The sequence below is a fragment of the Papaver somniferum genome, chromosome 3 (genome assembly GCF_003573695.1).
Source record: "Papaver somniferum cultivar HN1 chromosome 3, ASM357369v1, whole genome shotgun sequence".
Lineage (NCBI taxonomy): Eukaryota > Viridiplantae > Streptophyta > Magnoliopsida > Ranunculales > Papaveraceae > Papaver > Papaver somniferum.
Window position 1 is genome coordinate 225,055,502 of NC_039360.1, and position 72,089 is coordinate 225,127,590.

Sequence of the window (72,089 nt, forward strand, 5' to 3'; positions counted from 1 at the left end):
ATTTATTGTTTGTTAATTTATTTGTTTGTTAATATTTTGTAATGAAGGAAGAAGAATTATTGGGTGCTTTTTCTGTTACAGTGAAATTCAGAAATTTAAATGATGGTTTTGTATGGCTCTTTACAGCTGTTTATGGTGCTACAGATCCATTGGATTATGATCAATTTTGGCAAGAGCTTTTTGATATCAAAACTATCTATTCTGATCCTTGGTGTTTGGGGGAGATTGGAATGCAATCCTTCATCAATCTGAGAGAAATCAAGCAGGTGGTTGTGTGAGGAATAGGAAGAATTTTAGGAGATCTCTTAATGTCCATAACTTAATGAATATTCCAATATCTGGTGGTTCTTACACTTGGACAAACTCTCAAAGCCAACCAATTCTATCAGACTTGACAGATTTGTTTTTACAGCAGATTGGGAGGAGAAGTGCATCTCTCTTGTATAGTTCAGGCTGAGGAGACCTATCTCTGACCATGCTCCAATTTTGCTTAATTGCAATGAAGGTACTTCCAGTAAACCACCTTTTAAATTTGAAAATTATTATCTTACTCATCCAGATTTTCTAGCTCAAATGAGAATATGGTGGTTAGGATTGGTTTTTAATGGTAGGCCAAGTTTTATTATGGCTAAAAAATTGCAAGCTCTAAAAGGGTTTATCAAGCAATGGGGGAGGGAGATGTTTGGTTCTATGCAGAAGGAAGTTGACAAGCTTGAGACAACAATTGATGTTTTAGATAGCTTAGAAGAAATGGTTTTTTTATCACAAGAAGATCTTTATGCTAGATAAGTGGCAAGAGTTTGATCTTAAAACTGCTTCTTTGAATCTAGCTAGGAAGTGGCATGCTAGATTTTCCCATAAGAATGCTTCTTATAATCAAAAAGTAAATTCTTTTCACTCTCTTCTAGTTGATGGTGTTATGTGTCATGATAAAGATGTGATTAACAATGAAGCCAAGGATTTTTATGTGAATTTGTTTATAGAAGAAGACAAGTGCAGGCCAACTTTTGGTAACTTGGATTTGCCTTCTTTAAGTCTCAACATACAATTCAACTTGAAAAATCTTTTGAGGAGGAGGAAGTGAAGAAAGTAATTTGTAATTTTGGTACAAATTAATCACCTGGCCCTGATGGATTTACAATGGAGTTTTTTAAAGCTGTCTGGGATGTTATCAAGTCTGATTTACTAGATGTTTTAGGGAGTTTGAGCAATTTGGGTGTTTGGATTGGAGGCTAAACTGTACTAATATTAATTGGATTCCAAAATGCGAGGGTGCTGTTTCCATGAATAATTTCAGGTCAATTAGTTTGATAGGTGGTGTCTATAAAATCATTTCAAAAGTCTTGACTGAGAGGCTTAAAGTGGTGTTACCTTCCATCATTTCTGAGTTTCAAGGTGCTTTTGTTGAAATCAGGCAAATAACTGATAGTATTCTTATAGCTCTGAGCTAATTGATTCAAGAGAGAGAGAGAGAGAGAGAGAGAGTTGCAGGTCTGGTGGTGAAGGTGGATTTAGAAAAGGCTTTTGATAGCATTAACTGGAATTGTTTGGATTACACAATGTCAAGGTTTGATTTTGGAAATAGATGGAGAGGCTGGATAAGATGGTGTATCTCTAACACTGTATTTCTATGGTTGTAAATGGTTCAGCTTCTCAATTATTTAGGATTGGTAAAGGAGTTAAGCAAGGTGATCCAATATCACCATTTCTCTTCATTATGGTGGTAGAGATTCTCTCTTTAATGATTAAGAGAGTTGCTTCTCTGAATTTGATTGAAGGTTTCAAGCCAGTCTATAATGGTAATGCTTGTACTATAAACCACTTACAATTTGCAGATGACCTTATTGTTTTCTTGAATGATGAGGTTGAACAGGTGCAAAACTTAAAAAGCATTTTATTGGCTTTTGAGTTGGTTTCTGGCTTGAAAGTGAATTTTAGAAAGAGTGTCATTGTGGCAGTTGGAGATGCTCAGAATGCAGAGGAGTGTGCATTTTGCTTTGATTGTAATCTTACTACTTTCCCAATGAAATACTTAGGTATTCCTCTTGGCAGCAGATCTAAGGCAGTGGGAGTTTGGGATGTTATAATTCAAAGATTTCAAAAAAAAAAATGTTCTTGGCAGAGGAAATATTTGTCAAAAGGGGGAAGACTTATGCTAATTAAGAGTGTGCTTTCCAGTATTCCAATTTATTACTTATCTTTTTTTTAAATGCCAATCTCATTGGTGAAGCAGATGGAAAGGATTACGAGGCATTTTCTGTGGGGATCTTCTAGTGTAAAGACTAAGAGAAGTTGGGTTGGATGGAAATCTGTGAGTTTGCCTAAAGAAGGTGGTGGAGTGGGTATAAAGAAGCTAAGGAAAATGAATCACGCATTTCATGCCAAATGGATCTGGAGATATGAGACTGAAAAGAAGGCATTGTGTAGGAAGATTGTGAACCAAAAATTTGGAGGAAACACAGAAGCATTTTATCCTAGTGACACTAACAAATCTGTGGGGAAAAGTTTATGGGTTGGTATTCTGAAAAGTAAAGCTCATGTGGAAGACAATACAAACTTGCAGGTTAATAGTGGAAATAGGATTCTTTTATGGCAGGACAAATGGGAAAATGGGTATGCTTTAAAAACTCTTTTTTCCTACATTATACAAAATCAGTAGGATGAAAACAACTACTATTAAGGAGTGTATCTCAGAAGATGGGGGTTCGAATTTGGATTTCTGTAGAGCTTTGAATGATATTGAAGTGTATGCAGTGGCACAATTGATGACAGTTTTGTCTGTCATTGATTCAGAGCTTGAGGATAAAAGATTATGGCAATATGATGATAAATTCTCTGTTGCAGGTTGATATTCTTCACTTGAGAATAAGGGTTTAATTTTCTTTCCCACATAAAAGTCTTTGGAATCCTAAGATTCCACAAAAAGTGATTTTCTTTGTTTGGACTCTGTGCTACAATGCTGCTCCAACAATGGACACTTTGAGGAATTATTTTCTAGTGAAAGGGTGTTTGCTTTGCAAGAAGAGTGCATAATCTAATCGGCACATCTTCCTTCATTATGAAACTACAACTGCCATATGGAATCACTTTCTGAAAGGTTATAACCTGCAATGGGTGTTCCAAGGTTCAGTTAGACAGAATTTATGGGAGTGGAATAGTAAGAAAGGCAGTAATTTGTCCATTAGAAGGAAGGTTTGGGATTTAATCCCTTTTGCTATTTGGTGGACAGTCTGGGTGGAGAGAAATGGTAAGCGTTACAATGACACTTATAATGGTTTGCTTCTAATCATTGAGAAGGTGAAGATTCAGATCTTCAATTGGTGTGTGGGTACAAATGTTTTTGAAGAAATTTCTTTAAACCAAGTGATTAACAATTGGGAGGGGGTTTTAGGGCATGTGTAGTGTTTTTATTTTTTACTTTTGCTTGTTTTTACATCAAGTTCTGGCATGGTGTCTCTATTTGTGAGCACACTTTGTAACCTGTAGCTTCCCACCATCATGGTGACTAAGCTATTTTTTCTAAACCATTGCCTTTTGAGTAAAAAAAAAAAAAAAAAACTTACCCCCAGGTTAACTTTCTTTAGTTTGCCCTCGCCATACGAAACCTATGCCCTCACTATACAAAACCTATTTAGCTTTGCTCAATTAAATTTTCACGGTAAATGACATGATTTTAAAATCTTTTAAGATGCTAGGTATGCAATCAGGAATGGCTAGCTAATGTGGGAATTGCGTGCAGTCTATCATCTTTTATAAATACAGTCAACGCAAATTGCAGATGTAGCAAGTGTCTCGCCACTCTGCATATCCATAAGTCAGTAAGATGCAACATCAACTAGCATCTTCCAGCAACAAATTCACGTTTCACCTTTTGGAATCGCACAAAAGGGATGCAATTGGGAGAGATATCGAGACTTTGACAAAACATTAAAACTACTAAAGTCGTTGGGCTACTCAACCTAGAGAAATGTATTCCCTAGTCTACCCTAGTCTCCTATACCTAGACATTATTTTGCCATTTATTTCTCGAAATTTAGTACCTTCAGTTTCTTTACCGTGGAGATTTGATCTTCTTGTTTCTCGAAAAAGATTTGAATCTTCCGCAAAAATTAAACCAGATTTAAGTAAAATTCAAACAAAACAATGAAAGGTGCCAAACTGGTCCGTGCTTGCTTTTGGGACACTAATTCATTGTTTTCGCAGCATACCAACATTAATGCAATACGCCTAATTTCCTTGATTATAAAAAGTAGATACACCAGTAAGGTAAGGTAAGGTTAAGTTTGATAAATATTGTTAATTGTTGTTGACTTGTCGTGTTCACATAGTAAATATTGTTATCAATAGTATTTGGATACAATTTTTCTACATCTACTTATTAATTTTTTTTTATTTTTCGGTGGAAATTATCCGAGAATGTTATTTCAAATTGGCTGCAAAAATTATATCCGAATGACGCTTATCTTTTATAACCATTCTCTCGGTGGATTCATCATTTTCGTTGCATTCTAGTACTAGTTTGAATATGTCGAATACATTGGCATTGTGGCACAAAACAATTTGATATTTTTTTTTTTTGCCTATTTATGTCCTTCACAAATTTTCTATTCAAAGAACTAATGGCAGTTATTTCAGTTAGATGAAATCTCGAACTCAATATTAAAGAAGACACTCATCATTTTGTCAATCTGATACACGTACACAACGAGACATGATCCAAGATTTCTCCTTCAATTTTGGGAAACAAATGGTCCCAAACCTTGGGGTAAGGGTCATTTTACAAACCACATGCAAGGTTACTTTAGTAAAATCAGATTCCTACACCCGTTTATTCTCACTCATAAATAATTTAGCTGACAAATTTTGTAAATAAACATTAATATTTTTCTTTTCATTTTCTTGTGATTTTTTTTTTTATTTTAATGATAATAATGGGGAAGGAAAATTAAGGGCAGATTCTGTGTCCTACATAACAAACGCCAAGTACTGGTGACAGAGATTGCATGGGGTTACCCTAGAGATACTGACCGTGAAGTAAGGGGGCAACGTGGGCAGCGTACAATGAAATGTCAGTTGAAAGTACCACGGGCAGAGTCGTCCTCGAAGACCCCACCAACTTTAAAAAAGTAACAGAAAGGTTTGACGGTTTTCCGTTAGGATCGAGTTGTTTAACTTGTCAGAAGTTAAATTTATTGGTGGATGGACTGTAAATTCTTCTTATTTACAGTATTATGGTAACTTTCATGGACAACCGCAATGGATGGAGAAAATACGGGCCTAATAAGAGAATCCCAGGTTCCCAGCACGTGTGAACCCTGTTTGAGGGCATACAAATCAATAATACCATCTAAGGTGCCCTTACAAGGGGTAATTTTTGGATACTTAAATTATCTATATACCCTCTAACTGTTTTAATTACTAATCTGCCCTCATCCCTAATATAAAAACCTAAAATCAATTTTAAGAAATTAAAAATTAGTTTCTATATCATCTCTTCATTTTCTCCTCTAGACGAACTTTCGTCTCCTTCACGAGATTCTTTTTTTCATCGCGTTGATTAATCGTTGATTCGCCAAAATTTGATCGACGATTAAACTATACTATATAATGGGTCGAACAAAGGAAAAGGCAACTGGGAGGCGTTCAAAATCGTCTTCAAATCCCTCAATTGAACAAGAAGAACCCATTGAAGAAGAAGAACCAACTGAAATTCAACCACCAAATCAACCAATCGAAGCACCAACTCCTCAAATGAGGATTAGAAAGTAAGTTCTACAATCCCAATCTTTTATTTGATGTTTTTAATCGATTGAATAGGGAAAAAAAATAGAGTTTTTGACGGTTGCAGAGTAAGGTTCGGCGCATATTTTAGTTGCAATTTGTGCCGAACTGTTCCTCAAAAATTGCAGCCTGAACATGTAGATGAACAGTTCGGCTTGTAATACAATAATCAATATACGTCGAACCTAGTCTTTCGTAGGAGTTACAAACAGGGTTCGGTTAATTCGACAATATTAAATTTGAGTCGAACCTTGTTCGTCTAGTTTGCAATGAACATGGATTAGATGTAGGTTCGGCTCGTATTCAATTTATCGGGTTAGCCGAACCCTAGAGTTAATGGGTTCGGCTGATTTTGGTTAGTACTTAACAAGCCGAACATCTCCTGTGTGAATTAATTAACCAACTTTCAATCCTAGACTTTAATTGAAAGTCTCCTGTGTAATTTAATCACCCCTTCAGTATGTTAATAAAGTTTTAAACTTGTTTTACAATCCTAGACTTGAATTACAATCCTAGACTTGAATTAATTCACCAACTTTCAGTGTGTTAATAAAGTTTTAAACTTGTTTTAGGAATAATGAAACTAAAAAGAGAAGGAGGATGGAGGTTACACCTTCTACTCCTAAAACACCCGTTCCTCGAGGAGGAGGTAACAAAAAATTGGGAACTGAAGGCAGAAGAGTTGACAAAGCCGCAACATTAGTAATTCGTGAACCACTTCCAGAGACACGAAGAGAAGAACAAGAAGTTCATGGTGGTCATGTTAATGAAGAACCTCAACATCAACCGAAAGAGAAGCATGTTGCTGAACGCCGGGTTAAAGGTTTGCACATTCCTGATGAGAATAACGTAATCAAAGCTCGAGATGATGGTTTTCCCCATGGACTTCCGGAAGATGGAGGAGGGGTGTTGATCGGTTACGCCGAATCTTGGGCAAAGAGAATATATGATACTCTCGATCACAACGATGCAGTCCGAGTATTGAGACACCAGAGGGCAGCGGAATGGAAGTTGTCTAAATAGGTTCCCGAGGTAATTTCTTACGTCCAATCCTCTGATTTATGGCCTGTCATTCAATATGGACATAAGGAATATGATAGTGTGACGTCCTCCGCTTTCTCCGAGAGATTTTGTCCAGAGACTTATACGTTTCATCTACCCTTTGGGGAGATGAAAATCACTCCTGATGACGTGAACAAGATTACATGGGTTAAAGTGAGGGGTAAAAGCGTGGATGCTGACTATTATGATATGAGTTGGGAGGAGCTATATAATTTGTACATGTAATATCTTGGTTGGGATAATTATAAGACCGAACTCGAGTTTTGTCGTTCCGTTAAAGATATAAATTCTGTTCACTTTGAAGGTGGGACAAATAAGAAGCTGAAGAAGGTGAAGCTTACTAATTTGAAAAAGGAATTTGAGAATACAACCGAGAAATTAAAGAATGGGGAGTTGGTAATGGACGAGATCAAAGTGAAGCAAACCGCAACCACCTATTTGCTTTATACTCTTGGCAGACATGTTTTCCCAGACCTATCTGGAAACAAGGTGAATGCCAATTATCTCATATTGTTAAAGGATCTTGCAACCATTAACAAATACGCTTGGGGTACCGCCACTCTAGCTTACCTTCTCGACCAAATTGCGACCGCCTCTAGGTTGACAAGTACAAAGATTAGTGGGAACTTCACTTTGTTTCAGGTAATTATCGAGTAAATTCCATTATTTATTTATTTTACAATGCAACTGTCTCTTTATGCAGTGTATGGTTCGGCGTATATATGATAGCCATTATAAGCCGAACCTTGTCAAAAAAATTAGGTTCGGCCTGTTGGGGAAATAAATTTCAAGCTGAACTTTAAGTTATTTAGGTTCGGCTTATATTTAAATTTCAATACAAGCCGAACCTTTCACTGTATGTTACAGAATTAAATGTTTGCATATCATTTCTTATGAACTTTCTTATTTTAAATCTTGTATGTAGGTGTTGGTATATGACCATTTCTCGACTTTGAAGTTGTGAAAAACACTTGAAAATAATGTCGATTGGGTTGATACACTTCCAACAGAGGCAGGGTACAAGTTTGAGGAGGAGATGGCAATGAATAAAGAGTAGTTGGTGGGAAACTTGAGAGAGAGGTTAGACTCTTTGGAGCTCAAAGACGTCGATTTTGATCCATATGCCAAGCCAGTGGAAATTGAACGTGATGAAGTTTCTGATGGTCTCATCCCGGTGGGTATGTACTATGGACTATTGTTTTATCCCGGTGGTTGTGTAATTTTTAATCCTCGTCGAGTACTACGTAAAGGAGGAGCCGTCCAAAAGGTCCCATTGTTTGACGAGAAATTCACGTTGAAGCCAAAGAGTTCTACTGGAACTAAAAGCACCACTTCTTCATGGACTCCAAAGTATGATCCCGAGCCGAGCAATGAGCATTGGAAGAATTTAGATGCCAACATATTAAATATGAATTTGATAGCACCCGTGCCTGATGATCCTCGTGAAGCTGATCCGGGCTACATGGATTGGTACAACCAAATTTCTCATCCCTTTATTATCAATAAGGAAAGTCAAAAGATGGTCGATAAGGTGAAGGCGAAGCAAAAGGAGACCATCATCTCCAAAAATCCCAGTTATGAAGAACTATCGAAGGCTTTCAAGACAATGATAATAATTGCATTAATCTTTACTCTTGAATTTGTTATTATATAAGATATTATATAAGTTACTTATAATTATAAGTTGTTGACAAATGAAATTAGGTTGTGGTGGGTAAGGAATTGGTGAAGAAAATGAAGAAAACAACTAGTTGCAAACAACCGTTGACGGTTGATGAACAACATAATTTCATCAACGAGTTGGATGTTATTATAAACAAAGGACGAGGACCCCAGGTACCTATGAAAAGGCCGACGAAGAAGAGGGATCGAGAAGCTAGTGAAGGCACAAGCGGAGGTAGTAGTAGCGGTCCAACCGGTCATGATGACGCGCTGGAAGATGAACGTGGAGGTGCCATAAGAAGAGGCCGTGGAAGTGGTCGTCGAATCGGCAAAATAGGCGGTGGTCAATGTACTATTATGTTTTCTATGTTTGATTAAGTATACTGTTATCTCGGATTTTTTAACTTTGTTATCGACAACTCGACTTTCGTTGTGTTTGCTAGTTTATTTTGTGTTATCGAGAATTTGACTTTTATGTATTAATCGTGTTATAGATAATTTTCACTTTTCATTGTGTTAGATACATGTAGTGTCAGGTTCGGCTTATTTTATAACTATCAATACAAGCCGAACCTGACAAAATTACACCTTGAAGTTTCCAGGTTCGGCGTGTTTTACAACTATTAATACAAGCCGAACCTGACCAAAATAATATTATATTGAAGTTGCCAGGTTCGGCTTATTTTATAATTATCATTACAAGCCGAACTTTCTAAAATTTTAAACTTTTTAAATTTTAGCCGTTACTTATAAAGATTCGACTTATATTCAAAAAGTCGTACTAGCCGAACCGTGACAGAATTACACAAATATCAAGAAACGACTCTTTTTTTTCCAAAAATATAGCCGTTGAAAACCTGAATTCTATATATACCCACCTATTGTTTTACATAAGAAAGCACATCTCCTGAAAAATATGGCACCCCCTAATCCTAAGTTTACTCTAGATGAAGATTTGTCTTTTTGCACCAACTATGTAGCATACTATCCAAAGAAGGGTAAAGAACGACGAGTGAAGGGTCTTATGAGTATGTACTATTTGGTTTGAATTCATGAAGTATTCTCCACTGAAACAGGTAATCCTCACAACCGAGATTCAGCATCCTTGTTTTGCCGAACTGAATCTATTAAGAAAAAGGTTACCGACTTTATAGCTTTAGTTCGGGTTGTGAATCGCTATCGACTCAAGGGTGAAACAACTTCCTTGATTGAAGTGCGAGCGCTATAGGAATGGCGAAGATGGAAAGGAAAGAATTTCAAATAAGATGCTCACTACCGCATTCTTAGAAAGTTTCTCATAACCCGTTTGGGATACTAGATGGATGGTTTTCTTTTATAATGCTACAATGTTCTTATGTATTCCTATCATGTTCTTATGTAATGGGAATGTAATTTGGATTATTGTATGAATGATAAAAAAACTTTTGAAATGACAGAACTGTTAACACAAGATATAGTTCGGCTTAATACGAACTTAAGGATAATATGCCGAACCTGACTGGAAATTCTGGGTTTTTGGATTTTTCAGGTTCGGCTTGAAACGTAAAATCTATTACAAGCCGAACCTGACAAAATCTTTTATTTTTGCCAGGTTCGGCTTGTATGTAAATTAGAATACAAGCCGAACCTTTCTTTATATTGGGTTCGGCTTGTGATTGCTTTGCCGAATCACACCCTGTGCAGTGTATATACTTTGGTTACAGACTTCTCGAACGAACCTTAAAAACTCTTTCGATAAATTAAAGAACAATTAAAATACCTTCCATAACATAAAATTAAATCATTCAAATACAGAGAGTCTAGAAGGTAAAATTAAGTGCAATTCTTAGTTTGCCAAAAAACCAAAATCTACAATAGATTGCATGGACCACAAAAAGCAAACAACACTCCGATAGTATCATTTTATGGAGATCCTAGATAGATCACCTCTTCAGTAACCTCTTTCTCATCATCTTCACTAACCTCTTTCTCATCATCTTCATCCTGATCACTTGAAAACATAATTACTTGTCCACTTGCAAACGACACAATCAAAGCTTTACAAAGATCCATTTCCATCGCATAATTTGCACACCAATCCTCGAATAATTATTTTCAAATCTAGGCCAAAAGGCTGCACTCATCAAGGGAGGTAATGGGAAACCGGGTTTGAGTTTGAGGCCGATAAAATGAAAATTTTGAACAAATCCAATAACAAGTCTTCTATCTTTTACACCATCATGGCAAAGTTTTGTTGGAGGCGCGTAAGTAAAACTATTACACGTCCACGCGAAACAATGTACGACGCAATTGAATGCCTCCGCAATTAAAAACCCACAAACGGGCGTTGACATCCAATGTTCTTGGATCTGTAACAATCGTTGCCTAATAAAGTTGACTTCTTTTTCTCGGGGCACCGGATTGTTTCCTTCTTTAAAAGTACCAAGTTGTTCCGTCGTGACGTAATATCCACAATTTCCATCACCTTCTACGTCGTTCATTGCTATAATATGCTCATGAATTACCGGCGGTAGATCTTCCAAGTAGTTATCGTATAAAAAATTGATAGGCCGCAAATAGTTACCGGACTTATCTCTTCTGGGTCCCCTCATCCTACCAACTTCATGTACGGTCCTTTTATCCTTTATCTTGGTTTGTGAAGGATGCATCTTACTCTTCCTCTTGACGTCCTCTTTACCATCCTTTGCTTGTGAAGGAAAATTATTCTTATTGACCTCTTTGTTACTTGTTTCGCCTTTTTGAATACTCGGACAACCACGTATTTTTGGAACTTTCACTTCTTCCATCTTCATCACCTTTTCAATTTCCTTCTTTTCCTTTTCATACCTTGCATCATGGATCTCAACACCGCATGGATCTCTACCGGTAGCCAATAGTTTCTTGTTTCGAAACTATTCATTTTCTTACTCTTTCTACCTTTCGGGACCCCCTTCTCCGGTTCCAAAATATTTTCTTGGGTGAAGGGATACATGACCGGCATCATGTTGTCCCAAAAGATTTTTTTTTTAGCTCGGAACATATTCCTAAACATCTCCGCCAACTTAATTTTTCCCATTTGCCGTCTCCCAAATTTCTAAATCATCCTCGTCTTCTTCGGTTGGGATAGGATCGAAGCTTAATTGTTTCCAAAAAGGATCAATGTCCTCAAATGATATGATACCATCCTTATACCGAAGTATGTCGTGTCGGCATGAAAGTCCCATAGATGTCTTTATTTTACAAACAGAATCTTCCTCCAAGTTGGCGCCAAATGCCTCAATCAAATTTACTTCTTCATCAATAAATCAATGCATAGATGGGAGACTCTATAAGTTAATCCTCGTAGCCAAAGACTTTTGTAATCCTTGTGTTTGAACATAAAGTTATGTTCGAACGCTTAATTCTCACAACATCACTTTTGAAATATTCATCAATTGCATCAAACACCATAACAAAGGTGTCAACACATCCAAAAAGGTTCTTCTTCAACTGATAATGAGCCGACTCTACCATACTTGTGGCTTGGTTGTCGAAGTGTTTGTGTCGATTTGTGAAACAATACACGAACCTTTGTTTATTAGGTTCCAACACATCTTTGAGCAAATAAATAATGACGTCGGGGTAGTCGGTCCTCCAATGATTAAAAAGCATTTTAACATTTTCTTCGTATACATCCTCAGTGATTGACCATACCAAAGCTTCCCATTCGCCATGGAAAGAAGCCCACAACATCTCATTGTGTTCATACCGTTTCAATAATTCCCTCTTTGCCTTTTCTCGTTTTCTCACCGGTAATTTAGCAATATTCTCTAATTCTTTCATCTTAAGTGGTTGAATTATCGGTTGGCATTTTTTCCTCACATTGCACCATATATGAAACGTACAAAGAAAGTTGAAAGCATCCGGAAATATCTTATTAATACATATATCAATGATGAATCTTGATCGGATACGAACACTTTAGGAAGAGCACTCTCCCGGAAGATTAACTTCAATTGTTCTAACCCCCAAACATAAATCTCTTTCTTCTCATTTTTCATGAAACAAAAATCCACGGTGAACGGTGCCTTTGTCGATGTATGCCCAATAATGTTCATCAACGGCATCTCATATTTGTTAGTTTTGTACATGCAATCCAATATAATAACTTGTGGGCAGCAGAGAGCCAATTGGACGCATTCCGTGTGGGCAACAAAAAGGTGTGTCACTTGACCAAACTCATCCAACTTCTTTTGGCAAGCGTAGTTATGCTTCAAGTGGATTCCGAAGGGGATGAATATAATCAGCGTTGAAGATTCAGAAGATGACGATGTAATCCAGCTCTAGTTGTTTTAACTTTTATTGAGTTTAGTTTTTAAATTTTTAATCTAGGTTTAAATTAAAAGTGTTGTCTTAAATTTGTAGTTAGTATTGTTGTTATCTTAATTTAAAAACTGTTGTCTAAAATAATTTAAATTTTTGTTTGAATTAATATAAGGTTTGAATGTTTTGTAACGAAACGATTTTCATATTCAAATAAATAACTTCATTAAACTAATGTTCATTAATAACGTAAAAAAAAAATTACAACATATCATTCGATTAAGCGTGTATTGCTATGCCCTATTTTCTTAACATGGTGCACGATAGGTCTGAATATATTACATGTTATTATTTTTCTTGGTGTGAGATTCAACGACAAATGCCGCTTCGATATGATAAAACTTTTCTCCTCTCCGTGCTTTATATGCCTCTTGTGCAGAGGACCTGTCCCTTCTGTACCTATGGAGAAACTCATTGTACTTGATGCATAATTCCCTAACATGATTTTTCCTTGAACAAATGTGGGATGGTTCATAATTAAAGCGTGGTTGTTTGCCCGTTGGTTTAACGAAGGACCCCTACCAACATTAATCCAAAATATAGTATGATATTTAAGATCTTCTGGAAAATCATCCTTGAGAAGGTAAAAGTTTCTAATTCATTCTGTCTCTTCTTCAACATCCTTTAACCTTGCTCTCAGTTGCATTTGTTCTTCACCTCGTTTCTATGCCTTTAGCTTTTCTTCGTATTCTATCGCAGCCGATGAATAATCTTTGGTTTTTTTTTTGTGGATTTTCGTTTGCTTAACACGTCATCCATCCGATTAATAAATTTGGTAGGCGATGAAGACGTTATTGCTTTCGTAGTAGCTTGATCTCCTCTTTTGCATATCTCTTTTTCCATTGCAGCAATTGATTGGGTGGTTCGCTTGCATCTTCTAAGAATTTCTTCGAATGAGTTGGTAATTGTTGATTGATTTGTCATTGAATAGATGTTTAGGTTTGATTTACACCTCAAAGATTGTTACTGCAAAAAAGAATGGGTAGGTTGATGCTGGAAAGAAGAATGGGTTATCTTCCTTATATAGGAATCGTTCCCAACGACTATATTTCTTAGAACTCGTTCCCAACGGCTCTATTTCTTAGAACTCGTGTCCAACAGCTCTACTTAGAACTCGTGTCCAACGGCTATTTTTCTTAGAAATCGTTCCAACGGCTATATATTTCTTCTATAAATATAGAACATTTTCTCTAAGCAACATAAATCTCAATTCATTCTCAAATATAAACCTCAATCATGTATTCTAACAGTTCGAGTAGAAATGGAAAACAAATAGTATGTGTGGAAGAAAAAGAGGTTTGTCCATGTTGTTTCATGGATAATCATAGTCTGCTTCAATGCCCCTGGCTATATACAAAATGTCCCCAACGTGGTTGCACTGGCACAAGGAAGGTAAAAGAGTCGATACCGGAGAAGATAAGGTATTTGGAATGTGAGTACGCTAAACGTCCGGGAGAAGCATAATGTTTGGAGGATGCAATGAAAGATGCAATAAAACAAGAAAAAATTGACGAACTCTGCAAGAACTTCAAACTAAAAGGAAAGGTGGAGTTTGAATGCAGCAAGGGGATTCCCTGTGAAACTGAAGGTTGTAATTTCTTTATGGAAATGCACCGGTCAAGTGCAAAGAGAACATACAGAAAACGTTACTAGAAATGCCTTGTCTGTGAAACGGTGGCATGGAATGAATAAGTGTTATTACGATTTAGTTTAATCAAGAGTTTGAACATAAGTTTATGTAATGTGCATTTTTATAATTAGTATGTGTTGTTGTAAGAGTTTAAATGTGATGAACATGATGTAACGTGCTTCTACAATAAAGAATAATAGTTATTTTCATATTCATATGATTAACGATTACATTAAGCATGTGCAACCAGCATTTAAACCAATATGCGACCCTATTGGACGAGTTATGTCTCGTGAGGGTTTACAGAGAGATATACCCACAAAACCTATCATTATTTAAATTTTTTACTCTTCATCTGATAATTCAGAAGATTAATCTTCAAAGGGGGAAGGGTTATACTCTGAGAAACTGTTTTTCAAAATCACATAGCAGTTAAAAAATTTAAAAGGTTTCCCCTCCTTGTTTTGGTAACTCTACAAAGAAAATTTCTCATACAACAAAAGAATACAATATCAATTTATAATTAAATTATTCAACAATTCAGTAGACATACACAATAAAATTGTTGGATAGGTAAGCGGTAAGTTTCTTACGATTTCCGAAGGTACTGAAGCCCTACATAAATATAACAATCTCTGTGTCGATACATATACTTTGACGTCTGAAGTGATAACGGTTAACCTTGTTTTCAGATATTTAATTTTTCATTTATTATGATTGTTGTTATGTATAGTCAACCTTTGCAGTAACTTCTCCAAAAGGCTTGTGTATTTAGTTGTTCATCTTCTTCTTCATTCTCTAGATGAACATCAACCCATAAACTAACTATCAATATTCGTCTTCCACCGGAATATAACCCACCATAATTAAGAAAGTAAATTGTTATAGATAATAATTTGGACAAAAATAAGTGTTAATTTCTAAAATTGGAGGATAGAGTGGTTGGTGGAACTAACGTGTTCAATGGTGAAGAGAATGTGAATCCTTTATACATGGCCAGTATACATATCCATATACTGTACAAAGAGATTTCACGGATATGTATACATATCCATATACTGTGCAAGGAGATTTCACGGATTATTGAAAACCAAAAATAATGTAAAGTCTGTAATACATATGCATGTAACATTCAAAATCTTAAAACAAAATAGTGAAATACATCATATGCCTCAACATCATCATCATCATAAATACCTGCATCATCGTCATCGTCAGAATCGTCCTCCTCATCGTCATCGTCCTCATCATCGTCATAATCCTCATCTTCATATCCATCATGTTCATATTCGTCTCCCACATGTCTGTCTCCATATACATGTTCAACTGCATGTTCAAAGTCATCTGGAATTTGATCATTGTAATCTCCATAATAATCAAATGCTCCATCCTCGGTTTGACCAGGAACTACTTCTTCTTCTAAGTCTGTGTCATCATAATCTCCTTATGATGATGGAAGTACCACGTATTCCATATCTGAACCCTCTAAACTAGACATGTCCCCTGCCAGGCCTCCTCTACCAGGACGCGCAACAATGTGCTTGACAAGGTCATTTCTTAGTTGTAGGTGAAGTTCTAGGTTTTTCAGAGATGGCATAAATAAACGACCATTATTGTTAGGTTCCGGAAGCAGAAAAGGAATAACACTGGCCCAATCAATATCCCAACGTTCATGCTCGATAATCATGTTGTGTAAGATAAGACAACATTTCATAATTAGGGTCAAGTCAGATTGATGCCAATACTTACATGGAGATCCGACAATTCTGAATTCACCCTGGAGAAATCCAAAAGCACGCTCGACATCCTTTGTTTTATCCATTTGATACTTGTTGAATCTCACATAGTCGGGAATGTCCAATGTCTGAGAGAAAGCTTGTACAATTGTAGTCAACTTTGGATAGATACCATCGGCTAAGAAATAACCCATATTATAGTGGTGACCATTGTTGACATAATTGCATGGAGGTGCTACACCCTTTAGCATGGTATCAAAAAGGGGATAGTGTGCCAACACATTCAAATTGTTGTTTGATCCAGGCATTCCAAAAAAAGCATGCCAAAACCACAAATCGTATGATGCCACCGCCTCTAATACCAAACTACTCTCTTTATCTTTACCCCGGTAAGTTCCTTTCCAAGCTACTGGACAATTCTTCCATGGCCATTGCATAGAATCAACACTACCAAGCATTCCAGGAAAACCTCGGTCCGCATTCTCTTGTAACAACCTCTGAACATCTTCAGGAGTGGGTTCATGAAAGTATCTTTCTCCAATAGTCATGCAAACGATGTGACAAAATCTTTTTAGATATTTGTATATTGTGGTGGAACCCATACAAGTGTAATCATCAACACTATCAGCTGGCGTACTTTTGCATAAACATTTCATACGGCAACTAATTTCATATGCGGAGAATGCCCCATAGTACCGGTTGCATCTGGACGTTGGTGCCATTCTGGATCAACTTCAAGCAATTTTCCTAACAATTTCTCGAATAAGTCTTCCCTCATGCCTAGACGTTGTTTGAATTTTCTAAAGGTATAACCAGTTCCAGGCGTAAAATAATCATTCATCATTTTGGCATCATGCCACACTCGATCACGCGTTATTACACTACGTGTCTGTATCTCCTTTGGTACAGGTTGTCTAATAATACGCAATCGTTCATCTAAACATAGTTGTGTAAACATTAACAAAGCTTTCTATTCTTCATCACTAGAGGAATCCAAATAGATTCCGTATTTAACTCTCACATAAGCACGCATTAGACTCATTATGCACCTTTGCAAACAACAAAAACAGTATCAATTTGTGTATACCATACATAAATACAAGTCAATCAATTTTCTACATTGATATTCTAGTTTTCAAACATTTTATTCAACATAAATCAAGAAACACAACAATTAATCATGGATTTTTCACTCAATATATGTTTTAATTACATTATTGAATTGCATACCACATACCTAACTAACCTAATATCTACAATTTCATCAAAATCAAATTCGAAATCAATAACAAATTAATTTGAAACCCTAACATTAGAATCACTCACCTTAGATTATTTTTTGGATGAAATTCTAAATTGAAAAATGTATTTAATTCACCTTGGAGTAACGATCAAACCCTTTTAATTTAAGCCATCGAATCGCAATGAATCAATATGAAAATCGAAAAGGGGTAATAAGGGTTTGAAAGGGTTTTGAGAGGATGAAAAACTAGAGAAGAAGAAGAAGAAGTGGGTAGCGCGAGCCAGCTTCTGAAGACTTAAACCTATGAAACGGCTACTCAGTAGCCGTATTGGTCAAGTCAACGAGTTGACTCATACGGCTACTCGTGTTGGTATAGGGAAGGGATGAGAAGACACCATAGCGAGATTGGCTTCCTTGTGCCATCCCTTCCCCACATACGAGGAATAGGGAAGGGATAGAGTGCACCATAGTGCTAGCTCTTATAGAATCCTATTTTTCGGGTTACACTCCGGATGGGTTTTTGAGGGCTGCAATGGGTTATTGGTATTCTTATAACCCCTTATCCAATTATTTTCTAAAATGTCTTCTTCCCTTCTACTCTGCGGCTCTTTCTATATTTTCTAGTTTCACATCACGTTATTATGCACTTAGCTCTAATTGCTAAGTAACATTTTTTTACAGTAGATTAAACCCCAATTTTTTTTACTTATGTTAGTAGGTTAGAGGATTTCAAATCCGATAATTCTAGGTTGACTTAGGTTTTTCACTGATAGACACAAAACAGAGGCCCCATTTCTGCCCTTCCAAATCTCAATGTTAAGAACCCTGTGTTTGGTCTGTGCGATCCCCTTTCGGGATGAATTAAAGTGAAAATACGAAGTGTGTCTAGCATCACTCTTTCAAATGTCCCTTTAATGGCCAGACACATACCATGGTTTGACAACATATTAGTAGGTATCACGACCGATGAAGAGATCAATTTTAGTCGGATTGAATCTCTAAAGGAGTTCACGTTTAAGGTTTCATATAAAAGAAAATTTATTTCTATGCAGATTTGTTAAAATTCCTTTTTTTTTTTGCAAATATTACACCACCATGACTTTGATCTTTTTTTGTATTTGCATGTACACGGCACAAAGCTACACACCTGTTCTATCCTCCACGATCACATGAGCAACGCTGTAGCAGTATACCATGGAGACAGATGATCAAAAGTGGTTGCAGTAGCCGTGAATTTATATCCAAACCATTTTTATTTAACTGAGATTGACTTTTTATTTCCGTTTATGTATGTAGTGGGTAATCAATTTTTCCGAATAAAATTGATTTCCTATCCCTCTGATATTTATCATAGAGAACAGAAAAGAAAAAAAAAAAGAAAAAGAAGAAACCAGTTGAAATACGGTTTACAGTTTCTATTCCACTAATGAAATCGTAATTACCACAAATTAATGTCATCGCAAGTTTGATAACCTTCACGATAATTAGATACATGCATGGTTAAGATACCTATATCCAATTTAACTGGAACTTTTGTCAATTAGACGAAGATCATGTGAATTTAAAACCAACACAATTTGTTAATTGCACAAAACCAATTGATGTTGGTTCCCACGTCAATTCTTCTTAGTGAGACGTAAAAACTAGCATTCTAAGAACTTTTAGCCAATATTGGTTATCGGTTTCTATTCTTTGAAAGAAATCTCCATCAACCATAAAGTAGATTCTTCGGTACAAAGAATATTTTATGATTTCTTTATTTTTCTCAAAAGAATTTTTTGAACCAATTGGAATTAGATTTTTCTATGGTTCCTAAAAGGAAGAGATTGGTTATTACGTATTCACAATTGTAAACACCAATTGTTGCATTCCCGAGGTTATATTTTTCTTCATAGTATTACTTTCCGAATTGAGACCATTCAACTTGATGTTGGAATTCGATAGGACATAAAAAGATTTATGGGTGCGCACCCGACTTGTTAGCAATATTATTAGTCCTTGTAGTGATTATGTTGATCTTTATTTGATTTTCTTTTGGTAAAGAAATTGTCCGTAATTTCATTCTAAATCAATATCTCGTTGTCCCTTGAGGTCACGAAGTTATCAAAGATTTGTTTGCATATCTTTAATGCTTTTGGTTTCGACATATCATTTTTATTTTATTTTATTTTATTTTTGTGCCAAAAGTTATCCATGGTTGATGGTAACTATGTATGTCTATTAATTTTTCAATGTCGAAATACATATTTCGTAATGGGTGTATGTCTAGAATTAATCAAATAATACTTTACGAAACTTGAAATACTTTCGTACTGGAGATGAAAAAGAATTTCCACAATAATCAGGGAGAGACCATACACTATCAGAAGCTTGTGTAATTACTTAAATGTTATATCAATTTTTCTCCCATCAGGATCAAATCGATAAAGGCTTTCATTTATGATTGTCGTGGGATGTCTCATTTTTCTTTAGTATAAGCTTTTGCCTCTTAAAGAGGAAAATCCAATCACATATAACAAACAAGTAGCGCTCTATAAGAGGCTACTAGTAGTGCTCCAAATGAATCTAACAAAACAAGATTCACATTCTCAAAATTATTATCTCCTCATTTAATGAAGAGGGATTATAATGCTCGTGGGCGCTGGTACCAGTAATTCATTGAATCTTTCAATGTGTGCATACGTTTGAGAATTATGTGGGATCATAGTAAGATAATATGATTGTCGATTATTCAAAGTAGCTAATGAAATAATAAAAGATGGCAGTTGCTAACCCCTACGCAGAGGAATATCGACAAATATGATTGGTTGGCATATATGATCCAAATAAAGTTGGGTTAATTTCTCTACTAACGCAATTTTGGATCTAAGACTTGACACCTTAAAATACCATGCCTATTACTTATAGGTTTGTGTAGTCAAATTGCGTTATATGAGAAATATGATTGTAAAAACGATTTGAGGGTTTCATTTTTGCTCAGACCCTAAGATTGATTCAATAAAACCATGTTCTTCCTAAAGGATGTATTTTGCGAGGTAGTCTTGAATGACTTGTATTGCATTCACACATGATATGTGGTCGGAGATTATCGAATTTTTAATCCCTGGTGGATTAAAGTTATACTCTGGCAGCCACCTAACTCGATTACATCAAGTTTAACAATCTTTTATGTTTTTTTTTTTAAAATTGGTACAAAACCAAAAGTCCCGATTAATTAGTTGATGTTATTAACTTTATAGGTTTCTTGAGGAGTCTTTAAAAACACCAAAATCCACGAGAAACACAAATTTTATTCTTTTTTCTTTCTTAAATCTGCAGTTAGAATTATGCTAGCTTAAACTCGTCTTTGAGATATACTAGAGTTATTATGTTGATGTTTGTCTTCTGTAAAACTCATATAGTTGGGTTAGCATTCATATCTACGTCAAAAGTTGTACTTTTTTTTTTGTTTCGGGTTTTGTCCCATGTGTTTTTCCTGACAAGGTTTTAACGAGACAACATCTCGTTGACATTTTCTTTTAAAATATTGATATTTGTGTTTTTTTTCCTTCGTCCAAATGTTTTCCAAGTGGGTTTTACAAGCAAGGTTATAGTGAGGAAGTTTATTTAACATGGTGGTCATCCAAGCGGGAGTTGTATGATTTCGGTTATTTGGAGGATTCCCACCATTAACTACGTCATTTTGTTAGACCAAATCAACATAACAAGCCCTAAATAATTTGGATGTCATTCTGATCTACATACGGTATGACCATAAATACAGTTTTGTTCACGTATGGTAATTTATAAACATCTTGACACTTTGTTGAAGAAACTACATCAACTATTTTTGCAAATCATCTTCGAGAAGCTAGCAATCCAGCTCAATGTGTTTAAAGATGCATGAAGACTTGAGAACAATATTACTCAAAGACAATACCGCTTGTGTAACACAAAAGAAGACTTCATCAACTAGCATAATTCTTCACGAAAGCGTGGCTATCTCCATCATTCAAGAAAATTCGTTCATCGAAACTGGAAAGTCTCGACTCAAAGATTTGCAAGCCAAGATTTAACTGAAGCACTTATCAGCGAGAGCATCATAGTAAAAGGTATTTTACTGGACTATATATCATGTTATACTCTTTTTCCTTCGTCAAGGTTTTGTCCCACTGGGCTTTCCTTTCCAAGGTTTTAACGAGGCAACATATGCATGTCCAACTCCGTTATAAGTTTTCTCATAATTGTACCTTTTCCTTTCAGTCAGGTTTTGTCCCTTCATATTTTCTTAACAAGGTTTCAATGAGGCAACTAACTTAGATACAATGATCATCTAAGAAGAATTTTATAAACATCGGTTTATTAAGTAGATCCATTTTAGTGGGGCCATATTACTTAGACACCAAATATGTAAACTCTATAAATAAAGTCTTATACCTTTATATTACACACATTAATAATAATTTCTCTCCCTTTTCTTCCATTCTACTTTGTGTCTCTTTCTATACTTTCTAATTTCACAACATTAAGTCTATTTTGCATTGTCAAATGGGCCTTCTGCCTTCGTTTATAACCCTACCCATTGGGAGAGATTATGAAAATTCCACGGACATTTTCCCAATGGATATTGAACACTTGCTCATAAACGGATAAATTTTTGATGGGGTTTTCTTTGAGGGGGCATGGGGGACAAATGATATGTTGACACATGTCTTTGATATTAATGAATTATGTTTTCAAAAATATAAAAGAAGTGTATTTTTGGAGAGAAAATTTGTTTTCTTCATTGGTGTTGGTATTTTTAGAAAAAGAATCCATAGAAATTAATTAATATCAAATACATGTGTCAACATATCATTTGTCCCCCAATGCCCCCTTCAAAAAACGCCCCTATCAAAAATTTTCTCCTCAACAAAGAGCAAAAGGGATCATAGAGAACTTTTGACAATGAATTTCTAAATCGTAGAATTCCGGGTGAGAACACTAAGAGCTTCTCCAATGGTGTTGTGTGTATTTCCTAGGTGGAATCACAAACATGACATCCTTATTCCAATGTTAACTTAAATTTAGAGGATAAAAATAATTCATCTCTAGTGTTAGTTGTGATTTTTTTTTAAATTAAACTAGTTTGTCACCCGTGCGATGCACGGGTCATTGCTTGTGAAATATTGAATGCTCTTTTTATATAGAGAATATATTACAACCAAAGTAATCCCAATAAGTGTGCATGAAAATGAAATGAACCAAAAAGGGCTAAAATTATTTATAGCAATAATTTTCTTTTAGTTGTATTCCTGATGATTAAACTTATTTTGGTTGGTTGAATAAAACCATACCATTCTTATCCAATCGAAGATTCACGCCCCTTTGACCTATGGTTTCTTTGTGGTCTTTGTATGTCTCTTCTTTTTCTTTTCCTTTTTTGTTGTGAAGTTCTTGAAGGTAGAAATAAGTATACTTTGCCTTTTCATTTTGTTCCGCAAGTCTTCTATGTTTTTTTTCTTCGAAATTTGTTGTTTTCTTCCGTTTTTTACTGTTCTTTTTGATTACCGAGTGTAGGTAGTGATACTCGTACCTGTATATATTAAGAAGATTTTCTAGCTTCATCACGTGAATTTTTTTGAGCTAAAGATCGTTTACATTTGCTTCATATATATATATATATAGGATAATTAGGGTGTAATTTTTTTATTTTATTTTCGCATTTTGTTTCAATATTTTATATAGCAAAGATCTAAATTCGTATGGTAATAATCATGTAAAGGATGATGAGAAGATTCATAACCCTACGATCAGTAATCTTCATTGGCCCGTTTCTTAACAATATAATAAGGGTCATTGCAGGGCGTCGTTTCTGAACTCGCCCCTTTTCTAACCTTTTCAGTATTATTTTACGTGGATTTTGGTGTGTACAACAGTCGGCATGCTTTTCTAAAATTGCAAAAGAACAGTTTTTTAATAAAAATGTAGAATCTAATCTATACGTATTTCATCAAGATTGTATATGTTCGTACTTTCCACGGTTAGTGCTCCCAATTTCCGTGCCTGGCCTCTTGGGAAATGTTCTGCTCAGTACGTAAAACAATGAACTTTATGATTGGCACAAGATCCAACTTAAACCTATGGATGGCACATGTTGTGAAGAGAAGTCGAACAAATATTAGTGGTGGTATGTTGTTTGGCAATTCAGTATGACTGGTCCAAAGATTGGCCTGATCTTTCCCATTGCAAACCTCAACATTAATGTGCGCATCAAATTGAACAAAGAACCAAAAATGAATGTGCATAGATTACTTACTATTGTGTTAGACTGCTCGTCAAAAAAAGAAATATACATTTGATTTAACAATGCATCCACAAAATAGGAAACATAAAAAACTGTATAGCCTCAATAAATATTAACTAACACGTAGAATGTTCAACAGTGTCCATTGATCCATTCTGAGATCCAAGATCACTTTCCTCTAATTCCCTTTTCCTCTTAAGCACTCCTCAAGTACAAAACAACAAATATAAATTATACAGATTATTTGTATAACCCCATCAAAACAAATTAAACATAGGAAATAAATCATGGATGTAATCAACAACGGAAATAACTTGGACTTGATTTTGTTTTGTAGTTCCTTTCCATTTACTATACATTTACGCCTTTGGCGATTCATCCAAGCTTATTCTGGTTCACAACTTCGTTGCCCTCGCACTGCTATAGACTGTGAACTTCCTGTAGGCATTAAAAGTCAAATAATGTTTTGGAACGTGATCTTGCTATGTGATTTTATTCGTTAAAATATGCATGTACCTGCATCCATACTTTCGAGCTATCGACGTATTTTCTTGTTTCTTCTCTCTAGTATCACGTCCTTAGGCTTCATATGATTCACCCTTTCCTGCTCGGGAGTCGTTGGATCTATATCCATAACTGGTTTCATGGTTCTACCCACAAATTTTCTTGGTGCATGGATCATATGTAAGGATAAACAACGATCATGTTTATAAACCCACAAAATATCAACGCATGCACATGAAACACACTCAACCATAAAAAGCCGACATTTTAATACCTGAATTTTTGCTCTTGCGCACTCCACTCCCAATGTTGGGACCCCCATCCATTACCAAATCTAAAAATCATTTTATTTTAATAATGCGAAATTCTAGATCGTTAGGAGTACGATTGTGAAAGTATCGTTAAATCCCGTTAAATACATTAAGACGATCAATTTGCGACTTATTATTGAACATCGAAAAAAAAAAACGTGGTATTACAAATAGTAGATCAAAAGTGATGAGTTTCTCACCGTGATGTAGCCTAAGATTCATGATCCAAAAAATAAACCTGTTTCTGGAATCAAATCAATGAAACAATAACGATTTTTATCGCAAGAAAACCCAAGAAAAAACAACGGGAATAGTAGAAAATAAATAAAATTTCTCACCATGTTATAGCTTGGAGTTGATGATCCAAAAGATAAACTTGTTTATGGAGTCAAAGAAATGAAACAATAAAGACTTTTATCACAGGAAAACCTGAATTTTTTTGTTGGGAATTTGGCCTTATATAGTGAGCTATTAAACCCAAAGAATTCCAAAAAGAAAAAAACTTCTTCTGAGGAAATAATATAGTATTTTGCTATTCACATTCATTTTGATATTATATTTCAATATTTTTTTCCTTGTTATTTTGATTTCCACATTTATTTTGGTATCTTCCAAAATTATATTCCCATTTTTTTTCCACATTTATTTTGGTATCTCTCAAAATTATATTTCCATTTTTTTTTCTTTTTATGGTGCATTTTTGTTTTTCCTCTGGAATGGTTTGTATTTTTTCTATTTGTAATGGAATTCATAATGTTTTTGTTGTTGTTGCTGATAACATTTTTTTTTTTCTTTGGAAATCATACTCCTAATGATTTTGAATTATTTTTATTCTACAGGATTCACTCCATTCACGCGTAACTACCACAAATCAGGTATTTTCTTTTAATCGCTGATCCAAATTTTTTCTTTTAATCAGGTTCATGTTTTTTTTTAGGTATTCAATACCAACAGAAAGTGTAAATGCAAGTAAATTTTTTTTTACTCGTAGTTTGGAGATGTAATTAGGGAATTTTATTACAAAAATTGTAAATGGATATTGGACTTTTGTTTATTTTTATTTATTTATATGATTGATCTTTCTTTAATCATATGATTGATTTATTTTTACAATGAAATCACGATGAACATTGCATATTTTATTTTATCATGATGAATCTTTTTTTTTTTGGTAATGTTTAAGTTGTTTATAGTAATTGTTTTGATATGTTTATTAGATTAAATAAGATTTAGTAATTTTAGGAAATAAGATAGTAATATTCTAAAATGTGATTGGTCGAAGGTTTAAAAGATTTTCTTGAAATTCTATTCGCTGAAATTTAGAATGGTGGGGCCAGAATCAACCAGAAGCTCCGGTTAACCATATCGCTCGAAAAAACTTTGTTTTTACATAGAGAATGTAAATTTTATTTTTAGTAATTTTAAGATTTTATTAGAACTAAAAATGATTATTTAATATATTGGAATTAATTTTAGTTAAGTAAAAGCTTACTAGGATAGCTTGACATTGTCAAGGTGAATGTCTAAAACTTGACATTCACCTTGACAATGTCTAACAAAAATTAAGCCATGTCATCTTCACATTGATTTAAGAAATTGGGTTGGAGAAGAATTTTAGGGAAAAATAATGTGTATCCTATACGGACTTAGACATTTATCATCACATACATTGATGCGTTATTGCATTTTAGGCCGCAATTAGTATTATTTTTGGAAATGGATTTGAGTAAGTGGAAATATATCCAAGTAGGCAAGTACAAAGCTGGTTACTGTAATTATCTTTTATACTCTCTGGTACAAGTACAATTACAAATCAGAATATTCAAAAGCAGCACACTAGTAATCATATAGCTCGTGAACACCAGCCTTAATACAAACGAATTACTAACCATGAAATTACTATAAGCACCAAATCTCCACCCTGAACACAAAAAAGAACAGTACAGGAAGAAAAGCACAGACATAGTGATTCATAAACTGCAGGCAAAAACAGCAGAAAGCAAATAATATATTTCCCGGTGACGATGATAACCAAGAAAATAAGTATACGGTTTTCCGTTGTTTTGTGATGCATGTTCTGTAACAACGCATTAATTATTTATCTTCTGATACCAAAAGTAATGACACGTTTTAAAAACCGCCCAGTAGATAATAAGCGATGCTAAAAGCTAAAGCTCCTAACCCTGAACTGCTGCGGGCAGTGTCATCGACAGGACACTCAACATGTACATCAATGTCGCACAGTGCACACCTGTAGTGCCAATCTGGACAAACCTGTCTACAGCCGTCGCACCATGCACCTGGAGCAAATTGCCACGTGAGATAGTGATCTTTATCCAGCGGATGATCTAATCGCGACGGATATATTGAACATGTCGGGTGTAAAAAGAAACCGGTTCCAGACCTCGAGCAAGTTTCACAAGAATAGGAAAGGCGACTAGTTATATACATATCGCATACACCACAACGACCTTTTACTTCATGCTCATTAGTATACCCTTTGGCCCATTTGAGGGTCAGTTGATGGTCCAGATGAGTGTGTGTGGTCAGTCTGGCTGGACAGTTTTTGCAGGTCTTGTGCAGATACCAGTCGCACGAACTATATCTTTTGCATCCTTTTACTCATGACTTAACCGAAGACTATCATTTTCCTTTAGAAAAATCAACAAAGACTGTCGTCTACGAATTCTCTGTGGAAAAGAAATAAATTTCCAGCCTTATGAACCAGAGGTGGGCTAGAAGTAATCAATTGAACTCAGGACATCGGTATCATCACCCAGTAATTTTATCACATCAGCTTAGTAATCACCCTTTCGCAACCCTTATGTCACGCACTTTCTGAAGATCCGTTTAGCGCCGTGGAAGCCCTTTATCATATCAGCAGTTACTGGTGCAAAGATTCGGTTGGGCCAATATGAGCCGTGTAATTGCCTTCAGGCCCATAAACCTCCAAACCGAATAAATCCAAACCCATACGGGCATACCCGCCAGATTAAGATCCGACACAATTTCAACTTTAAAAGAAAAACCCTAAAAAACATAAACCCTTTCGTCCCTCTTCTCCTTCTGCTCACTCACGGCACCACTCGTCTTCTCCAATCAATCAAGGTAAGTTCATCAAACTAAAAATCTAGCTGTTTTGGTTTACTCAGGGTTTGGCTTAAAATAAATTTTAGTATTTTTCTCATTTTCTTAGTTCTAGTTTTTCTGATTAATCCTTGTTATGTACAGGAAATAAATAGGCATCATAATAATCTCCTTTTGAGTAAATATGATTAAGACTAAGAAGAAGAGTATGATGGATATGCAAAAGCTTCAAGAAAAGGTAATAACGTAGTCCACAAAGTTAATTTGTTTTAAGGATTACCAGAAGTAGTTTTGGTTATCAAACAAAATTTAATTTGTTTTCTACAGGACCCAGAATTCTATGAGTTTTTGAAAGAACATGATAAGGATCTTCTAGATTTCGAGTCCGATGATGACATTGACGAGGAAATCGATGTAAGTTTATACAATTTGCAATGCACATTTCACTTCAGTGGATTTTGATTCTTTTTATGTATATTATCAGTTTGTGTGATTTGCTTGTACTGTTTTTATAGGATGAGGTTGCTGAGAGGGATGATGAGGATGAAAATGACGATGATGAGGGTGCTGATGATGATGTGTTAGAGAAGAAGAAGAAAAAAGTTGAAAAGCCACAAACACAGGAGAAAAAGGTTATTACTGTCGAGATGGTTAATAACTGGATTGAATTGGTTCGAGAAGGTAAAAAGATAAGTGCAGTGTATTCTATTATGCGAGCTTATCGGACAGCATGTCATTACGGAGATGAGGGTCAAAATGAGTCACCAGAAAAGTATAGGATTATGTCGGGTACTGTTTTCAATAAAATATTGCAGTTTGTTTTGAGTGAAATCGATGGAGTTCTTCGAAGATTGCTTGAGATGCCTGCTTCAGGAGGAAAGAAAGAAACTATAGTGCAGCATATGAGCACTAAAAAATGGAAGGCCTATAACCATCTAGTGAAGTCATATCTGGGTAATTCTCTCCATGTCTTGAACCAAATGACCGACTCTGAGATGATTGCTTTCACATTGCGACGTCTTAAGTATTCAGCTGTATTTTTGGTTGCTTTTCCCACCCTCCTTAGGAAGTATATGAAGGTATGCAGATTCTCTCTTCTACTCTCCTTAAGCTCAATTTCTACTTACAGGTTGATAGTCAAGTAAATGTCTTTATGTACATGTAGTATGGTAATGTTTGCAACCCTGATTGGCAATAGTATTAGCTGAATTTTTTGAAATGTATAATATGTATTACTATTATCCCTCTTTAAAGTCCACCCACTGGGAAAGATTTGGAATTTATGTTGAAAAGACTGGATTAAAAACCTCCTTCTTTGATAATACGAGCAGCACATGAGTTCTAGATGATGGACTCAGTTTCTGGACATCGATGTCTCGTAACTGATATATTTTTGACAGAATAAGATTGAGCACCAGATTACTTAACAAATCCAACGCAGTGCTGATCTCTGAATACTACTTCCATACCCAATGTTCACATGTAATAAAGATACCTCCTTATACTTCTCGATGATCCACATGGCTTCATAATTATTGTCTGTCTTGCTCTTACCAGCTTCTAGAAACCACCACTACTGATCTCCATGTATATTTTAATATCTAATGTTGCCGCCACATGTCAACTAAAACTAGAGAATGCATGATATCGACCATGATTTGAATTGTTAGGAAGGAATGAGTTCAAAATGAAGGAATGAGTTTAAAATATTAATTGAATGGTTAAAAGATAGTGAGACCATTAATTGGATTAACTGCATAGAGATATTGAAATGTTTTAGGTCATATTCTCTAGAAGCCCTTTTTTTAAAGATTGGGTTCACATTATTACCTCAAAAGATGCAAGGATTTAAAATTGTTAACACCACTCGGATTATAATGCCTTGACCACTGCATCGTGCACATTCAGCAATAATCTTTTAAACCTACAATTTAGTTGAGATGCTTATTAATTGAACTGTAATAGTATTATAAAAAGATTTAAGATTGCCAATCAGTATCAGATAACATTGTACATTTTTTTGACAGGTTTCCCTTCATTTCTGGGGAACAGGAGGAGGTGCCCTTCCAATAGTTTCCTTTCTTTTTATAAGAGACCTGTGTGTTCGTCTTGGTTCTGATTGTATGGACGAGTGCTTTAAAGGTATGTACAAGGCTTATGTTATGAACTGCCAGTTTGTGAATGCGGCGAAATTGCAGCATATTCAGTTCCTCGGCAACTGTGTTGTTGAACTTTATGGGGTGGACCTGTCAACTGCGTATCAGCATGCTTTTGTTTTCATTAGGCAGTTGGCAATGATTTTGCGGGATGCGCTTAGCACAAAAACTAAGGTAGATTGCTGTAGGTATCTGTTTATTTTTTGTTTTTTCATTTGGTAGTGTGAGGAGCACTAACATTTTAACATTTCCAGATAGTAGATAAGTGTTTATCAACTTTCCTTGCTGTTATGGAATGGAATATTGAAATAATTCTTGCTTATAACATTGTATAAAGCATAATTAGTCAACAGGAAAAGGTACGAGAGATTGAATTATATTAAATCAAACACGGAAACAATATTATTGCAAGGAACAAGAAACCACTCACCAAGTAAACTGTTTTTTCTGGACCTTAACGAGCAATAATGATGAACTTAAATTTCTGTCTGTTACTTAGAAATCTGAAGTCATGATCTGCCAAGACTATTCTTGGACTGAAATTTTGTGATCATGTAATGCAGGAAGCATTTAGGAGGGTGTATGAATGGAAGTTCATGAATTGCCTTGAGCTTTGGACAAGTGCTGTCTGTGCATACAGTTCTGAACCTGACTTCCGGCCCCTGGCTTACCCATTGACTCAAATAATTTTTGGGGTGACTCGTTTGGTTCCAACTGCAAGATACTTTCCTCTAAGGTTACGATGTGTTAAAATGCTCAATCGCATTGCTGCTTCTTTGGGTACTTTTATTCCTGTATCTTTACCTCTACTAGATATGCTAGAGATGAAGGAATTGAATAAGAAGCCTACTGGAGGTGTTGGAAAAGCTGTTGACTTGCGTTCCACAGTGAAGGTAGAATCTATTTTTGTTGCCCTTTTTTTGTATGAGCGAGATTCTAGTGGGAACTCTGTTCACGATGAAGTATGCTGCAGGTGAGCAAGCCAATTTTGAAAACCCGGGCATTCCAAGAAGCGTGCGTCTTTTCTGTGATGGAGGAGCTTGCTGAACATTTATCTCAATGGAGCTATTCTGTCGCCTTCTTTGAGTTGGCTTTTATTCCTACTGTAAGGTTGCGAAGTTTTCTTAAATCGACTAATGTCGAGAGGTTTCGCAAAGAGACAAAGCAGCTTGTACGGGAGGTATGTTTCTTAAAAAGTTGCATGTTTGCCCTAAGTAAGTTGTTATTTGTGTATATTCTTGAAATTTTAGCTTTTATGATTGTCACAGATAGAGGCAAACTCCGAGTTCGTGAATGCCAAACGTGCAACTATTTCATTTTTACCCAACGACCTCGCTGCAGAATCCTTTCTTGAGGTTTGCACTTGTTTGATTCCTATAAGGCTTTAACTGCTTGGTCCTATATATGTTCTGGAATATTTTGATTGGCATGTTGCTAATGATTATTGTTTTTTTGTCCTGGTGAAAAAGAAAAAGTCTGTATGTTTAGACAATATAATGTTCCCTTCCAAATTGCTCTTCGTTTGGTAGAGTTTTCTACAAGAATTTGGAAGTGCTTTCACACTTGTATTTTTTTGGGCTCTTTGGAAAGAGAAATGCTCGTCTTATTTCTTACAAGGAGAAAAATCAACGATATCATCACAGATGCGAAGATATCTGCATCTTCAAATAATACTCTATTCAGGATGTGATAGTCAATTGGAATGCTTTTTTTTTTTTGATCCTCGCTCATTTTAATTTTGTCATGGCCTATGGTTGCTTCTTATGCTTAAGTATTTGGATTTCACTCTTTTCTTGTGTTGTATTGCGTCGTTAGTGGTCTGCTCAGTTTGCGTATAAGTTGCATCAGTATTCGGCTTTGCATGCCTTCGAATATGATCATCTTTATCGAGAAATAAAAAAAGAAAAGAAAGAAGATTTTTTATCTCTGTTTAGGTTTGTTTCATAACGTTTCTTTCGTGACTGGTTATTTACTGACAAGTGTTTCATCTCGTTAGGTTGAGAAGGAGAAGAAGGTTAGTCCTCTGTCACAATATGTCGTTGCTTTGCGTCAGAGAGCACAAGAAAGACAAGACACGCTCGCGGAATCCAGGTTTTCCATTATTAACAAATACTACCTTCTTTCTAATTGTTTATGTAATATATGCCTACAGTAACAGCATTTTTCTTCTCTTCCAATTTCAGTGTTACTGTTGGAGCACACTCATCTGTGTTTGGCAAGAAAAAATCAGATATCGATGAAGACGACGATAGTGATGGGGATGCGGAAGAAGGTCCTAAAGTCTTTAGCTCATCCTGGTTACCAGGAGGCGATTCAAAGTATAATCTGTATACTCTCTGTATTTAGTATTTAGTTTTTGTTTTTTCACTTTTGCCATATTTTGGAATTCTGTCTGATCGAACTCTATATGTAATGATGCAGAACTAAAGAACCTAAAGGAGATAAGAAGACAAAGAAGAAAAAGAAGCAGCAGGAGGAAGTGGCGATAGACGAGGATATTGTTGGAGATTTAGTCATAAGTTCTGATGAAGAGGAAGAAGAGAGATCCCCCAGTGATTCATCTTCTGATGAGCGCGAGACGAAAGCAAAGCCAGCGACCCGCAAACAAGCAACTAAGAAACGAAAAATGTCTTCAAACTCATCAAAAAAAGGTCGATTCAAAAAGCAGCAGAAGCACTAATCATTAAGGTGTGAAAAGAGGGTGGTTCTTAGCCAGTGGCTACCTTAACGTTTTGACTGTTCAGTAGTTCCTCCTCATGTTGAGTTGTACAGAAAGGTTTTGATGGCTGATGACAAGTGACAGGTAGTTATGTTTAGCCGCCGCCATGTAACAACAAAAGTTTTGTATCTTATTTCATTGTTGCTAGTACTTGTATTTCTCACCAAGAATGTGGTGGTTGAGTGATGCATCTTATTAGAAATTTTTATTTCAAAGTGTTTGTTGAAGTTGAGAATTGACGACATGGGCGTGCCCCATGCAAGATGTGCGAACACATCTTGCAGTGAATGTCCGTGGACATCGGGGAGAAGTGTAGAGAACACCAACCACTATGGTGCTCAAATTCTATTCAATGTAGTGTGTTAGATAACTAAGACGTGGCGCTGAAACTAAAATATTCAGCCTACAATGCAAGCTTTTACGAGTGTCACGCACGTCTTAGCAACTGTTCCACTTTTAGTTTTAAATGGTCTGAAGTTAATGAATTTTGGGGTCTAAGCGTTGAATCATACGTGCAAACAGCAAAACAGATATCCTAACTAACTTGATCCTTGAGATGTGAAGACCTCTAATTGTATTATTTAAAAATTGTACGGCCAACGAACCATGGCAAAGTATGACCAACAACCTTCATCCCAGCACTTCAAAAAGGAATCTGCAACATATATACAGAAATTCAGAAACAAATAGAGCAGTAGAAGAAGTTAGTATGTATAATATGGCAAAGGTATGCAACTTGGTGTTGGGTATTCTGGGACTAAGAAATCGCATGCATTCGCTAACAACGATTCTAGTTGCCACATTCATTGTTCTTATAGTCTATATGAAAGGAAAAACTACATGGCTTGTCTTTGAAGATATTCTCACGACTTCCACGACAACGTTAAAGGATTATAGAGAATCAGTATCGTTGACGTCGAGTTGTGATTTTTTTTCAGGTAAGTGGGTATACGACAACTCGACATATCCTTTGTACTCTGAGAAACAGTGCTCGTTCATGTTTGATGAAGTTGCATGTGAGAAGTTTGGAAGAAAGGATTTAAGCTATCAGAATTGGAGATGGCAACCAAACCAGTGCGACCTACCAAGGTTCAATGCCAAGGCATTACTGGAGAGATTGAGAGGGAAAAGGATGGTTTTTGTTGGAGATTCACTTAACAGAAATCAATGGTTATCCATGGTTTGTCTGGTGGAATCTGTAATCCCATCGGAACTCAAGTCTGTGAACGGCAGCGGTTCTCTCAGAATCTTTAATGCCATTGTAAGTTCTCTCCCTTTTCTCTAGACCCCAGGAGGTAAATGTATGTATATATATTATGTAGCTAACTGACCTCTGATTGACCACAAAAATCGTAGGAATATAATGCAACCATTGAGTTTTACTGGGCACCATTGCTGGTCGAATCGAATTCGGATGATCCGGCGACCCATCGCTGGCCTGAACGAATTGTGAGAGCCCAAGCGATCGAGAAACACGCGATTCATTGGATGGATGCCGACATACTTGTCTTCAATTCCTATCTTTGGTGGAGATCGAGACCCAAAATGAAAGTCTTGTAAGTTGGATATCTAGCGCATTCGACCGTTTGCTCATGTCCTTTTCCTTCTTTAGCTGATGAAAAATCTTGTGTTTATGACCAGATGGGGTTCTTTCGAACATCCAAATGAAGGAACGTACAAAGAGGTAGAAATGCTACGCAGCTATGAAATGGCTCTGAAAACATGGTCTGATTGGCTTGAGATTCATGTCAACCATACCAAGACGGAGCTGTTTTTTGTCAGCATGTCACCTACACACTCCTGGTAAGCCATTTCTTAAACTACATATGTTGCAGCCACGTTGCTAATGAGAATACCAATTTGCATGGGGGTGTACGGATATGATGGCGAGAGATGTTTTGTCTTATATCTATATTGGTATACCCCAAAGCAAATTAGCAGCCATGTAAATATACCCGAAACACACTTGTTACCTTGACATTTCCTGATCATTAAAATGAAACAGGGCAGAGGATTGGAGCATGAACAAAGAAGGTAATTGCTACAACGAAACAAAGCTGATTTCGGGAAAACATTACAAGGGTAGAGATTCAGATCCTAAAATGACGAACGTCCTCGAGAAAACACTTGACGAGTTGAAAGTTAGAGGTGTTAATGTGAAGATACTTAACATAACACAACTATCAGAATACAGAAAAGAAGGCCATCCATCTACGCATAGAAAACAATGGGTGCCTTTAACTCGAGAACAGGTATCAAACCCTACAAGTTATTCTGATTGTATTCATTGGTGCCTCCCTGGAGTTCCCGATACTTGGAATGAGCTCCTTTATGCTTACATTTTTTCCTAACGGAAACATTTTTGTGAAAGATGTTGTAGATCTAAGACTATTTCTGTTCAAAATAAGAAAGAAAATAATTGATTGACAAGCTGTTACTAATTTAATTTTTCAATATCATTTTTGATAGAATTATTGAGAGATAATGATCAGCTTTATTAATAGTTTGATAAGTTACAATTCATACAAAGTCTTATAAAGACTGAAAAGAGAAAAGTAAAGGAAATAACAGTTACAGACAGTTTCTGTTAAACAGTTATTACAGCTATAATGACTAGGACAGGAAAACGTGTGATATACACATTCACATACTCTCACAGTCCCCTCAAGCTGATAGTGAGAAAACTCCATCAGTTTGCTAGCTAGTGTAAGAAACACTCCATGCACCAGTCCTTTGGTTAACAAATATGTAATCTGCTCGGAGGATGGTGTGTAATAGATCTTGAGGAAAGAAGAGTCAACCACTTCTCTTATAAAATGATAATCAATCTCAACATGCTTTGTTCTTGCATGAAAAACTGGAGTGCATGCTAGACTATTTGAAGATGTATTATCACAGAACATAGTAAATGGTTCATTCAATGAGACACCAAGCTCAGTGAGTAGAAAAGATACCCAAACAACCTCAGCAGCAGCAACAACCATGGATTTGTACTCAGCCTCTCAGATGATTTTGAAATAGTGGGTTGTTTCTTTGATGACCAAGAAACAACTGAAAAGCCAAGGAAAACACATAAACCTGATGCTGATCTTCTTGTGTCTAGGCACCCTGCCCAATCTGAATCAGTATAAGCTGTAATAGAAGATATATCTCCTGCAGAAAGTACAATACCGGAACCAACTGTCCCTTTTAGATATCTCAGATTTTTTTTTAACCAGAACCATATGTTCACTTGTAGGAGCATGCATAAACTGTGAAACATAATTCACAGGAAAACTGATATCAGGCCTAGTCATTGTAAGATATTGTAGACCTCCAACTATGCTTATGTGTGTCTTAGCATCTATCAGTAGAACACTAGTGGTGATAGATAATCTGGGACCATGTGCTACTGATATCTTAGAAGGTTTACAGAGCAACATATCAAATTTTTGAAGCATATCCAAGGTGTATTTCCTCTGAGTAAGTAGCAACTTCTTGGAATTGTCTTGAAAAATTGCTTCATTGAAAAATTGCTTGAATTGGGAGATGAAATCTTGGCCACCACTTACATGTGTGAGATGAGGGTGTGGTCAGGAGAACTACAACCGTAGATTTATCTTTTTGAGGAAAAATCTGAACCACCACTAACACATGCTAACTTAGCCTAGCTTTGTTTTGTATCTTAGATTTATATGCATAATATGCTCATCAAGAATTTATATGTTTCTTTGAAAACAAATATATTCAGGGGGTATGTTTCTGAATGAGATCTGACCCTCCATTAGCAATTTAGCTGACGATGATTGGATAAGAATAGATGCATATGACATAAGTTTTAAAGTCAAACTCGTTGTCTATAGGTGAAAGGGAAGATGCGATTGACATTTTGGAAACAAACCTTTTCCTGTTTTTTTTAGGGAAACTTCACTGGAATTTTAAGTTTTATGTCAAAGTAGTTAAAAGTTGAAATGTTGAACAACAACAAAAACATACATAATTGCCAATATTCGCAGTTTTTGCTAATTACAAACATTCTTTAGATTGGTTATGGATATAAAGAGACCTTATAATCCGGGTGTCATTGTTTATGTCTATTGTTTGGTGCCAGTTGGTAATAGATTACTACAAATGATTGTGTTAAGATACCATAATATATTGACAGCCTAGTATGTATCTATGCAGTTATAGAGTATATTTTCTTGTTACTCTATGTGTTGTACGATCATTTATGATCATATATCTTGTATATTTCCTTCCTTTTTTATCTGTTGTAATCCTTTATAAGTTGGGTGCTTTGCCCATCGAGTATCATACAGAAAGAGAGTTTGTTTCATACCAGTTGTTGTTTATCTCTGTGCTCATGTTTATCATGGCATCATAGCCAACAACGATATGAGAATCCATTCCTCCGCTGCATAACCTTTTGAAATAACCCTTGTCTTAATCATTTAGATAAAGATATATTTCAATCCCTGTGGCTCTCAATCTTTTCCTAAAACCATAAAATCAGAAAATCAAGTTACTAGCTTCGTCAAATCTGTTAACATGTCTCGAGATAATTCTCAACCTATCACTACGAAATTCGATGGAACAAACTATACTCATTGGTCTTTTCTTATGAAGAGTTTTCTCAAAGGGAAAGGTATGTGGAAATACATTGATGGTACAGAGAAATGTCCTAAAACAAGCAGTTCCACCAGCAAAGAAAAAGAAAAGGAAACAAAAGTTGATCTCAATGAAACATGAGAAATCAACAATCACAAGATTTTAACTTGGATCGATCGGCAACACAGTAATCACCTCAATCAGTATGCATCTTACCAGTTTTGAAGTTGCAAAAGATGCTTGGGATTTTCTTTCAAAAAGGTACACCCAAATAAATTTTTCTCAAAGATATAAACTTGAACAAGATATTCGTTCCATGAAACAATCACATGATCAGTCTATCTCTGATTTTCATTCTGAAATGTCTGTAATCTGGAATCAATTGGCTCTTATGGAGCCAAAATGGACAACTGATCTAGAATTGTGGGAAAAGTATAGAGAAGAAACAAGAGTGGTGCAACTTTTGATGGCAATACAAGATGAGTATGAGTCAGTTAGGGGTGTTATTCTTCATCGCTCACCTCTTCCATCTGTTGAGTCTGCTTTGTCAGAGTTTAATACTGAGGAAACACGGAAACGTATCAAGCCAGAGCCTTCAGGAGTGTTTTCCATGCCTTCTTCCCGGCCAACTTTCAACTTCCAGAGAAGTAATCCACCAAAAAATCCAACACAGCGTGACTTGTCTCAGGTTCAATGTAATAACTGCAAGAAATTTGGTCATATAGAAAGAAATTGTACTTCTCCACCAGTTGCAGTGCCACAAGATACACCTACAACTCAATGGAACTACTGTAAGGAACTGGGACACTCTACAAGGAATTGTACATCTCCATCATCCAGGAACATGAGAAGGCGGAATTCATATGGTGGACAAACAATATTTGGTGGGGAAACCATATTCACTGCTGCACCAACCTCATATGTTACACCAGCTCCATCTGTATCAACTCAAACTGCACAACCAACAAACTGTAACTTACCAGCTTCAATGCCAAATCTTGCTGAGATACAGGAAATGATCAAGCAGGCACTCTCAATTGGTAACAACTCTGCTGCTGCATCTGTTTTCTCAGCTCCATCAGGTATTTTCTCAACTGGTTGGTATCTGGACTCTGGAGCATCAAATCACATGACTTATGACTCAAAAGTCTTCGATAATTCTCATCCTATTATTGCTCCTAAAATACATAGTGCTGATGTGTCAGTTGTTACGACAAGTCATATTGGTGTGATAAAAGTCTCGAATAACATATGTGTGCCAGATGTTTTACTTGTTCCTAAGATCACAATGAAACTTATTTCCATTGGACAATTGTGTGATCAAGGTTTTAACATAATTTTCTCTCCTATTGGTTGTGCTATCCAGGATCTCAAAACAGGGAAGCTAGTTAGGATAGGCCGTAGAGTTGGTCGATTATATTTACTCCATTCACTAATCATTCCCTCAAAGATGCAGAACCATGTCTTTGCTGTAAATACTACTCCGTCTCACACTAAATCATCTCAGTTCATGTCTTGGCATTCTAGGTTAGGTCATATTTTCCTTTTCTCTTCTTTCATATATGATCAATAAGGGTACTCAGTTAGATAAAGAACCAAATTGCATCTCTTGTAAACTGGCAAAACAACCAGCTCTTTCCTTTAATCTTAGCACTTCTACCTTAACTGAACCATTTTCTCTTATACACTCTGATGTCTGGGGTAAATCTCCAATTATGTCAAAAGGTGGTGCATTATATTATGTCAGTTTTATTGATGATTATTCGCGTTATACATGGGTTTATTTATTTAGCTCTAGAGCATATTTTTGTAAGTTATATGTTGATTTCTCAACCATGATAAAAAATCAGTTTGGTAAAGTGATCAAAGTATTTCGTGCTGATCAAGGTGGGGAATACCTTTCTAACCCATTCAAAGAATTTCTTAAAACTCAAGGTACCATACTTCAATTGTCATGTACTGAAATTCCAGAACATAATGGAGTTGCATAACGTAAACATCGTCATATTATAGAGACAACTAGAACTCATTTAATCTCTGGTTCAGTCCCTTCCAATATTTTGGGAGAATTAGTTCTTACCGCAGTCTACACTATCAATAGAGTCCCAACAACTGTTATTGGATGTATATCACCTTATGAGCGTCTCTATGGTGAAAAACCAAACTAACCTGAGCTTTGAGTCTTCAGTTCAACCTGTTTTGTACTCCTTAACGAGAACGTCATAAACTTGGTCAAAAGAATGTCTTGTGTGTTTTTCTTGGCTATGGTATTGATCAAAAAGGGTATCGTTGTTATGATCCAGTTAAAAGAAATCTTCGTGTCTCTCGTCATGTTACATTCTGGGAGAAAGTTCCATTCTGGTCACTTCAAAGTAGCAAATCATCATCCTTTGAGTCCTTCACTTAATCTGATCCATTTTCTAGTGAATACAATCCTAGCACTTCCTATATATCTACTCCAGATAGCCCATCTCCTATAGTTGCTGATCCACCAAATACTGATAATCAAGACCACTCTATGACTCATCCCAACAGTGCAGACCTGGCAAGAGATCCCGAGGATGATGTTTTGCCACCTAGAAATCGAAGACCACCAGCTAAGTACTCAGATTATCATTGTTCCTTGTCATCTATTATGTCATTTTATGAACCAAGAACTTACAGAGAAGCTGCAGCTATACCTGAATAGAAATATTTAATGAAAGAGGAATTGACATCACACAGAGAAGCTGGTACATGGGATATGGTATATCTCCCACCTGGAAAATCAGTTGTAGGCAGTAGATGGGTTTTCAAAGTTAAAACCAAGTCAGATGGAAGTATAGACAGGCACAAGTCTCGTGTGGTTGCTCAAGGATATACTCAGGAATATGGCATTGATTATGAGGAGACATTTGGTCATGTTGCTCGTATGGTCACTGTTCGTACGCTCATTGCCGTTGCTGTTGTTCGACAGTGGAATCTTCATCAGATGGACGTGAAAAATGCTTTTCTTGATGGAGAATTACAAGAAGAGGTATATATGCAACCTCCTCCTGGTTTACCTCATGCTCCAAATCAGGTGTGTAAACTTCGTAAAGCTCTTTATGGACTTATACAAGCACCTCGTGCATGGTTTGAGAAGTTTAGAAGTGCAATTCTAGAATATGGTTTTACATAAAGCTTTTATGACTCTGCAATGTTTACTCTATCATCATCCCAAGGGATTGTAATTATTCTCCTGTATGTGGATGACATGGTTATTACTGGCAGTGATCTTGAAGGAATTAATAATCTCAAAACATATCTTAGTTCTTGCTTTCAGATGAAAGACCTTGGTTTCTTGAGTTATTTTCTGGGCATTGAAGTGGGAAAATCCAACAATGGATACTTTGTATCTTAGGTTAAGTATGCATCTGAAATCATTCAACGTGCCGGAATCACTGATACTAAGATTGTGGATACTCCTCTTGAAGTCAATGTGAGACATAATCCAACAGATGGAACTTTATTATCCAATCCAACATTGTATCGGCAACTGGTAGGAAGTCTTAACTACTTGACTATTACTAGGCCTGGTATTAGTTATGCAATACATATAGTAAGTCAATTTATGTCTGCTCCTCGCTCTACTCATTATGCTGCTGTTCTACGAATTCTACGTTACTTAAAAGGGACTTTGTATCAAGGTCTTCAGTTTTCATCTAAGTGTGATCTCATGCTAAGAGCTTATTCAGATTCTGACTGGGTAGGAGATGTCACTGATCGACGATTAATTACAGGATATTGTGTGTTTTTGGGAGATTCTCTTATATCTTGGAGAAGTAAGAAACAAACTATAGTTTCTCGTTCTAGTGCTGAAGCAGAATATCGAGCTCTTGCTCATACCACTTCTGAAATCATATGGTCACGGTGGCTTCTTACTGACATGGGAATTCATCTTCATAATCCTACACCACTGTTTTGCGATAACAAGGTTGCTATACAGATCACTCACAATGATGTTTTTCATGAAAGAACTAAGCATATAGAGATTGACTGTCACTTCACAAGGCATCACTTAAAGCATGGCACAATTACTCTTCCTCATGTGAAGTCTAAGTTTCAAATTGCTGATCTTTTCACCAAGTATCATCCTACACCTCGTTTACAATTCTTGGTTTCCAGACTCAAGATATGCTCTATACTAGGTGCTCTATACCACCTAGTATGTATATATGCAGTTACAGAGTATATTTTCTTGTTACTCTAGGTGTTGTACGATCAGTTATGATCATATATCTTGTATATTTCCTTCCTTTTTTTATCCGTTGTAATCCTTTATAAGTTGGGTGCTTTGCCCATCGAGTATCAATACAGAAAAAGAGTTTGTCTCATACCAGTTGTTGTCTATCACTATGCTCATGTTTATGAGATTGATGTACTTTTATATACATCAGACTCTATCAAAGTACGCGAAATGTCAACTGTATGCATTCCAGTATGTTATTTAAGATGTTATATATGTCTATGGATGCATCTCTTACTCTAAAGCGATATTAAAAACAATTAGTACTCTAGATCGATCAAAATATGTCTCTACCGCGACTCTTGTTAATCCAGCTTTCTTGCTGGCCAACTTTAGCTGTCTCTGTTGCTGCATTAGGGGAGACAAAGCCCGGTTGCCAAGCCAAATATGGTAATATTAGCATTCCATATCCTTTTGGTATAACTCCAGGAGGTATGGATGATGCTCTAGAAGCAGGAGGGTGTTCCATTCAAGGAGTTTGGTTTGGAGTCTTTGGACCATATAGCTATAACATTAACTGCAATACTTCTTATGATCCACCAAAGCCCTTTATTGGCACCACTAACTTTGAAGTTCAGGGTATATCAGAATCTGAAATTCGCATCTTGAGCTGGGAAGCTAAAATATGTTACAATATGGTTGGGGATTTAGTGCTAAATCAATCGAGAAGTTTCACTAGTTTATTTGAGACCCCATTCACGTTCTCAAACACGACGAACAGGTTTTTTCTAATAGGGTGTAACTCAATAGGGTACAACGGGGGGTATGATCAGCATATGAAGATTTACCATACCCAGTGTATGACATCATGTGATAGTAGGGAAAAAGTGCATGCAGGATCTTGCAACGGCAACGGGTGTTGCATGAGTACCATTTCTCCGGGACTAAAATTTGTTCAGACAGATGTGAAAAGGGCCGACAACATTCCAAATACCACCTTTGCGTCATATTTTGATCCTTGCAGTTATGCTTTTGTGGCTGATCATGAGCAGTTCAAATTCTCTGCAACCGATCTTCTGGACGTATCAAAAGTCATTGATTTCCCTGCCGTTCTGGATTGAACAAAACCTGTGAAGAAGCAAAAAAAGATCCATAAACTTTTGCATGCCACGGAAACAGTCGGTGTAACAACTTAGACAACAATCTTGGGTATCGGTGCACTTGCTTTGAAGGTTACAAGGGGAACCCTTATCTTAGTCCTGGATGCCAAGGTATGTGCCTTTCATAGGACTGCAATTTTGAGCACTAGAAGTTAACAGGTATTCAGTATCATGTCTATATACTTATGAGTGCGACTTAACAGACGTGAACGAGTGTGAGGATCAGAACAACAATCCATGTGAGGGAACTCGCACCAATACCAACGAAAGCTTCCATTGTACTTGTCCGGCGGGAAGTTATGGTGACGGGAGGAAGGACGGGAGAGGTTGCACTAGGAAAGGAGAACAATCTTTCTTTATAATAAAAGTTACTCTTGGTACTTGATACTTTTCATAGGTTCTTGCTTTATTTCATTGTTTACTCTTCGGTCCTCTTTATATGTTACGTACACATCTCAGACGCTACTACTTCAACTCTTATTGTTGATGTGGGTACTGGTTTCGGACTTTTGTTTCTAATCGCTGCAAGTTGCTGGTTGTACTTGACCTTAAGAAAGCGAAAGTTAATCAAACTGAAAGAGAAATTCTTTCAGCAAAATGGCGGTTTGCTATTGAATCAAAAAATAGTGTCAAATGAAGGTGGGGTAGAAACTTCAAAGATCTTTACAGAGGAAGAGCTAAAACTAGCAACCAACAATTATGATGACAGGCTGATCCTCGGACAAGGAGGATATGGAACCGTGTACAGGGGAACCTTATCTGATGATCGTGTAGTCGCCATTAAAAAGTCAAAAATAGTTGATCAGAGTCAAGTTGTGCAATTTATAAATGAGCTTTTTATTTTAACTCAGATTAACCAAAGAAACGTTGTCAAGCTCTTGGGTTGTTGTTTAGAGGCCGAGGTTCCCATGCTTGTTTATGAATACATCTCCAACGGCACCCTCTTCCAACAAATCCATTCCGCCAAACGGATGTCTTCTGTTTCCTGGGAAAGCCGTCTGAGGATTGCATTCGAAACTGCAGGTGCACTTGCTTATTTACACTCGGCAGCCTCTATTCCCATCATCCATAGAGACGTTAAGTCTGCAAACATACTTTTAGACGAAAATAACACCGCAAAAGTATCGGATTTCGGGGCGTCAAGGTTGATTCCATTGGACAAATCAGCATTATCCACATTAGTTCAAGGGACCTTAGGATATCTGGATCCTGAATACTTCAACACAAGCCAGCTGACGGAGAAGAGCGATGGTTATAGCTTTGGAGTAGTTCTTGTAGAACTCTTGACATCAAAGAAGCCCATCTTTTCAGATGGATCTGGAGAACAAAGAAATCTGGCTACCTATTTTGTTTCGTCAATGGAAGAAAATAATCTATCCCAACTTCTTGACGATTGTGTATTGAACCAGGGGACGCCAAAAGAAGTCCGTGCAGTTGCTGAGCTTGCAAAGAGATGTCTTAAGCTGAAAGGTGAAGAAAGGCCATCGATGCGACAGGTAACAACAGATTTGCAATGTATAAGAGAGATTCATAAACAAGCATGGTCTCCGCCGGTTCATCAAACGAAAGCAAGCACACTGTTTGATCCGGAAGACCTCTACACTGTACCAGCAACCGGTCTGAACAATATGGTTTGAATAAAGTATCATGGTCAAGATGAATATATATACCTTGTCGTCCATGTGACTGGTTTTATGAAAATTATGTATGCCGTCTCTTTTATGCTCATATAATGAGTTATTGTAACCCACATTTTCTTAAGCAACGGCTACGTTAAGCCGATTGATTGGCCGACAATAAGGCTGTTTTGCTCTCAAATGACCTCACATTTTCAAAAATCAAGAGTGGTTTCAGGTGAAAAACCACTTGTCTATTTTTGGAACATTTTTTTTAATATCCCCTCAAATTAGGAAATTCCCGCCAAAAATAGAATGAAAGAATCAGATTTTAACATATCCATGCAGTAATTACTCAGCTGTTGGAGACGTAATTTTCCACCAGATGAACAAAAAATCCATCTAGCTAGGGAGACATTCTCTAACCAACTTCTTAGACAAAAAAATTTCAGAAATTCTTTCTTCTTTTCTTTTCTTCTCAAATTCCGTAATATTTTTCCATTGATTGGAAAAATTCTTAAGGTATGACTACAGAAATTTGGAAGATCGTGAGGCGAGGACCGCCCACGAAAGAAATATACAAGTTGTTTAGAGTTCTTCATTTGAATCCTAAGAATCAATATTTGGGAGGGAAATGCAAGAACTCGTTAGAATATGAGAATGATTATTCAAAAGAAAAGTTGCTTTCAAGAGAATCGATAGTGGTGGGTAAGAGTAGGAATTTAAGAGAAATTCCGAAAGGTTATTTGGCGGTTTACGTGGGAGATGAAATGCAAAGATATGTTATTCCGGCAATTTATTTGTCGTTTCCGGATTTTAGTGTTTTAATGGAGAGTGTTGCGGAGGAATTCGGGTACGAGCAACAAGGGGGATTGAGAATACCTTGTGAAGAAGAAGAATTTCAAGAGATTTTACTTAGGTGTTTCGAAAAGCATCGGATTATGAAAAAGAAGAAGAGCGCGAAAACAAAATGACATTCGATGAATCTTTTTTTTTTTTTTTTTTTTTTTTTGATTTTCATGATGCCGTCCGACGTAACGCTTTAGAATGCCAATGTGCATTTGTGTTTGAACGTACGATGATGATGATGCTGGAATGGTTGGTTTATTCTCGACTCCACTCATCCATGAGCCAGGTTTGGATGCTAAATTCATGTTTCCCGATGAATTGGTCGATGGATAGTTTGAATAGATGAATATCTTGCTCGAACAAGATGCATTGCATGCATGGCGGAAATCGTTGCGCAGCAGTGGGTAACACACTGTGTTCTGTTGGATGCTTAGAACTATGTACTTTATAAGAGAACAATGAGCACGTACAATCAAATGTAAAGATAGTCATATCATGTTCAAAGTTTTAGTCAGATTACGATACACTATATTTTCAGATTGCAATATGTAAAGTCGCTTGCATAATCAAATGATGTTTTTCTCAACTGGTCGTTTTCTTTTTTCCTCTCTGTCATTCACCGTCTCCTAATTACCTCATTTTGTTGCTTAAGTTTTCCTCTTTGTTTTCACCAGCTAAGTAACGAGTATTTAGTTAGGTTGTGGTGATTAATTACTTCGCTGTGTGACATGATCATATGCTTGTTCTCGTGTGTTTCCGCAACTGAGCTGCAATTTTTTGCAGTTGAAGTTGGGATTATCGAGCAGGTACGAATCCAGCGAGCCTGCGAATTTGGCATGAGACCAACAGGGCCTTTGTTCTACAAATTGCGTGTATCACTATCATCCAATTCTACAAATGAGTGCTGAATCTTTTTCTTGTTTCAGGTTGTTGACATGAGAGCTCGAATTCGAGAAAACAAGGGCTACTAGTAGTTCACTCAAGGAGTGAGCATAGGAACTCAAACCCGCCCATACGACCCAACCCAATGCAAATGGGCTGCAATGCTTGTGCTAGATTTCCATCTACGTCCAATCCATCACCCGCAAGTCTAACGTCTATGGGGGGACGGGTGGATGGATAGGATGCAGGTGGATTCACAGATTTGTATTAAAAAATTTATTTGATTAATGATTCAAAGCATCATAAATCATTAAATGTTTGATTAAACCTTCTCCGCGATCTACTGGCATCGTAGCATCATGTAAAATTAAAATTTCATAGATAAAAAATATTAGGAAGTAGATACACTACTAAGTATAAATTACAAAAATGTACCTTCACATTTTGAATATTTCTAAAATAACCCTTGACTTAGCGTGTGCGGGGTCGGGTGGATTTTTAGATATGTGATAGACGCATTTATGTGTCTAATTTGTCTTCAATGTTCCGTATTATTAGTACTCGATTTCGTACTTATTATGATGTTTTGTGTGTTTGTAGGTATTTTTTGGAAAATAAATATTGTTGGAAAATTCGGCTCAAAAAGTTGCTCGGAGCACCCTGGAGGACGATTGCTATACGGACCCCCATTTTTGCTAAGTGTCACCAACGGCTATATGTAGCCCATTTTTGTCCACAACAACCATTTTTGTCCACAACACCCTTCTCCCTCGTTTGAATTAATTTTTTTGGCGGGAAATATTTTTTTCACCTGCAACATATTCTTCTTCGGATTTGGAGGAGCTGCAGTGAGACTCAATGGCTGAATTTGCACGGGATGACTTTACGGAGCGTAACAGGCGTGGTATGGTTGATTGTTTCGATTAGAATTGGTTGCATCGTCAGATTGAAGCTAAACAGGGCAAGCCGTGTTCACAAGGGAGACAGTCACGGGATTACAGCGAGTTTGGACGTGTATTGCACGCGTTGGTTGCTTCAGAAGCGCGAAGGAGTTAAACAACGATTCTATGCACGTATCCAGACGCGTGCAGGAGAAGAAAAAGGGAAGAAAATATTCCCGAGAATATTTTCTTTGCTGCCGGAGTTATGAGGATTATTTGGAGTAATGGGGTGATATTCGAAGGCCTCTGTGGGTATATATAGGCTTCTGGTATCACATAGAAGGGGGACGGAGAGTTTGGGGTCGAGAGGAGAGCTTAGGAGGCGTGAATCAAGAGTTTTCAGAACTCTGTTTCTGTTGCTGCATCAAGAACACGAAGAACAAAATACCACCAGAGGCAGTCGTTTATCAACAACGACAGCACACGAGGGTCATAGAGATACAACAATAGCAGTTCTTTTATCGTTCTTTGTAACAGTGTTTTGCAACAATTATAAATGTTGCAAACACCCGATTTTCATCATTTCATCATTTGTACACCTACTTTGAGCAATGAAATCAACTTTTGAGCATGTTTTCAACATCATGATGAGCTAGCCTCATTCTCTCCATAATTTTCACAACATCTTTTAAATTTAGTTCGCTATTTTTATTTATTAACAAAAAATATAAAAATACGCTTTCACAAGTCTTGAACGAATCATATTACTACAACAACATTGAAAATCACATCAATTTTTGGTGCCGCTGCCGGAGACTTGTCTTTAGGCTAGAGTTTTTAGATTTATTTTTTTAGGTTTTTATTTTTATTTGTTCTTCTTTACGTTTTTGGGTTTTTGTCTTTTTCTTTCAGATTTTGGAATTTGGAGCGAAAGAAAATTTTACCAAAGCTTTTGGTGAATACTTAAAGACTGGAGTAAAAGGCAAAGCGAAAGGAGCGAAAGAAGAAGATTTTTTTTATATAAAAAAAGAGAGGAAAAAAAAAAGAGAGACATTTTTATTTTTGTAGATTTTAATTTTTTTAGACTTTCTTTTTCCTTTGCACTTTACATTTTTGGACTTTGGACTTTAAATTTTGGGACATTATTTTTAAACCCTACAGAAGGGTAAATATAAAATGTTTGCATAGAAGGACGGTGATTACGATATCACCCCGGCCCCTCGGGTTCGTACATGACATAGGAGTCGTGGCCTGAGTCGACTACAAAGGTTCATCCCCCGTCTGGCATGGGAGGTAAGTTTGTCGAAACACTCGCGAATCCCCTGTCAGCGAGTTACTGTCTTCCTTCGTATGCATATATGTTGAGGACTTGAAAACGGATGCTTTAATTTCCTAGTAAAGGGCAAGGACTGGCCATACAAGATAAGGGTTCAAATTTCATCACCGTTCTCTTCTTGCCCGCCTTAGGAAAACGACACCAAACGCGAACCTAAGCCAAAATTTTTGACTAGAACGAGACCGGTAGGGTAACGAGCTTAACAGGAAAGTCATTCGAAAAATATTGGTTACTCTTTTAAGCATACTTCGAAGTTCTTGACGGTTTCTGTAAGTTGAATGCGTGACTGCACCGCCTTGTAATACCGGTGAGGCCTTGGGTATCAAAGCTCCACTGAGCTTCCCTCGCCTCTATTCAACTTACTTTAACTCGGATTGATTCCAGAGGGGTTTGCTTAAATTGTAACGAATTCCTGTTCGAAGGATTAGAAGCTGGTCTAGAAACAATCTAAGTGGATCCATCATGCTTTTTGTTTGCTAGAAATCAGTAGGTTTGCTGTGGTGGAGTCAGCCTTGATTGTGTTTGCATAGAACATCCCTTCCTTTTTAGGACTTTTCTTTTTGATTTTGTTTTTCTAGTGTATGCCCGAAGTTTTTAAACGGGCTTGGAAAAGAAACACTCTATGTCGTTTGATTAGTGAAAAACCTAGTAGTTCTTCTTGTGAAGGCGGGGAGCTCGAAGACTCTTCTTTTGAGAGCCCCGTTTTTGTAAACTTCAGTTTTGAGAATATGTCTCTTCGTGAGGAAAGTAACCCTAGTACTCCTAGTCCTTTGGTAGTGCCAGAAATGACAACTTTGAAAGCTTTGCTAAACCCAACTAGGACCTCTCGTCCGTCTTGTATCAAGTTAGCTGAAACCGAGGCAAATTATGAACTGAAACCTGGGACTTTACAGATGCTCCCAATGTTTTTAGGGAAGGAGAATGAGAACCCCTATTTTCATGTTAGGGAATTTGAGGAAGTTTGTAGTACTTTGAAAATGAAAAACCTATGTGATGATGCGTTGAAACTTAGGTTATTCCCCTTTTCCTTGAAAGATAAAACCAAATCTTGGCTGTATAGTTTGGACTCTGAGTCAATTGAAACCTATGACCAACTTACTTCTTCCTTTATACATAAGTTTTTCCCAAGGAATAAAACATTGTCTATTAGGACACAAATATGTACTTTTGCCCAACAAGAGGGAGAATCTTTATATAGGTACTTAGAAAGGTTCAATAACTTGATATCTCAATGTCCTCATCATGGTCTGAAGAAGGTTAGGTTAGTTCAGATCCTCTACGAGGGTTTAGATTATTCAACAACAACCATGGTTGAGTCCTTATGCACAGGTGGGTTTGAGAATAAAACTGTTGATGAAGCGGTGACATTTTTGAATGAAATCGCTGATAAGACCCAACAATGGGAAAATAGTAGGGAACCCCAGAAAAAAATTCTTCTAAGTAGAGGAAATGTTAATAGGGTAGAAGGATCTTATGAGTCAGATGCCAAAATAGCATCTATAGCCAAAAGGTTAGAAGCCTTAGAATTAGGTCATTCTAGTGGTAGTAGTGGAAGAAATGAGCCTTTTTGGGAAGGCCATGCTGTTGAAGAGCAATCTAATGCTCTTTATAACAACACTAGGTTTGATAACCGACAGAAGTTTGACCCATATTCAGAAACCTATAACCCTGGCTGGAGAAACCATCCAAACCTTTCTTGGTCCAAGGGCCAGAATCAAGGTCAGTCTAGTAATGCTCAGGTTCCCCCAGGTTTTGGCTATACTAAGAATCCTTCAGCTCCGACACAGTTTCAGATCCCTTCAAATAAGAAAATCATGAGTTTAGAAGAGTCTCTTGACTTGTTAACTCGGAATACTTTAGAATTTTTGCAATCAGTTGCACAAGGATTAGATGAAAATAAAAAGATGGTACAAGCTAACTCTCAGGCTATTTCCGAGTTGAAAACCCAGGTTAGTCAGATAAATGATACATTGAGAGAAAAAGGAAAGTTTCCTATTCAACCACAACCCAACCCTAGGGGAGTCCATCAAATATATTTAGCTGGTGAGAAATCATCAAAACATGTGAACTCGATAAAGACCCTTAGGAGTGGTAAAACTGTAGATAATAAGGTAGCCATGCCTAGTGGAAATATTGTAGTTCCACCTTCTACTTCCCAAGAGGAGCACGTAGACGAGGAAACTGAAACAGTCTCTAAGGATTCCCAAGAAATTCCTGATAGGTCTACCTTTGTGCCTAGAGCCCCATATCCACATTTGTTAGCCCCAACAAAGAAGGAGTCGACTTTCAACGAGATAATGGAAACATTTAAGCAGGTGAACATCAACATTCCGCTATTAGAAGCAATTAGGGAGATGCCTGCTTATGCCAAGTTCCTTAAAGATCTTTGTACAAGAAAGCGTAAGCTTAATGTCCATAAGAAAGCTTTTTTAGATGGTTAGGTAAGTTCCATTCTTCTGAACCAAACACCCCCTAAGTATAAGGATCCTAGATTCCCCACCATATCTTGTGCGATTGGTAATCACATGGTCGATAAAGATTTACTTGTCTTAGGAGCTAGTGTTAACTTACTCCCGTATCATGTATACACCCAGCTAGGTCTTGGTAAGTTGAAACCGACTAAAATGACACTATAGTTAGCTGATAGGTCTGTCAAAGTCCCTCGTGGTGTCATAGAGGATGTTCTGATTGAGGTTGATAAGTTTATTTATCCTGTGGATTTTGTTGTTCTAGACACCCAGCCTGCTCAGGACCCAAGTCGTCAAATCCCAATGATTTTAGGTCGCCCATTTTTAGCCACAGCTAACGCTGTCATCAACTGTAGGACTGGGATTATGAACATATCCTTTGGTAATATGACCACTGAACTAAATGTCTTTAATATTACTAGACAACCTACTGAGAACGATGATTTAGAAGAAGTGAATATGATTAGAACTTTAGTTCAGGATTTGGTTCAGGATAATTGGCTTGACACTTTACTGGTAGATTCTTTAGATGATTTTGAGGAAACCATTCTCTTAGATCAGATATGTGATCAATCTTTAGAAGAAACTCTTGAGTATTTTAAAGATTCTATGGACCCAGAAATTCAGGAAATAGTTTTATGTTTTTCTGAGAATAATGATGACCCTAAGTTTGGGGGTAGAGAACTAGAAGAATCTCTTGAGTATTTTAAGGACTCTGAAGATCCAGAAATTCAAGAAATAGTTAGAGGTTTGTCTGTGAACCCTAAGTTTGGGGGTAGTGATGGTTCTTGTGATTGTATCGTATCCCTAATTAGAGTCCCTGACTTGGGACTTGAGCATTGTACATCTGAGATATTACTTGATTTTTTTCAGACTCCGCAACCCGATCCTCTTGATACTGTCCAGGAGGTAACCCAGGTATTAGAGACCCGTTTTTCGGATGAATCTATTTATCGAGACACACATATGAAGTTCAATTACGCGCCGCAGATAAACCCAGTTGTCTTGACAGAAACCTTAGATGAGGACGTGCTCCTTCTTTTCATTTTTCTGAATCAGTGCAGTTGTCTCATACTGGTGTGAGCTCTATTTTGTCTTATGGACCCACAATTGTTTCGACTATTGATATATGACTTTGGAAGGTGACAATCCTTTTTGAGGTATTTGATGTCTAGCTAAAGACTTTAAATTTAGCATTTCCTGGGAGGTACTCATGCTTACGGTAATATCCTTCCTTATTTCTTTTTTCCATCCATCAAGTGGTAACAGTTTCTTATTGTTCATTTCATCTTTAGAACATTGAGGACAATGTTAGATTTAAGTTTGGGGTGGGGAAGAAACTTTTTGTTAGCTCTTAGCTGCTACAAATAAACTCCAGAGCCTAGAAATTTATGCTTATTAAGGTTGGCACTAACCAATCTAAGCGGATGGGAACATCTTAGTTGTAGGAGTTGAGGAACCAATCTGATTAGATGGAAACATCTAAAGAGTCTATTCATAAAAGCACAGAGCTCAGGTGTTAGAATTAAAAAAAAAAACATGGTAGTTTCGCCATATCTCGTTGAATCCTAATCCTTCTGTTTTTATTTTTTAAGTGATTTGGTGGGGCACACGATTCAAGTTGTTACCTTTACTAGGGTGCAAATCTCAGCCGTCCAAATTCTCCACCAAAGGCATGGAAACTTTTGGCCCAAAGCCAAGCCCTAATTTTGGACGCGCTTAAACCATGCCAAAGCCACGCCGTCCATGCCTCCATGCCGCTGGCTACCAAACGAAGGGTTGCAATAATCAACAACCACCATTCCTTCTGAGATGCAAATCTCAGCCGTCCAAGTTCGCCACGAAACGCGTGGAAACTTTTGGCCCAATGCCAAGCCCTAATTTTGGCTGCGCCTAAATTATGCCAAAACCCTAATTTTGGCCGCGCCTAAAACTGTGCCAAAATCCTAGCTTGGTCGCGCCTAAACCACGCCAAATCCATGCCGGTCATGCCTCTATGACGCTGGCTTCCAAACGAGGGGTTGCAACAATCAACGACCACCCTTTCTTCTGAGATGCAACTTCAGCCGTCCAAGTTCCCCACCAAACGCCTGGCAACTTTTGGCCCAACGCCAAGCCCTAATTTTGGCCGTGCCTAAACTATTCCAAAACCCTAATTTTGTCCGCGCCTAAAACTATGTCAAAATCCTAGCTTAGCCGCGCCTAAACCATGCCAAATCCACGCCATCCATGCCTCCATGCCGCTGGCTGCTAAACGGAGGGTTGCAATAATCAACGACTACCCTTCCCTCTGGGAAGAAAATCTCAGCCGTACAAACTTGCCAATATCTTGGCTACGGTGCCAAAACCCTAATTTGGCCACGGTGCCAAAGCCCTAATTTGTCCGCGCCAAAGCCATGCTGTCCATGCCTCCATGCCGCTGGCTGCCAAACGGAGGGTTGCAACAATCAACGGCTACCCTTCCCTTTGATATGCAAATCTCATCCGTAATAACTTTCCACCAAACGACTTGTGGCAATCTCTTGGATACGGTGCCAACTCTTGGCCACGGTGCCAAAACCCTAATTTGGCTACGGTGTCAAAGCTCTAATTTGGCCATGTCAAAGCCATGCCGGCCATGTTTCCATGCCGCTGGCTGCCAAACGGAAGGTTGCAAAAATCAACGGCTATCCTTCCTTCTAGATGCAAATCTCATCCGTACAAGCTCGCCACTAAACCAAACGACTTGTGGCAACCTTTGGTTACGCTGCCAACTCTTTGTCCACGGCGCACACTTAGCTATACCATTTTATGGTCACGACACCAAACCCTAATTAGACACGCCAAGAGCATGCGCAAGCCATTCCATCTCCGTAGCCATGCCACTAGCTACCAACAGAAGGTACCACAATCAACGACTAACCTTCCTCTCAAGATGCAAAATCTCGACCGTCGAAGGTCACCACCGAGACGGCAAGCCTCCCAAGCTCAAATTTCCAAACAATAGCAACATGCTACACAAAACACTCGAGACATCAAAACATGTCACAAACTGGGGGATGCTCATCAGGGTATTGGTCTGGCGGTTTACAGCGTGCAGCGTACACTACGACCGTTACAAGAAAGTGTCATAAGAGTGAGGTGGTTAGTAAATACAAGAACTAATGGTGAAACGTTTCCTTCATTATGGAAACATCCATTCCAGGCGTTACCCGTTACCGCTTTCTTCCATTTACTCAACTGTTTCCACTTCTTACGAGACCAGGGTACGTTTCGTTGCGACTTGTATAAATAGGTCTCACCTATTTCCACCAAAGGACAAGTTTTGGTCAGGAGAATACAACACTCAGAAATCACTTGTTAGCTTTCCCATCTGTTAGATTTCCCATCTGTTAGCCTTCCACTTTCTGATATAAGTCGTCAAACAACTACTCTTCCCGAATCAACTATTCTGGTCTCAATACTCTCTTTGCTTCCCTCCCTAGACCAACCCTTCTCCTTCACTTTGTGACCGAAGCAAGTCTGGAACGGCCATTTCTTGGTTTAGGCCGGATTTGTACAGATTGATCTCTCGAATCAAAGTACTCCCTTGCAGTACATTGTTTAGGGTTTAGACTCGTTTCTCACCCACACACTCGAAATTACCAAAATCAGCAGAAACTGTTTTCACCCTCAAACAATTGTATAATAATGATTGAGAGCATTTGTTTTCTCATTGTTATCGCTACAGATCCTCAACAACGATGATACTACACTTACAACCTTTGAAATCATTGGAGTACTTGGAAGTGACGAAGATTTCGAGTAATGTTGAAGATGCCAAGGAGATCAAGCATGTGGATGAGAAGCTACAATCTTTATTTATTTTGTAATCCATAAGTATTGATAGTTTTGTCACTAAAATTGACAAGGAGGAGATTGTTAGAGCATTTCTCGGTCGAGCTCGCATGCGTTGCTATCTCAAGCATGTTTGTTAATGTTAGTGATCAAAACTATGAGTCTTGATTTCTAGCCTATTTATCTGTCTCAGACTATGACATAAATTGTGTAGTTGAGCTTTAGACTTCACGACGTTCATCTCTTGAAGACGAAGAACTACTAAGGGGATCTTGTGAAACTTCATCGACAAAAAGGTATGTGGAGCCTGAAACTTATCTATCACTTGGAAAGTATATTTCTACTATATCTCCTATATTAAGACATCTGTCGTGTTATGATATAGTTTTCTATTATACACATTTGAGATTTTGAGCTGAGTTTATCTCGCTTATATATTTCTCGGAATATGTGTTGGCAAGCTTTCGCTTCGGCCGAATTCATCTTACATTCGTGACGAAAGTCCGAATAAGATCATATGAAAATTTTCGAGTCACATCTTATATGGTTTGTGTGATATAATCATTTGGTATTTTCTTGAAATGTTTCATTATGATAATTTCAATAACTTGAAAATCGCTTTGACGAAAAATAGTTCGTGAACAACGATAATATATCGTCCTCTAAGATAGTTTCAATGATTGAAATAAAGAGTTTAGAATCATGTAACCATGTTTGGATATAACCATAGTATGTTAATCATATTATTGTACAAGTCCAAGTCCTGGAACCTGAAGTATGCGTACCCGTATGCGTACTGGTGGTTACTGATGTCTATGAAAGTATGCGTACACGTACGCATACCGGTGGAGAGTTCACGTCCGTGAAAATCTGATGGAGTTTGGAATGTGTTGTAGTATGCGCACCCGTACGCTTACTGGCGTAACCAAAATCAAGTCCGTCTACTCAAGTATGTGTACCCGTTTGCGTACTTGAGTGGGTTACTTTCTAAAATCGGGTGTGTACATGAACTTAAACATTTACATAATAAGGAATGCAATTTTTGCAAACCGTGGCTATAATGTTCATGAATTGATTCGAGTGAATCAAACCGATTTTGTTTCGGTTATGTTCTTGTATATTTCTATGAGAATATAGCAACTGAACGACTCTTTAACTAGTTTCATTTGATTCATTTGAACTAGTTATGGATAAGATGAATATGGTTGATATGAGAGTTATCATATGGCTAACTTCGGTTGACCATTATTGAGCCAACATGAGTGTACACGTTTGGGTACGGTTACATAAACCTAAATGAGGGTAATTTCATTTGTGTGTAACAATCTAAATTCGATCTAACGGTTGAAAGATATTATCTTGGTTGAAACAGGTTTTTCATCTAATGGTGAATATTAAATGCTTTTCTACCAAGGTAACTTGTGTTTCAAACCCTAATTTGAAAACTATATAAAGGAGAACTCTAGAAACTGGAGACCTAATCCCCAAACATCATGTGTGTTACTAGTTTCATAAACTAGAGTCGATTCTCCTTTAACCTTAGGTTTTCCTAAACCTTGTAGGTTAACGACTTGAAAGACTTCATTGGGATTGTGAAGCCAGACCCAACTATTTCTCTTGTAGTTGCGTGTTATAATCTTGCCTGATTCTATCGTTTGAGTACTATCTTCTCTAATATTTGCTCGAGATTAATTTCTCCGATAGGCAAGATAAAACGTGATCACAAACATCTTCGTCTTATCGTTTGCGATTCCACAATATCAAGTTTCGCCATCATACGTTTTATGTTATTGTGAGGTGATTGATAATACTAAGTTGTTCTTCGGGAATATAAGTCTGGTTTATCAATTGGTTCATGTTCACCTTGATTTATCAAAAGACGGAACAAAAACTATTGGGTATTTCCGTGGGAGACAAATTTATTCAATCCTATAGACTTTTCTGTGTGAGACGGATTTGTTTATCAAGTCTTCGACTTTGGGTCGTAGCAACTCTTGGTTGTGGGTGAGATCAACTAAGGGAATCAAGTGCGTAGTATCCTGCTGGGATCAGAGACGTAAGGAGCGCAACTGTACCTTGAATCAGTGTGAGATTGATTAGGGTTCAACTACAGTCCAGTCCGAATTTCATTGATAGTAGGCTAGTGTCTGTAGCGACTTAATACAATGTGGTGTTCAATCTGAACTAGGTCCCGGGGTTTTTATGCATTTGCGGTTTCCTCGTTTACGGAATTCTGGTGTCTGCGTTATTTATTTTCCGCATTACATTTTGTTATATAATTGAAATATCACAGGTTTTGCATTAAGATCAATCAATTAGAATATCCAACCTTTAGTTGTTGATTTGCATTGATTGACACTTGAACATTGGTCTTTGGTACCGTTCAAGTTAACTCCTCTTATATTCAACCGGGCTCGCAGATTTCTATTTACTGATTGCGGATTGAATTAAGAGTTAGAGATATTAAACTATTTGGTATAGTTTTATCTAGATTGAGTCTGACTGTCTAGTTTATTCTATAGAAAGTGTATTGGAGTAAGTCCTCTCAGCTTGCCAAACGAATTGTTGGGTGTGGTTGTTAGACCCCCACTTTTTCAAGTTTCACAAACTGGGAAAATTGTTATAGGTCAGCATCGTTGGCGCCAAAAATTGGTGTGTTGTAGAAGTGGTGATAAATAAGATTTGATTCTCTATCTTGTAAAAACTAGATTTTAAACTTAAATTTATAAAACTAAACAAGGAAAACTCAATTGATAGTTGTTATCAAGATCGTAAAAAGTAATGAGACTCGAGATTCCACCATTGACCAATAATGTGATTCAATATATTCAATATTTATGCAATTCTTTACGTTGAAAGTGATTCTAATATGTTCCAACGGTAGAAAATAACAACTATAATTCACAAGAACAGAACATCAACAACCCTACGCTAAGCATACTCTATCAAAAGAATTCACAATTGCTTAATAAAAATACTTAATTCAATTTTTATTCAAGGAAACAAATCATAAAAGTAATTGCAAAAATCAATTAAAATAGAAAAGTACCACTTTTTTATGAAACAATGGCTTCCTCTGTCGGCTCAGAAAAGGGATTTAGCTCCTCATATTAATCACTCGCTTAAAATATATGTTTATAGCATAAAGGTTGATTAAAAAAAGAAGAAATTGTGAAGTAGGAAATCTGCAACGAATATAGGTGTTGTTGATTCTATGTTACAAAGAAACAATGGCTCAAAGAAGAAAAAACAGTTGCGAGAAATCTTTCCGAACTACCGACGAGAACAGCAGGTTCTGCGACGGTTCACTAATTTGCGACTAATGGTATTTTGTTCTTCGTGTTCTTCCTTCAACACCAGCAAAAACAAATCCTACAACTTCGATTTCTCGGCTCTGCTCTCTTTTAAACTCTCAGAAACTTCTCGATACCTCTTGCCTGACCCCCGGGCACCCTTTATATACACAAGTGCACCAAGAAATCTCTAAAATCTTTCGTAATTACTCTTATTTCCTTCACATGAATATGTTTTCGATTTTTCGTTTCTTCACGTTTTGATTTGATGCCAACACACCCTTAACATGATTCTGCACGTTCCAAAAGAAGATAAGCATGCTTTTAAAATCGTGCAAACTCTCCAAAACAAACAACAGAATCCAAGTATCTTTCCCGTAAATGACTTTCTATGTTTTTTTCAATCCAACGATCTAGACAAATCTAACAACCATGCCTTCCCTGTTTGGTTAAATAAAGTCCAGTACAAGAGAAATAAACTGTTGAATCTCTCCCGGAACTTCCCAAAAATCTAAAATTTAACCTTCACTGTTAACTTTTTCCGCCAATTTGCCGAATTTTAATGAAGAAGATAGTCACCCCTTATCCATGGCTATCTTGGGGTGCAAATAGTAATATTTGGGTGTAAATAGTAACTTCAAGGTGTCGTTATCAACTCCTCTGGGTGCCTTTAACTCTTTTATGGGGGTGCCTTTATTAATTTTAGAGTTTTCTGCCAACTCGGGAGCCAGTTGTGCTAAAAAACCTCAGTGTTAGGATGGGATAAACCATTAGTTGTATTCCATTCCGCGAACCACTGCAGAAATCGGAGTACTACAGCTTCCAATCAGGAAAAATAGTAATTTGTCAGTTCTGCTACTTGATACTAACTATTAGAAGTAGTATGTCGATTATATAAATTCCTTCTTTTGGTTTAGTGTTTTTCTTTTTAGCACCATGTCAAACAAACTTACAACCATCCGGTGAAAAAAAATGAATATATATATTGATATCAAATTAACCCGTTCATTCATATTAAAAATTGTTTACATGATGCCTTTCAAAACATCAAATAAATATAAACTCAATAACCTATTACAATGAAAGATACAATAAGCAAACAAATCGAGAAGACAAAGACCCAGATATCGTGAAAATTGTACCAAATTCTTGTATGAAGAGTAGAGAGAAGGAATGGTGTTAGGAATTAAATTCAACCATTTTGAATAACTTTCTTCTTGGAGAAGAGATGCTCTTGCAAAATAAGAGTAAGTTGCCTAATATCTTGTCATCTTGAAGAGAGTAATCAGGTGAAAACCTTGTCAATTTCCACGAATAAAAACTTGAACCTACATCAGCAACCACAAACAAAAAATTTAATAATAAAAAGAATCCTATAAAAGGAAAGACTAGAATCCCACAAATAGGGAAGGAAAGAATCACACAAAGCGAACACTAAACCTAATTAAGAACAAAAATCAACTAATAATAACTTAGGTCTATATAAAAACACCAAATTAAAAGAGAAAAACACTTCCTTTAAAACTTAAAAACTAAAAATCCTTTCTCAAATCAAGTCCCAAATGTATTAGATCGGAGTGAGAAAGAGGCTACGTTTTATTTATTTATTTCTTTCTGAGGAGAGGGAAAGTGAGGTGTAAAAGAATGAATATTCTTATTACAGAAGAAATTGAGTTCATACAAATAATCATATTAGGAAAATACAGATCACCGCATAAAACCGACCCGATAATATGTAGTATGTTTTTTTCTTTTTTGAAGCATAAAATATAGCACGTATTTTTTTTTTGATAGCCAGAACAAAACAGGAAACCAAAAAAAAACTAACAAAAACAAAATTTACGAGCTAAAATCCTGTGCCAGAAATAACACAGGAAGGGAGATTGGAAAAAGACCATACAATGTGGATATGGTTCAGCACCGCGAGCTGTGCGAGATCATGAGCCATGTCGTTGGCATCTCGTTTAATATAAGAATAAGTAATTGTAGTGAATTCCTTAGATAAATCTTGAATATCCTCTGCAATACCTACGACAATCCAGGGTATGACTGAACTTTCACCGTTGAAGGTACGGATAAGCTACCGACAGTCACCTTCAATGAGGAGTTTATTGTAAGTTCGTAACTCTTCGTCTTCGCCAGCTGGAGCGCAAGAAGAATTCCATATATTTCAACCACAACTAGACAATTAATCTCTTTTATGGAACCAAGGTTGATCAAATGAAATTTTATGTATTGTTTCATTTTCTTCTCTTTTTCATGTGTATTTCGGTTTTTGTGTGGTCGTTTTTAATTTTGGTTGATGTTTTTGACTATTTTACTTGCGTAGTGATTTTTTCTTTTGCTTTCATAATTCAAGAATTTTTTTTCCTCTATTTATATTTTAATTTACGGATCAAAAAAGAAAAAAACAAAAATGGTTGGTCAAATGAAATGCAAATCTTGCGGTAGATTTTCCCAGTCAGCAATGGTTTCGAGTTAAGTCAAATATCAAATATGATTCAAGTTTAAGCAACAAAATCTCATACTCAATATTCTTCATTTCTGAAACTCGAAATTTTAAATTAAAAAATATGCCTGTGATTTTTCTTCGATGTGATAAAACATAAGAACATGGAAACAATAACTGTCACAACTACGGACCGTACTACTATGCCACCACCGACTTTTCTGTTTTCTGTTTTCTGTTTTTTTTTTTTCAACTTTATATCCTTTCAATTAGTTTATATAAAATAAAATTTATCTTCTTGGATGTATTGTAAAGTTTCTTAATTCAAAATTTAATAACTTAAAAAATTGTGGATGTGGAACATTTTCACTTGATAATCTAGTATAGCTGAGCAATTCGAATATCTTAATAAAATGTCACGAAACAGAGCTTCTGTTACTAATAAAACAAAATAAAATAAAAATCGAACGCTTAAGATTTAGACGCAGCGAGGTTGCCTAGTGGGAAAATTATTGATCATTACTACTTGACAAATCTTACAGTTCTTCGAGAATCAGATATCAGAAAATTAAAACAGACGATTTAATGTCTGGTTCGAGCCAAATCAGACGCTGAGTCAAATTAAAAAATCCAAACATGCAAGTATAAGATGAAAACAGTTAATGATGTACATTCTTCTTCCCCGACCTGTTAAAGGTTTTCCATTAACTGTAGCTATGTCCTTGACCGGATGTTTTAGATGAACAAGGTTGGACAAGATTTACGTCATTTTTTCCGCAAAACCCAAACGATAATAAATTTAAGTCTAATATTTTAATGATATATTCTTCTTATAAGACTCTACATACCTACAAAAAAATGAGAACAATTCGAGATGTATAAAACCAACATCTATCCCTTTGAATATCTTTTGTTCAAAATTAATGGTTGAAATTAAGATCGGTAGATGGTAAGGTTTGCTATCTCGAATTGCGTTTATTTTTGGTAGGAATATGAAGTGAAATATATCATTAAAATATTACACTTATATTCATTATCGTTTGAGTTTGTCGGAAAAAATGGCGTAAATTTTATGCGATCATGTCCATCTAAGAGTGCCCATGAATCCTCCTCTTATTCCTCCTACTTAAATTATTCTTTTGGTAAAGCTTAATTAGGGATTGACCTAACCTATCTGATTGAACGTGAACATGTTAGACCTACATGCATGTGAAATAAGCAGATACATATCTAAAATTTTCTAAAAGGGTACATGTGCTTTACTAGAAGGGTTAATGCTTATGTTTAGGGAAAATGTCTGATCATAATTTTATTTATATAATGTACTTTATTTTTTCATTAAGTTATAGTTGCAATAATTTGAATTTTTCGAATTTCACATGGAGGCACACTGGATGCTGTTAGTAGATTAATTAAGTTAAACACGAAAATACAAAATTAAAGAATGTTATAATTAAGCTTAACGTTAATCAATGATCTTCGCCATGTTAAAGGAAATACTCTAATAACTAAAGTAATCAAGTTAATTAATCGAGATTGTGATCGTCGTAGAGACATAATATGGCAAGAAAAAATTATTGGTCTCATTCCGTATGGTTTTCCAACACGGTAAGGACAATGTCCGTAGCGAAATCTCCAGAAGATTAGTACAGCTGAAATGCTTATTATAGGAATAGGAGGATCAAATAATCTAGCTGCTAGAATCTCATAGACATTAGACAAACAGTTGATAATCTCTTTTGTTTTGTCTAATTAACATCCTATAATTAATTAATTAATCATTCTTAACTTATATGCTTAATACTACTCTCCGTTCGAAGTCATTGGCCCATTACCACGTGTAGTTGTAAATCTCAAAGAAAATTACTGCAAAATAGCAAATTTATGAGCAGACTAGAGGCTGCTTATATTATAACGGATGCACCCAAAATGGTAATAGAGATCCAACTCGAAATTTGAATAATTTCTAATTGTTAGTTTCTTGGTTATTGAAATTAAGTACACTTGATATACGGAGACGTTCGCGGTACTAACTAGGAAAATTTTTAGGAGATACGTAGTGTTTGGGCTCAAGACTGTGTCTTGAGACCAACGTAATCGGTCTGGATTCTGAGACAAAGTGGTCAGTCCATGTAGATGGTCCATCTAAGTGAGTAGCAAACTTGAGACTCACGTAATCGGTGTCTAGGATTTGTGTCTTGTAAAACAAGTCTGGTCTTATATAAGTTACGGCGTGATGAATGAAAAGAGGGAGAAGAGATTACCAAAAACTTGACATGGCATCAAGAGCCAGTTGAGAATCCTAAAAGAAAACGATGGGTGATGAAGTAGAATCATCAACCAAAGGAAAAAACATAGAATGTGATATGCAGAAGAAGAATCCAGTTTACCATATAGGGTCGAGTGATGGTCCAGGCATCATCATCACGCCGATTGTCTTGAAGGGAACTAACTATGATGAATGGGCAAGAGCCATAAGAAGATCATTAATAGCTAAAAGGAAGTTTGGTTTTGTTGATGGAACAATCACAAAACCTGAAGATCGTGACCAGTTGGAAGAGTGGATTGCTTTCTAGTCAATGCTTGTTTCATGGATTAGCAACACGTTAGAATCATCAATTAGATCGAGTTTGGGAGACTATGATAATGCAAACTTGCTGTGGACACAGTTGAAGAGAAGATTTTGTGTTGTAAGCGGAACCAGAATCTGTCAGCTGAAGGCTTCGTTGAGTGAGTGCAAACAAAAGAAAGCAGAAGGTGTAGCTGAGTACTTTGGGAGATTGAACAAGATATGGGATGAGATGGTCACATACATGAAGGTACCTCAGTGCAAGTGTGGTAATTGCACTTGTAATATCGCAACACAGGTCAGTATGTTGAGAGAAGAAGATTTTCTGCATTATTTTTTAATTGGATTAGACTCTGTGTATAGTTCCTTGCGTGAACAATTGTTGGCTAGAGACCCGTTTCCATCAACAGATGTAGCATACCAGACAATGGTGAATTCGGAGCGTCTGCGTATAGGAGAAGTAGCTATGTCAACAGATGTACATGACAATGTGATGGCATTCAGGGTACAATCTGATCAACGTCAGCTCAACAATACATATGATCCTAACAAGTATTGCAAGCACTGTGGCAGAGACGGACACTCAGATGACGGGTGTTTTCAGCGTATTGGAACCCAGAATGGTGGGGAGACAGACCTAGAGGCGGAAGAGGATCTGGTCGAGGAGGTAGATCCAGTGGTAGGGGCCGTGGTGGCACTAACTTTACCAGTGGCAGAGGTGGTAGAGGACAGGGAACTGGCAATCAGGTTCGTGCGCACAACCTTAATATATCAGATGCAAGGCAGTCAGGTGGAGCGTACTCATCAAAAGGGTCAGGTTTGACCGGAGTAACAACAACACAGCTTCAACAGGTGCTTGAGTTTTTAAACTCAAGAAAGTCCACGCCTCAGCTCCAAGGTAAGAAGAATAAAACTGTTTGGATTGTAGACACGGGAGCTACAAACCATGTCACATATAAAAGAGATGACATGATAGAGATGAAAGATATTAAGGCATGCACTATTGGACTTCCAGATGGGAAGTATGCACTTTCTGAGAAAATAGGAACCGTTATTCTTCCTGGGGGTTTGAGACTAGATAATGTGCTTTATGTGCCTCAGATAACTTGTAACTTAATTTCAGTTAAACATCTTATTGATGAGATGAGATGTATTATCCAATGTACTAACAATTTATGTCTTATACAGGACCGGTTGACGAGGAGGATGATTGGAGTGGCTGAGAGACAAGGTGGACTATATATTTTCTGTGGTGTGCCTCAAGTTGAAGTTATGGCTGTGAGTGAAGATACATATAAGCTGTGGCATCGACGTATGGGACACCCTTCAGAGAAAGTTTTGCAAAATTTACAAGGAGTGAGTAGGTTAATAAAGAAGAATAATGATGCTTGTGATGTTTGTCCACGAGCAAAACATCATAGGAGTAGTTTTGCTAGCAGTCTCAGTAAATCCAGTTGTATTTTTGAGTTGGTTCATATAGATTTATGGGGTCCATATAAGACTCAGTCATCGTGTGGAGGACAATATTTTTTGACAATAGTAGATGATTTTTCAAGAGGTGTGTGGATTTATTTACTCCGAAACAAAACTGACGTTGAACAGACATTTCTTAACTTCATTGCTCTTGTGAAACGTCAGTTTAGTAAAGAAATCAAAATTGTTAGAAGTGATAATGGAACTGAGTTTAATGCATTACGTGGATACTTTCGAACTAATGGGATGGTGTTTGAGACATCCTATGTCGGTACACCACAACAGAATGGAAGAGTTGAGAGAAAACATCAACATATAATGAATGTGGCAAGATCTTTGAGATTTCAAGCCAATTTGCCAATAAGGTTTTGGGGGGAATGTGCGTTGACGGCTGCGTATTTAATTAATCGTACGCCTACACCTATTCTAAATAATAACTCCATATGAAATTTTGTTTGGAAAACAACCTCCATATCATCAGTTGAAGGTGTTTGGATGCTTGTGCTATGTACATGATCAAAGCAGTAAAGGTGATAAGTTCGCGAGTAGAGGAAGAAGGTGTGTCTTTCTTGGATATCCGTTTGGTAAAAAGGCATGGCAAGTATATGATTTAGACACGAGACAATTTCGGGTGTCAAGAGATGTAAAGTTTTATGAACATCAGTTTCCGTATAAGACTGATATGCATGGTGTATCAAATAAGACGTCTCAGTCGAATCCAGGTTCAACTGAGGAGATTATGTCGAGGTCTGATACTTCATCTGAGACCGATCTGACTGGTACTTCTGATGAGACGGATCAGTCCAGTCCTGCTGCGTGTTGGAGGGATGATGAAGAAAAGGAAGCAGAAGTATTAGCACCTCACAGCGATGCGATGGATCTTCCTGTTGCTTCAACTGAGAACTACAGTGCTGGTGATTCATCTGAGACCGAAGGCGCTGGTGACTCAACTGAGACCGAAGGTGCAGGTGACTTAGTACACAGTGATAGTCCGAAACAACATGAAGAAAACGTTGCTCCTAGCAATGATGTAACAGTTGAAGGTGAGATGGGTAAAGGAAAGCGTCAGAAGATTCCTTCTAGTAGACTAAAAGGATTTGTGACGCACACCATACGAGAAAATAGTCCACCTCATCCTCATTCCACACAATCATAATCCTCAGGTACGCCTTCTCCTTTGACATATTATGTTAGTTGTGATAAATTTTCTGCTGTGCATAGGAAATATCTTGCAGCTACCACAGCGGGGTCTGAACCGCGCAACTTCAAAGAAGCTATGAAGCATCCAGGGTGGCGGAAAGCAATGGAAGCAGAAATCCGAGCATTGGAAGAACAAGGTACATGGGAATTGCAAGAATTGTCGTCGGGAAAGAAAGCCCTAGGGAGTAAATGGATCTACACAGAAAAGTATGATGAAAATGGGAAGTTGGTACGACTAAAAGCAAGATTGGTTATCTTTGGAAATCATCAAGTTGAAGGATTGGATTACAAATAGACATTTTCACCAGTAGCAAAAATGACATCGGTACTTACTTTTCTAGCCGTTGCAGCAGTTAAACATTGGGAAGTACATCAGATGGATGTGCATAATGCATTTCTTCATGGAGACTTGGAAGAAGAGGTGTATATGAAGATACCACCTGGATTTTCTAAAGGTAATCCTAATATGGTGTGTAAAATGAAGAAATCATTATATGGTTTAAAGCATGCTCCTCGTTGTTGGTTTGCCAAACTATCAACAGCCTTGAAGAAATACGGTTTTCGGCAGGCATACTCAGACTACTCTCTTTTTACCATGACCAAGGGAGAAATGCAGCTTAATGTTTTGGTGTATGTAGATGATTTGATTGTTGCAGGGAATAATCTAGTGGAGATTAATAAATTTAAATCATATTTGGGACAATGTTTCAAGATGAAAGATTTGGGGAAATTGAAATATTTTCTGGGCTTGGAGATAGCTCGCAGTAAACAAGGTTTTTATATATGCCAGCGGAAATATGCATTGGATATTATCATGGAAACAGGTTTATTGGGAGCAAAACCTGCAGAGTTTTCAATGGAAACTAATCATCGACTTGCTTTGGCGAAGGGAGATTTGTTCAATGATGTGGAGAAGTATGGAAGACTGATTGGTAGACTGATTTATTTGTCAGTGACCAGACCCAATCTTACTTACTCAGTGCATACGCTGTCACAGTGTATGCAACAACCGAGAATAGAGCATTGGGACGCAGCACTTCGTGTGGTTAGATATTTGAAGAAGAATCCTGGGCAAGGTATTTTGTTGCGTTCTGATAGTACTCTAAGTTTACATGGGTGGTGTGACTCAGATTGGGCAAGTTTCCCTTTGACTAGACGTTCATTAACATGATGGTTTGTTCTCCTTGGGAATTCACCGGTGTCTTGGAAGACAAAGAAGCAACAAACTGTTTCTCGGAGTTCCGCTGAAGCAGAATACAGGTCCATGGCGGCAGCTACATGTGAGTTGAAGTGGTTGAAACAATTACTTGGTGATTTGGGGGTTCGTCATACGCATGGAATGAAGCTCCTTTGTGATAGTCAGTCAGCATTATACATTCCTCAGAATCCAGTTTTTCATGAACGAACCAAACATATAGAGGTGGACTGTCATCTTGTCAGGGATGCTATAATAAAGAAGATTATATCACCTTCTTACACGCGTACGGCGGTGCAATTGGCAGATATCTTCACCAAATCCTTAGGGAAAGCACAATTTCAAGGTCTTTTGTCCAAGATGGGCATTTGTGACCTGCATGCTCCGTCTTGAGGGGGGTATTAGGAGATACGTAGTGTTTGGGTTCAAGACTGTGTCTTGAGACCTACGTAATCGGTCTGGATTCTGAGACCAAAGTGGTCAGTCCATGTAGATGGTCCGTCTAAGTGAGTAGCAAACTTGAGACTCACGTAATCGGTGTTTAGGGTTTGTGTCTTGTAAAACAAGTCTGGTCTTATATAAGTTACGGTGTGATGAATGGAAAGAGGGAGAAGAGATTACCAAAAACTTGAAACAAATGCATAGCATCATTATGCATGAATCTTATTCGGTGTGAATGGTTATTATTAAAATGAAAATGATCGCTTATACCTTTCTATTTTGATCGATAAACTTCTTTATTGATCATAAAAAACTGCTTTCTCACATATACTTCTAAGCAAACTTAGTTACGGTATATGTAATTGTGTAATAATTTGTTTTGCATATCTTTTTGGGTTACTCATGGAGATTTTTCCAATCCAGCGGAATAGAAAAAAATGATTTATGACAAAAAATGGTTTTCTCCTTCAAGCTTAATTACATTATTATTACTAGTCTCAGTTAAAAAAGAAAAAGAAAGATTCTCTTTTGCTTATTTAATTTCTCTGACTAAATGCTATTTTAGAGGCAATATGTATTTACCTGTATTACAAATTTTAAATTAAAACAGAAACTACCATTTGGGTGATCCAAAATTCCAAGCTGTAGAAGAAGAAATTTTGAGATCCAGGCGTCAGGGCTCCCTATATTACTTGTATCAGATGTTGGGATCCCATTAAGGACTCCCACTAAAACAGAAAATCACATAGATCAAAGTCAATTATAAGAAAATAAAGGCATTAAGGTGAAAATTCAATAATAATCTATTAATAAAGAAACTCAATGAAACAATTTGAGAAATGGAGGATACAATAATAAGAACATATAATTTGGAATAGATCATATAATTACTCTTTTCCAAATCTATCTCTCTCTAATTTCTCTATTTAATTTCTAATTCAATGATCAAACAATAAAAACTACTACCTTGTTTATTCTCTCCCTTTCTCACACATTTGTTGTCTTCACAGAAAAAAAAAAACAAAAAAACAAAAAAAGAAGAAGAAAATGATGTAGTAATTATTAATATAATTATCTACACAATGGATTATGAGAATGTAGCGAGTAAGAAAACTCAGCTTCTGAAGAACAACAACCGCCATTGCTCATTTCTTTCTCTAAACCAAGAAACTCTTGATTAATAAAGAAGACTTCTTTCTTGTCTTCTACCATTTTCAAGATTCTTTCGAAAACACATACTTCACAAGGAATTCTTAATATCCCTTCATGTTGGAACCCAAATTCTTCTTCAGCTTCTCTAAGTAACATTTCAAATGCTCTATGAGCTAAAAACTCTGTTGGGATAATAAACCTTTTCATTTCTCTTCCTACACAAACCGCAAGAAATCCTTTCGGAACGGCTCCGTCCGTTGACGCTGCCGCCGAAGGCGAAGTATCTTTAAAAGAAAGTGTTTTCTTGAGGAATTTTTTGGTAGAATTGGTGTGTGATAATGAAGGGGTTGGAGCAGAAGAAGGGCTAGTAGGGATGGTGTTTTTTGGTGCACTTGCAAGTTTTCTCCACTTCTTGAGTTTTTGTTGGAGTCTAACTATTTCACTGATTTTGTTAGACTTCTTGGCGGAATCCATTGGAACAGTACTAAAAATGGAAGGAAAAATAAAATGGGTTTGATTTGTTTTGTTTTGCTATGATTTGTTGGAAATGGATGTTTTTGATGTGAAATCACAGATAGGAACTTGGTATTTATAGAACTTGATAAGATTCCTAGTGGCTCTGAATTTTGACTGTATTTTATGTTATTTTTCTGTATTAATAGTTTAATATTGGTTGCAAATATTCAACTACTTAGTTTACTAACTAGTTGCTGTTGCAACTGCCTTAAGATTCAAATCCCATCAAAGGGTTTTCGTTGTTATATGTCCCCTTTTCTTTTGTTAAATAGAAAATGATAGTAGTTTACAGATTGTACATAGTTGTGGGGTGTCTTGGTTCTTGTATCCTTTCTGTTTCCCTCTCATGTTTCCTCTGTTACCTGTATTTATTTCAACTTAGCTGTTTGTCGATGTTTTGGCATTCTTTTAGCCCTCTAAAATCTGATTACGGAACTTTGCCCATGGGATACGGGAGCAAGCTGTGGAGGGGAAAATTTACCCAAGCAGTGCTCAAACGTTTTTGATTTGACAGCATGTATAAAATAGCTGGTTGTGATAATTCATGCAAAAATATTTATCAAATGGAAATATTTATCCTGATGTAATTAATGATTGGGTAAGTTTTTAAAGCATGGGATGGCTCAATCGGCACTTATACCTCCCTGACTTGACTAGCATACTTTCAAGCAGCCCCGCTTTGAGGTATCGGCCACTTAGAAACGTGACTTGACCCCCACTGGTAGGTTTAGTTCGAACACCTATAGCAATGCGCACTAACTCAGTAGATACTAGGACCTCGGAATTAATTTGGCTGCGAGGAAAACTTCTTTGAAATTAGAATCACAGAACACATAAAGGGTTCTTGTATTTAAAGCTTTAGCTGACACAAGCTAAGATTTTCAGATATTTAACCTCCTGTTAGTAGGCTTTCTAGCTTGTCACGGCTTTCCTCAAATGACTAAATCTCTACTTCCAAGCTAAGTACTTTTCTAATTTCTATATGGCCAACATCCAAGTAAAGGTTTATAAGAATCTTATAGGATGCTGATCAAATGGTTTCAACTTTCAAACCAGGACTATTTGAAACCAAGATATATTGATCCTACCTGGTTTGGAACTAATTAACCTTAGATAATTAAGATTTGTTCCTTGGGTTTAGTCATTAGTGTTTTTCATTAAATATTGTTGATAAAATATCAACTAATTAACTACCTTAACAGTCAAAATTAATTTAAGTATGATTCTCTTAAATAAGCAGTCATAATCATCCCGTAAGACTTAAAAGGTCGGTGATACAGTTATTTGACCATCACCAACGAATCAATAGTAGTCAAAGTATCATTAGTAATTCTGTAAGAAGGAAACCCATAATTAAATTCTACTGTAAACCACTTAAAATATAGAGAAATATTTATGCTAGAATGACAAGATAAAACCCCATAATATTTTGAAGGAAATATAATTATTACGTTGACAATGATCATCGGTTGCGCGACGGTACTAATCGTGTTAGCCTGTTATGGTACGATCGATATTCATTATTGACGTGATGACCTGATTAAGTGATTATAATTGTAGTTTGGTTGTTATAGACAGCTGCTGCATGAGGACGCTTAAGAGGCGATAGCGACTGGAGTTACATAAATCGTGCATTATCCCATTTTCAAATAATAAAATTGCACTTTTATTACCAAATAAAGAAGAAAAAAATATTAACTAATGTTTTTTAATATTTTGAAGAAAAAGCTAATTTAGTTTTCGTGAAAATTTCCTTGCATATCTTTTGTTTTCTTATCTCCAACCCTAAACAGATGAATAAATTGTGTTCTCCGTTTCTTTTTCTTGGGATATGTAATTCTTGATTCCACTGAATGTTATTAATCTATTTTGGATGTTGTATTTATCTTTTCATAATTAGATAAGACGCTATTGGTTGATATGATATCAGACAGACTCTATGATTTACCAGGATGATTTAAGGAAAAGAATGCACTAAATTCTCTCTGATTATTAGTGGATGATTAAGGGGAGGTTGCTAATAACAAGTACAATGGTAACCACTCAATCAATATACTACAGATAAGACATGATTTAGTTTGTTAGCAATTAGCCATTCTTTTGCGTATTCTTTAACTCAAGAAATGATAATCAAGTGGGAAACGAATTGTGGAAATATGAAATGGAAAGAGACTAAAATTTTGGATGTATATACATGGCCAGCTTGACATAGGTACTTGCAATCTTGGTAGCTATTTTCTTATTAGTCTCTCAATGCTTGAAATTCCTAATAAAAAAGAGTATAATGTAATTTGTGCACATATTCAAATTTTAAGACATAATTTATTTATTTTTGATATTTTTAATTTGATCCGTTACAACTGGCTCCGTTTTCATGAGCCTACCATGTTAGTTAGCTAGACCAACTTCACTGATAATCTAACCGCCATTCTTACGACATGGTTCCATGGACAATGAATCACTGCTAATCTAACCGCATTTTGTGGGGTATGATTCATGGATACTTTTAGATGGATAAGGTCAGACAAAAATTGCGCTATTTTTTCCGCAAAATCCAAGCGACAATGAATTTAAGTGTAATATTTTGATGATATGTTCCTCTTATAAGACTCTACATTTCTACAAAAATTAACACAATTCGAGATGTATAAAACGAACAACTACCCCTTTGAATATCAGTCGTTCAAAGTTAACGGTTAAAATTAAGATCGGTAAACGGTAAGATTTGCTATCTCGGATTGCGTTCATTTTTTTTCCTGTAGGAACGTGCGTAGAGTCGTATAAGAGGAACCTATCATCAAAATATTACACTTAAATTCATTGTCGTTTGGATTTTGCGGAAAAAATGACGCAAATCATGTCTGACCTTGTCCATCTAAGAGTGTCCATGGATCCCCATTTACTAAAATCAAGAAAAGTTTAAACAGAAGGATCAAACGACAATAATAATGGTACGAAACTATTAATTATCGATCCCAGATGAGAGATTCGTACCATTTTGAATTTTAGATTAGTTGTTGATAAAGTTTGTTAGAGTATTAATTAAGAGTTAGGATCCACTTACAGTGTCTTTTTCTGCATCTCAAATTAATTTATCAATTAGGTACATTTTAGGATTAGATTAATTATGTGAATTAGGTTAATTATTGAAAGAGTACCCTTGGTTACTCATGTGAGCAACTACGTCACTATCGTTCTAATTTGTTTAATCCTAAAAGGTTTTAAGAAATTAATAGCATCACATGATCAAGTACCAACTCTCTTAATGAATTAATGATAGTTGTGAAAAAATAAAAAAAAATTCAACACCTGTATCAGTTTAATAGTAAAATACTTCTTTCTGAAATAATAGAATTAGCATAAATAAAGTACAATTATCTCATGGTTGTCCATGGATGCTCGAAATCTCCAAACTCGTCCGACATGTCGAACATCATTCAAAAATATAACACGTCGTATCATTTAAGAATTTGAATATCCATGTGTACATATTTCAAAAGTT

At 36.6% G+C, this 72,089-nt stretch overlaps 4 protein-coding genes across 4 annotated transcripts; 3 read left to right on the forward strand and 1 right to left on the reverse strand.

Annotated features, from left to right (window-relative positions):
- Nucleotides 1-27,587: 27,587 nt before the first annotated feature.
- LOC113358803 (nucleolar complex protein 2 homolog) lies at nt 27,588-32,712 on the forward strand. Its single transcript, XM_026602492.1, has 11 exons — nt 27,588-27,643; nt 27,767-27,860; nt 27,950-28,036; nt 28,138-28,701; nt 29,650-29,952; nt 30,342-30,671; nt 30,752-30,958; nt 31,047-31,133; nt 31,775-31,869; nt 31,962-32,096; nt 32,200-32,712. Exons 2-11 carry the CDS (start codon nt 27,807-27,809, stop codon nt 32,456-32,458), a joined length of 2,121 nt encoding a protein of 706 aa, XP_026458277.1. The 5' UTR covers nt 27,588-27,643; nt 27,767-27,806; the 3' UTR covers nt 32,459-32,712.
- Nucleotides 32,713-33,215: 503 nt separating this feature from the next.
- Nucleotides 33,216-34,848, forward strand: LOC113360736 (protein trichome birefringence-like 34). Its single transcript, XM_026604205.1, has 4 exons — nt 33,216-33,758; nt 33,854-34,053; nt 34,139-34,300; nt 34,503-34,848. The coding sequence occupies exons 1-4, from the start codon at nt 33,216-33,218 to the stop codon at nt 34,846-34,848; spliced, it is 1,251 nt and encodes a 416-aa protein (XP_026459990.1).
- A 9,743-nt stretch (nt 34,849-44,591) lies between these two features.
- LOC113360737 (auxin-responsive protein SAUR22-like) lies at nt 44,592-45,041 on the forward strand. The gene has a single exon (XM_026604206.1). The coding sequence runs from the start codon at nt 44,592-44,594 to the stop codon at nt 45,039-45,041; it is 450 nt and encodes a 149-aa protein (XP_026459991.1).
- A 22,949-nt stretch (nt 45,042-67,990) lies between these two features.
- On the reverse strand, nt 67,991-68,617 carry LOC113360738 (auxin-responsive protein SAUR50-like). Its single transcript, XM_026604207.1, has one exon. The coding sequence runs from the start codon at nt 68,543-68,545 to the stop codon at nt 67,991-67,993; it is 555 nt and encodes a 184-aa protein (XP_026459992.1). The 5' UTR covers nt 68,546-68,617.
- Between the last annotated feature and the right edge of the window lie 3,472 nt (nt 68,618-72,089).

Coding starts and splice junctions, on each gene's coding strand:
- LOC113358803 (XM_026602492.1), top strand. CDS start 27,807: ATGATTAAGACTAAGAAGAAGAGTATGATGGATATGCAAAAGCTTCAA. Junction 29,953..30,341: donor CGCTTAGCACAAAAACTAAG/GTAGATTGCTGT, acceptor CATGTAATGCAG/GAAGCATTTAGGAGGGTGTA. Junction 30,672..30,751: donor ACTTGCGTTCCACAGTGAAG/GTAGAATCTATT, acceptor AGTATGCTGCAG/GTGAGCAAGCCAATTTTGAA.
- LOC113360736 (XM_026604205.1), top strand. CDS start 33,216: ATGGCAAAGGTATGCAACTTGGTGTTGGGTATTCTGGGACTAAGAAAT. Junction 33,759..33,853: donor TCAGAATCTTTAATGCCATT/GTAAGTTCTCTC, acceptor CAAAAATCGTAG/GAATATAATGCAACCATTGA. Junction 34,301..34,502: donor ATGTCACCTACACACTCCTG/GTAAGCCATTTC, acceptor AAAATGAAACAG/GGCAGAGGATTGGAGCATGA.
- LOC113360737 (XM_026604206.1), top strand. CDS start 44,592: ATGACTACAGAAATTTGGAAGATCGTGAGGCGAGGACCGCCCACGAAA.
- LOC113360738 (XM_026604207.1), bottom strand. CDS start 68,545: ATGGATTCCGCCAAGAAGTCTAACAAAATCAGTGAAATAGTTAGACTC.